The sequence below is a fragment of the Pinus tabuliformis genome, chromosome 1_2 (genome assembly GCF_031772625.1).
Source record: "Pinus tabuliformis cultivar Carrire ecotype Pingquan chromosome 1_2, CPIR1, whole genome shotgun sequence".
Classification (NCBI taxonomy): Eukaryota; Viridiplantae; Streptophyta; class Pinopsida; order Pinales; family Pinaceae; genus Pinus; species Pinus tabuliformis.
Genome location: NC_142298.1, coordinates 816,237,722 through 816,309,810, shown reverse-complemented (window position 1 = coordinate 816,309,810; position 72,089 = coordinate 816,237,722). Strand labels below are relative to the sequence as shown.

The 72,089-nt window shown below is 35.3% G+C and overlaps 1 pseudogene; it reads left to right on the top strand.

Moving 5' to 3' along the window:
* Positions 1-43,914: 43,914 nt before the first annotated feature.
* LOC149208407 (uncharacterized) lies at positions 43,915-44,490 on the top strand (annotated as a pseudogene).
* The last annotated feature ends 27,599 nt before the right edge of the window (positions 44,491-72,089 follow it).

Here is a 72,089-nt window from a genome sequence, read left to right as displayed (position 1 = left end):
GCTGAAGATTCCACATGAGAGGACAAGAATTTTATACAGAAGCATCAAGAACTACTCAAGCGTTGAGGACAACAATTTTTGAAGGAGAGGGACATGTTAGGCACCTATACTACTAGTGTAACCCCTTATTGTTATTAGTACAATTGCCTTATTATATTGTTGTCCCCATGTAGTGCCCATATTGTTACTATTGTGCCCCATAGAAGCCCACTATTATTATTATTGTGACCTTACATTATTATTGTTATGTCGGCTTTGATTATATTATGACCCCTTAGGCTCCTATATATAGAAAGGAGGTCTTGTCATTTGTATCATCCAAGAATTGTTCATTTGTGTAATGTAAAGGAGGTTGCCCCCTCGAAGAGGCTTATTTATAAGGCGTTCATCTATCTTTTCTATCTTTTTGTTGCGTTGGTTTCATAACAGATTCAAATTTTCCTCTATTTCCTTCACTTTAGTGGCACATTTGTTTTTTATGATTATTGATGCAAATTTTCCTCTATTTCCCTCACTCTAGTGACACATTTGTCTTTTATGATTATTGATGCAAATTTTCCTCTATTTACCTCACTTTCTTGAGTGTTTTAAACATAAAGGTTGTGGCCATAAGGTGTCTTTATGCATTATTACTATTATTTGTAAAAAAAATGTCGCTTTGTTTTAGGGATTCTTTGCATTTAATTCACATAGAGCACATATTTGAGTAACACATTTGTCGCACATATTTGAGTGACACATTTGTCTTTTATAATTATTGATGTAAATTTTCCTCTATTTCCCTCACTTTAGTGACACATTTGTCTTTTATGATTATTGATGCAAATTTTCCTCTATGTCCCTCACTTTAGTGACACATTTGTCTTTTATGGTTATTGATGCAAATTTTCCTCTATTTCCCTGAGCATGTCTTAAGTGCTGAAAAATAGCATGTAATTTAACACTATTGTGAGCTAAAATAATAAAACTTATTAAAAAAAGAAAAACCATAATAATAAAAATTTACATGTTTCATTTTAAAAAAAAAAGCATTAAATTTTTGAAGACACATTTGTCTTTTATGATTATTGATGCAAATTTTCCTGTATTTCCCTCACTTTAGTGACACATTTGTCTTTTATGATTATTGATGCAAATTTTCCTCTATTTCCCTCACTTTAGTGACACATTTGTCTTTTATGATTATTGATACAAATTTTCCTCTATTTCCCTCAGGATGTCTTACGTGCTAAAAAATAGCATGCAAATTATAGTATGACCATAAGAAATTTAACACTACTGTGAGCTAAAATAATAAAACTTATTAAAAAAAGAAAAACCATAATTTATTAAAATTTACATATTTCAATTTTTTTAACAAAGCATTAAAATTTTTGAACTACTTAGCACATCCAAAGATGCAGTAGATGCAATAAGTGTCATTGACAGTTTCAAAAAAGAACTCTCCATTGTTGAAAATATAGAAGTGTTCATATTCCATTTACTAGCAATTTTAATTAATAAATATCTTTTTGATTGGAATTTAACAATATAATTTTTGTGAAATTGTAATTTTTGATTATTTAAAATGTGTTTTCAAATCTATAAAGAGAATTCTCCATTGTTGAAAATATAGAAGTGTTCATATTCCATTTACTAGCAATTTTAATTAATAAATATATTTTTGATTGGAATTTAACAATATAATTTTTGTGAAATTGTAATTTTTGATTATTTAAAATGTGTTTTCAGATCTATAAATAAATTTAACAGCTTAAAATTTCTTTAAAACACTTAAATTTTGAAATTTTAATTTACAATTTTAAAAAACACTTAAATTTTGAGATTTCCACAACTTAAATTTACAATTTTAAAAAATATCTAAACAAACTTTAACCAAATCCAACCAAATTTATTTTCTTTAAAACACTTAAATTTTGAAATTTCCACAACTTAAATTTACAATTTAAAAAAATATCTGAACAAACTTTAACCAAATCCAACAAAACCAAACACTACTTGGAACCAAACACTACTTAGAATACCACATTTGACCCATATTTTCATTGTAAATCTCGTGATCCAATAATGTTTTAAACATAAAAGTTGTGGCCATAAGGTGTCTTTATGCATTATTACTATTATTTGTCAAAAAATTATTACTATTATTTGTGAAAAATTTGTCGCTTTGTTTTAGTGAGTCTTTGCATTTAATTCACATAGAGCACATATTTGAGTAACACATTTGTCGCACATATTTGAGTGACACATTTGTATTTTATGATTATTGATGCAAATTTTCCTCTATTTCCCTCACTTTAGTGACACATTTGTCTTTTATGATTATTGTTGCAAATTTTCCCCTATTTCCCTCACTTTTTTGAGTGTTTTAAACATAAAAGCTATGGCCATAAGGTGTTTTTACGCATTATTACTATTATTTGTGAAAAAATTGTCGCTTTGTTTTAGTGAGTCTTTGCATTTACTTCAAATAGAGCACATATTTGAGTAACACATTTGTCGCACATATTTGAGTGACACATTTGTCTTTTATGATTATTGATGCAAATTTTCCTCTATTTCCCTTACTTTAGTGACACATTTGTCTTTTATGATTATTGATGTAAATTTTCCTCTATTTCCCTCACTTTAGTGACACATTTGTCTTTTATGATTATTGATGTAAATTTTCCTCTATTTCCCTCTCTTTCTTGAGCGGGGTCGTGCATTTGGGTGATAGGAAGTACATGTTTTAATGAAAAAATTGTCCGGTGATATGAAGTACATATTTTAATGAAAAAATTGTCCATATTCTTCAAGATTACCTATCACTTTCTTTCATGAATGGTGATATGAAGCACATATTTTAATGAAAAATTTGTCCATATTCTTCAAGATTACTTATGCTTCATGATCACTTTCTTTCATGAATGGGGCCTCACATTTTGAGTGATATAACATTTGGTTGACATAGAGAACATACTTTAATGAAATTTTGTTTTTTTTTTTTTTTTTTGCTTTTAAGTTTGAGGAGTATCTTTTAATAATTTCAAATTTGTATTTTTAAAATAAAAATAAAAATAAAAATTAAAAGTATATGTATGCTAAGATATCTTTCCTATTTGTAAGCGTACATTTGGATTGTGTGAGATATTTATAGGTAGAAAAATTTTAGGGGCTAATACTAGTAAATAGACTCATTTCCCATTTTTTTTCCAAAAAAAAAATGTAAATTCTTTTTTCTTGAAAAAGGAAACACTCAAATTTCTTAAGATAATGGAAATTTGAAATTTTATGTATAATCAAGGTAAATTTAATGTGTAGTTAAAGTAAAATAAATTTTGTGAAACCAATTTTCATATTTTGTGAAAATAATTGTGACAAATATTGTCTCAATATGCAAATCAACCATGATCAACCATGGTGTCATGATCAACCATGGTGAATAATGAATGTCGAGAAAGATTGTCTCAATATGTAAATTACTATTCCAAAACTTCAAACCTTTTATTTTTGCAACCAAATTTAATTGTTTTTGTAAATAAATTCTTTATTAACTTACAAAGGCCTAATTAAAAAATTAATGTGTGTTTCAAGTATCTTCTACAAGAACAAAGTGTCATTGGCTAAGATTGGATCTAAAATTTATTTTAATTTGATTTTATACGTGCAGTCAAACTAAAAGAAATTTGAAATTTTATGTATAATAAGGTAAATTTAATGCGTAGTTAAAGTAAAATAAATTTTGTGAAACTAATTTTCATATTTTGTGACAAATATTGTTTCAATATGCAAATCAATCATGATCAACCATGGTGAATAATGGAAATTTGAAATTTTATGCATAATCAAGGTAAATTTAATGTGTAGTTAAAGTAAAATAAATTTTGTGAAACTAGTTTTCATATTTTGTGAAAATAATTGTGACAAATATTGTCTCAATATGCAAATCAATCATGATTAACCATGGTGTCATGATCAACCATGGTGAATAATGAATGTCGAGAAAGATTGTCTCAATATGTAAATCAACCATGGTCAACCATCTCTATTTTAGTGTTTATAATATTTATCATAGGGTTTGTATAACATTATCTCAATATGTAAATCAACCATGGTCAACCATCTCTATTTTAGTGTTTATAATATTTATCATAGGGTTTATATAACTTACAATATTTATTTCAGGATTTATCATAGGATTTTCTCAATATGGAAATAAATCATGGTAATGTAAATCAACCATGGTCAACCATCTCTATTTTAGTGTTTATAATATTTATCATGGGGTTTATATAACTTGGTTTACAATATTTATTTCAGGATTTATAATAGGATTTTCTCAATATGGAAATAAATCATGGTTGTTGTGAGAAATATTGTCTCAATATGTAAATCAACCATGGTCAACCATCTTTATTTTAGTGTTTATAATATTTATCATAGGGTTTATATAACTTGGTTTACAATATTTATTTTATGATTTATCATAGGATTTTCTCAATATGGAAATAAATCATGGTCAACCATGGTCCAACATCGCATTGTGACAAATATTGTCTCAATATGAAAAACAACCATGGTCAAACATGGTTTATATAACTTGGTTTACAATATTTATTTTAGGATTTATCATAGGATTTTCTCAATATGGAAATAAATCATGGCCAACCATGGTCCAAAATCGCATTGTGACAACTATTATCTCAATATGAAAAAAACCATGGTCAACAATGATCAAACATGGTCCAGCGTCACATTTTCACAAAGATTGTCTTGATATGAAAATCAATCATTGTCAACAATGGTCCAAACAAAGATTGTCTCAATAAGAAAATCAACCATGGTCAACCTTGTTCATTTTAGCATTTATAATATTCATCATAAGGTTTATATACCTTCGGTTTATAATATTAATCCATTGGGTTTAATATTGATCCCTTGGATTTATAATCCCTTGGGTTTATTAATCTAAGGGTTCATTTTCCTAGGGTATAATATTGTTCAACGGGTTTATCATATTAATCTTTAATATAAATCCCTTGGGTTTATAATCATGGTCAACCATGGTCCAACGTCACATTATGACAAAGATTGTCTCAATATGAAAATCAACCATGGTCAGAGATTCCCAACCATTGTCAAACATGGTCAATCATGGTCAACTATGGTCCCATGTGACAATGCGACAAATATTGTCTCAATATGAAATCAACCATAGTCAAATATGGTCCAAGTCCATCCTCAAACATGGTCAATCATGGTCAACTATGGTCCAATGTGACAATGTGACAAAGATTGTCTCAATATGAAATCAACCACGGTCAACCATGGTCCAACGTTGCATTATTACAAATATTGTCTCAATATGAAAAACAACCATGGTAAACCATGCTCAACCATGTTTATTTTAGGGTTTATAATATTTATCTTAGGGTTTATATATTGGGTTTATAATATTAATGCTTTCATTTAATATTAAACAATGTTTATTTTAGGGTTTATAATATCTATCTTAGGGTTTATACGTTGGGTTTATAATATTAATCACTTTGGTTTAATATTATTCCCTTGGGTTTATAATCCCTTGGGTTTTTAGTATTAATCCCTTGGGTTTAAAATATCAATCCCTTGGGCTTATTAATCCAAGGGTTCATATTCCTAGGGTATAATATTATTCATAGGGTTTATAATATAAATCCTTAGCTTTATAATTATGGTCAACCATGGTCAACCATGGTACAACGTCACATTCTAACAAATATTTTATCAATATGAAAATCAACCATGGTCCAATGTTACATTGTGACAAAGATTGTCTCGATATGAAAATCAATCATGTTCAATCATGGTCAACCATGGTCCAATGTCACATTGTGAGAAGAATTGTCTCAATATGGAAATCAACCATGGTCAACCATGTTTATTTTAGGGTTTATAATATTTATCTTATCGTTTATATACCTTGGGTTATTAATATAAGGGTTCATATTCTTAGGCTCTAGTATTATTCCCTTAGGTTTATAGTCCCTTGGTTTTTTAGTATTAATCCCTATGGTTTATTATTCCATTGGGTTTATAATATCAAGCATGGTCAAGCATGGTCAAGCATGGTCAACCATTATTGACCATGGTCCAACATTGCATTATGACAAAGATTGTCTCAATTTGAAAATCAATCATTGTCTAAACTATGGTCCAATGCCACATTATGACAAAGATTGTCTCAATATGATAATACTGGTCAACCATGGTCAATCATGGTAAACTTTGGTCAACTATGGTCCAGTTTTGCATTGTTACAAAGATTGCCTCAATATGATAATACTGGTCAACCATGGTCCAGTGTCGCATTGTGACAAAGATTGTCTCAATATGAAAGTCAATCATTGTATCAACTATGGTCCAATGTCGCATTATGACAAATATTGTCTCGATATGATAATCATGGTCAACCTTGGACAACCATGGTCCAACATCACATGTGACAAATATTGTCTCAATATGAAAATCAATCATTGTCTCAACCATGGTCTAACGTTGTATTATGGAAATATTGTCTCACTATGATAATCCTGGTCAACCTTGGTCAACCATGGCCATCCATGGTCAAGCATGGTTGAGCATGATCGAACATCACATTGTGACAAAGATTGTCTTGATATGAAAATCAACCATGGTTAAGCATGGTCAAACATGGCCCAACCTCATTTTGTAACAAGGATTGTCTCAATATGAAAATCAACCATAGTCAACCATGTTTATATTAGTGTTTATAATATTTATCTTAGGGTTTATATACCTTGGGTTTATAATATTAGTCTCTTGGGTTTTATATTATTCAACCTTGGTCAACCACGGTCAACCATGTTTTATAAAATAAATCATGATAAACCATGGTCTAACGTTGCATTGTGACAAAGATTGTCCTAATATGAAAATCAACCATTCTCTCAACTATGGTCCAATGTCACATTGTGACAAATATTGTCTCAATATCATAATCATGGTCAACCATGATCAACCATGTTCAATCATGGTCAACCTTGGACAAAGATTATCTCAATATGAAAATCAATCATTGTCTCAACCATGGTCCAACATTGTATTATGACAAATATTGTCTCAATAACACAATCATGTTCAATCATGTCAATCATGGCCACCTATGGTTAACCATGGCCACCTATGGTCAACCATGGTCAACTATGGTTGAGTATGGTCAACCATGGTTAATTAGGGTCAACCATGGTCCAACGTCATATTGTAACAAGTATTGTCTCAATATTATAATATTGGGTTTGATATTATGGTTTATAATATTAAGTTTAAAATATAACATATATTAACTTAACGCCTACGGTGTATATTAACCACATTTATTAATGTGGTTTTGCTAGTTAAGCTTATTGGAGCTGGGAATGATGTATTAGTTTTTTTTCCGAAGGTGGTAAAACCTATCAACTCAGGTGTCAAACCAACAGTGAGGACAGCCATCTCTGGCTGCTATCCGCGAATGCTGGGATGACTCATCACTGTTAAATAGGAAAACCACGCCACCTGACATAACCCTGCTGGTGGTCCGTAATCGGGAGCAGGCTCTCACTCCTGCCAGATGCCTCTGGGTCTTGGGCCGTTAACCTGTTTCCTTACGTCCGAGGAAGACGAGCTCCTAGCCAAGCAGAAGCAGTTTTACGGCATACTCTAGGCCGAGGAATGATGTATTAGTTACATACACATTAATTTATATAAAAATATATATATTATAAAAACATAAAAACAAATTGTAGAATTTTTTTAAAATCACAAGTTTGGGTTGAGAGTTCTTCATATTCTCATTGCCCCCAGGGATTTTTGGGGTGTTGAATCCATATATCCAGTCAAAAATTAATTTTAAACAAAAAGAATTCCAAAATTAATATGTTTAGACAACGTTGTTTCCATAGAATTATAAGAGTCCTGAATTTATTTAAAAATAAAAATAAAAAATCAAAATCTTATTAGACCTGCTGAAGAGTATATTGTAATGAGTTTGTCAAATTTATCTTTGACTTTCAATTATTTTTTCTAAATAAATACAAAATTTTTACAATAGTTGTGAAATATTTAAATATTAAACTAAATATTTTTTAATTACAAAAATAATTTTCAATTTTTATAGAAAATATATTCTTATTTTATGATTGGTTAAGGACATTGATATGACTAATTACGCCGAAGGCATTCTCTCTATGGCATTTGATGTGCAAACAATGTTCATTTCAGCGAACCAGTGAGCTTACATTTCTTCCTCCTTCGTCCTATTACAATATGAAATGTGGACCAATGTCTTTCCCTCATGTGACTGACATCGTTGGGCTTGTACACACTGTTAATCCGACATGGACAACAACCTCTTTGCTGGCCGATTCACCAACAATGATCTTTCTCCTTACGCCTTGTCAGAATACGCCTTTCTTTATGTGAGTGGACACGCTCCGTCTAGCCGAGAGAATAGAATAGAACAATGTAAATGATAACAACCACTTGGTTTTCCCTATGCGGTTACAAAATGTGTGAATCAAATTACTAACTCGAAGGCTCTGATCTTTCTCCCTGCATTTCGAACTTGCGACATGATTCGATCCACTGCTTGACGCAAGAACCGCTTTCAAAAGGATATTTTAGTTCGACATGATTCAGTTTGCTACTCTTCGCTAAACACCCCCGCTATTTTAAAGAATCCAGATGCCTGCCCCACCGTAATGATTAGGAGCCATGCTAGAATTTTTCTCTCATATTTTATGCAATGGGGGACTGCACCATGGAAGGATGGTTGTACACGATACATCCCAAGTGCTTGAGATTGCATTCTTCGAGCAAGAAGTACTTTATGCTGCATGAGAATACTCTCATCTGCTTCAAGTCCCCACCCATAGACAATAGAAAGGAACTTGTAGAAACAATGCAGACAACGATGAAAATATAATTTAATTTTAGTTGAAACAAAAAAATTTAGTTGAAATAAATATATAAATGGTTAAAAAAACATCGAAATCGATTGTCACGGAGAAAAGAAGAGAAGTGAACACAAGGAAGCAACTGGACTCCATCCATCCTCAGCATTCGATAAGCCACCGCATAGGGAAAACCGAATTTTTCTATCAGTTCGGCCAAATGGAAGTAATGGGCGAATATTTTGGACCCATTCACCAGAATTTGGAAACTGTCGTTCTGCAACGTCAAAGGTCTAGATTTATTTTATTCAAAATAATTTTTAAAAGCAGTGTTTAGGAGTGGAAGAGGACGATGACAAACAGTTTAATGATCCGAAATATTACAGGTTATTATTTGCTTGGTATCCAAGATTGTGCGATTTTTACATATTAATCTTTACTTAGTATCCAAGATTCCAATGCTGGATATATAATCAACGCCTCTATTGCTTCCCCCCTCTTATCTCATCTGCAAAGCTTTAAACTATTGCGAGCTTGTAGAAAGTATTCTATGCATTTATTTCTCTTCAATTGTGATCGAATCCAGGATTGTTTGTAATCATTGGAAAAGATGACTCAGAAGAAACATGATCACCACCACCACCATGAGAAACATTCGCAAACCCATCAGAGAGAAGCGGAAAGCAAGAACGTCACCTTCAGAATTGTTTACCTTGTGACAAATACTACGTACAAGTTTAATCAATTAGAGTATGACAAGGCAAAGAAAGAGGAGAAGCATCATAAGCATATGGATCATTTGGGAGAAATGGGAGCAGTCGCTATTGGGGCCTTTGCAATGGTACTTTATATATGTTTTATTTATTAAATCTAAATTAGAGCCATATATCAATTAAATTATATTTTCATCCGCCGCGATGCTAATCTTATAATTGTAACAACCCTAGTGAAAATTCCATGTAACAATGTAAAGAAAGGAAAAAATACGACCACGGGTAAGGGACACGTATTCCAAGCTGAAAGTTGGGCAAAGATATTCTAGTGGGAATCACTGGATGTGTGTTTTGGCTAAGTAAAATTGGAAAAGGCTAAGGCAAAGGCATTAAAAGGAAAAAAGACATTTTTGGCACGTTTATTTATGAAAATAAAGGAAATTAGGAGAAAAGTAAGGTGAAAAGTTGCAGGTTGCATGTGAGGAGGAAATTGAAGGAAAATAATAGAAAATGAAGAAATTAGAGGCATCATTAATAAAAAGGCTTATGAGGATCAGTTGGCAGGCTTTTGGCTCAAGCTTAGTCAGTGTCAACCTTTTGTCAGTTCAAGTTTGGAGCTCTCTCATTATTCTCTCTCTCTCTCTCTCACACTCTTGGTCACTTAGAGTTTTAACAATGTAAACTTTGAAACGGGAACTGCTACTGTTACCCGTTTTGTAGAGATAACAAAAAAGTGACCCGATTTTGAAAAGGGGTGATGCAGAACACACATGTTTTTTTTAAAGCATAGTTTTTGGCACTTCAATTTTTTTTTATGTACATTGCGTTTTAGAATGGTAGTGATTTTCATGCTGATTTAAAAAATTGGTTATTCTGCATCAAACCCTTTTTTTAAAAGGCCTATTTTTTGACTTTAAATTTTTCTAACATATGAAATGTAAATAATTATTTCGTAAATTTAATAATTTTGGAAGTGGTCTTCTTTTTCATATTTTCTAGTTTTTTATTTTTTATTTTTTTTTGTAGTGGGGTTTTTATTGATTTGCATATTTAAAGAAAGTCGATATTTTGCATTTTCGATATACTACATATTTATACATCGTTAATTAAATTTTCAATCCAAATGAAATAATTGTCTCTAAAAAAAATATAAAAATATATGTAAAAAAGACAAAAATAAAAAATAAAAAATGTTAAAAAAAATTATCTCACAAACCATAAAAGAATTTGGAAAAAAAAAACAAAATTAAAAAATTATATATATATAAAATTAAGTAGGTAAATATTGAGAAATAAAAAAAAACATTAGCAAAAACTAGGGAAAAGAAAAAAAATTAAAAACAAACTAGTTTAAAAAAAAGAAATAGAAAAATAACGAAAAAAATAAAAAAGATAGTAAAATTAAAATTAAAAAAAAAAATAAAAAATGTAAAAATAAAAAAAAAATATCTCACAAACCATCAAAAACCTTGGAAAAAAAAAACAAAATTAAAAAAATATATTTTTATAAAATTAAGTAAGTAAAAATAGAGAAATTAAAAAAAACATTAGAAAAAAGTGGGAAAAAAATTAAAAACAAACTAGTTAAAAAAAAAAAGAAAGAAAATTAACGGAAAAAAAAAATTAAAAAACTGGTAAAATTAATATAAAAAAAAAAACACAAAAACAAATTTAAATTATAAAAAAAAACCCCAAAAAAGCGCTTATTTTTTATTAAAAAAAGAAAAAATGCAATTATTTTTATTAAACATATATATTTTATTTAAAAATAAATAAATAATTTTAATTTTTTTAAACCATCCTTGTTTTTATCAAAAAAAATAAAAAAAAATTAAACAATTTTTATTTGAAAAAAAAAACAATTTAAAATGAAATTTTTTTCTATGTGAAAAAAAATATATATTAAAAATTAATTATTAAAAAAAATTAACAAATAATTTTAATAATTATTATTATTTTTTTTTTTTTAAATTAACAAATAATTTTAATAATTATTATTATTATTAATTTTTTTTTTTTTTTTTTAATTTTGTTTTTATAAAGAAAAAAAAATCATTAAAATTTTTTAATAAAAATTATTAAATTTTAATTTAATAAACCATTTTAATAAAACTTAGATTTTAAATAATTATAATAAAAATTAAATTATTAAAAAAAGTTATCAAATAATTTTAATAATAAAAAAAATTTAATGTTTGTTATTTTTTTAAACAATTTTTTTTTATTTTTAATTAAAAAAACATATATTAATTTTTTTTTTAAATTAAACTATTAAAAAAATTTAACAAAAACATTTATTAAGAATTTTATTTATTTATTTATTTATTTTTTTTTTTTAAGTTTCATGTTATAAAAAAAATAAAAAATCGCGCTCACCCCCGGCCGCGCCACCCCCGGGCAGCTGGTGGGCGCTAGGGCGATTCCGGGAATCGCCCCAGTGCCCGCCAGTAGCCCAGGGGTGGCGCGGCCGGGGGCGAACGCGATTTTTTTTATTTTTATTTTTATTTTATAACATGAAACTTATAAAAAAAAAAATTAATTCTTAATAAATGTTTTTGTTAAATTTTTTTAATAGTTTAATTTAAAAAAAATTTAATATATGTTTTTTTTAATTAAAAATAAAAAACCGTTTAAAAAAAAACATTAAATTTATTTATTTTTATTAAAATTAGTTGATAGGTTTTTTTAATAATTTAATTTTTATTACAATGATTTAAAATTTAAGTTTTATTTAAATGGTTTATTAAATTAAAATTTAATAATTTGTATTACAAAATTTTAATGATTTTTTTGGGTTTGTTTTCAAATAAGTAATGAAAATTTAATTAAAAAAAAATATTTTTTTTTTCAAAATCAAAAACACATTTTTTTTTAAGTTTAAAATGCTTTTAAATTTATTTATTTAATTAGAAAAGACTTATGTTTGAAAAATTTTGATATTTTTTTTGTTTTTTGTTTTTTAATAATTTGAGCTTATTTTTGTCTTTTTTGTTTTTTCTAAATGCTTTTAATAGTAATTTTACTAGTTTTTAATTTTTATTTTTTTTGTTAATTTTCTAATTTTGTTTAATCTAGTTTGTTTTTAATTTTTTTTTTTTTTTTTTTTTTGCTAGTTTTTGCTAATGATTTTTTTAATCTTTCTATTTTTATCTACTTAATTCTTTTATGGTTTATGAAACAATTTTTTTTAAACATTTTTTTATTTATTTTTTTGTCATATATATATATATATATATATGTTTATTTTTTTAAGTAATTATCGTTTTAATTTTAATTTCACTAGCTTTTAATTTTTTTTTGTTAATTTTCCATTTTTTTTAAAATCTAGTTTGTTTTTAATTTTCAGTTTTTTTTTTTAGTTTTCTGTTAATGGTTTTTTTTTTTTAATTTTTCTATTTTTACCTACTTAATTTTAGAGTTTTTTTTAATGTGTATTTTTTTCTTTTCCCAAATTTTTTTAGTTTACATATTTGTTTTGTTTTGTTTTTTTTGAATATGTTTTTTTTACTATTTATTTGTTTATAATTTGTAATTTTTTTCTAGTTTTTTAATTTTGTTTTTTATTGGTTAATTTTGTTTTTTATTTCCATTTTTATGATTGATTTTTATTTTTGATGTTTGTTTGTTTTTTTTTTTATTTATTTGATGTTTTGTTTTTAGTATATATTTGTATTTATTTTTTGTTATTTTTATTTTTATTTTTTTTGTTTTGTGTTTTTTCATTGTTTTAACTTTTTTATTTTTTATTTTTATTTTTATTTTTATATATTTATTTTTTCTATATGAAATTTTAATGTTCATCGGGGTTATGATAAAATATTTTATGCTATTATTTCGAAATGTTAAAATTTTACCCTTGAAAAACAATTTGTTATCCCAGCATCAACACTTTTCGTTTTGAGGGTGTTTTCTGCACAAAATTTACCATTGAAAAAAAAAAAATGTTATTCGAACATCAACACTTCGTTTTGAAGGAAATTTTTGGATAATTTTTGCACAAAAAATTGGTTTTCACCGCCATTTTTAAAACATGTTGAAAATTTACCCTGGAAAAAAAAAGGTGTTATTCCGGCGTCAACACTTTTCGTTTTTAGCATTGTTTTCGATGTTTTTTCGGGGTTTTTTGGCCAGAGTTCCCATTTTGAGTTTATAGTTCCCGTTTCAAAGTTTACATTATTTTTTCTTGGAGCACTCTAGCTTTGGAGCACAGAAGAAAAACAAGGAAAGGAAAGGAAAGGAAAGGAAAGCAAAGCAAGGATTAAGGAAGGAAAAGAAGGATTAGGCAACCTCAACATGAATACTTGCAGGTAACATTTTGCATGTGTGATTTCCTAGTTTGTTTGGACATGCATGGATTTTCATGTTGGTGTATGGTTCTCTTATTGTTGGTGGCATGGTTTTCTTGTGTTATGACTGTGATTTTCAGCCTAGCCTTGCCTTTTTCTGGATGCCATGTTGTTGGGATGTTTATTTCAATTTTTGAGCTTTGGTTTGCCAGATGGATTTCAAAATATAAGGTAGAGGTGGTCTCGAGTTTCATTCTCAAAGGTCTAGAAATCCATTGAGTAATTTTGGAGGGATACTCGGTAAAGCCCGAGGGAGGAGTCTCAGTTTAGGGCCTAGTTATCTGGGCTTGGAATGCGGTAAAGCCTGAGAGACTGGTCTCGATTAGAGTGTAGTGATCTGGGATTGGATTGCAGTAAAGCCTGAGAGACAACGAGATGAAAAATTCCTCAAGGATAGTGATGGATTCTGGATGGAATTCTAGGTTCGGTTCGGTTGTGATCAAAGCATCGGTTTTCGTGTGATCACGGTTTGATGAGGGTGGAGGTGGTTTAACCTCTGGATTCCCTTGGTTCTTATTGGATTGGTTGTTCTATGAGATCCCACATTCATGCTTAGAATATGGCACGGGGGTGACTAGTTGAAAGAAAGATTTGGTTCAGCCATGTCTATGGTCAGGTGGTACGTGGAAGTCCCGAACCTGGTTAGATTTTCCTATGATTAATAAAAGCTAAGTTTTATTACTTTTGCACTTGTTTATATATGGATTTAATGGTTGTAATATCTCTGATATTTACATGGTTTTATGCTAATTATAAGCATGGTTAAATGATTGGTTCATTTCATGGTTATTTCATGTATTTACTTGTAATTTTTAAATGGATGGATGTAAGACCTAATTGATGATATAATATTTCAATGGAGAAGGATGTGATCCTTTTGGTTATGTTTCATAAGTTCTTTCACTCATTTATTCTTTGTGTTGCATCCTAGACATGTAGGTTGCATTGATGCCAGGTGTTTGACAAAATGTCAGTCTCAGTTGGGGATGCTCATGCCTATTCCTAAGGTTGATTTTTGATTTGTTTATATTGTCATCATGTCTTTGATGGATTCTAAAGGTTATAAAAAGTTCTCAACAGAGGTCAGGATTCTGGGATACAAAAGTGGATCAAATCCTAGGGACGATGGTGAAGGTCTACTAAAAAAAGTCCAGGCACGCTGGCACATAGGCATGTGAGAGTGACTTTCGCTTCTGGTCGATGTCTTTCTTATAACATGCGAGCAGCCAGGGGTTAAAAGGCTTAAATCATTAGTGGGACTCAGGGACAGGATGTTTGAGTGGCTGACATGTATCTTGAGGGTGTTGTTACTGATGTGGATGGGTTTGTTTGATATGTTTTGTCAATTCCATTTCCTTAAGGTCACCAAGGAAGTTGAATCCCTTATAGTAGCCTCTCTCGTCACATGTTTACCCCGACTGTCCGGTTGCTTGGATGGACCTGGGAGGAGGGGGTGTTAAAGATTGGTATCAGAGCGTGGTTGCACTCTCCTTGGGTGAATGTGTTGGTCATGCATGCATGTCAGTTTCCTGTGTGTCTCTTACACTTCCATTCCATGTGCTTGTTGGATTGCATAATGATTGATCATGGTTGTAATAAGGTTGTCATGATGAACTTGATGTTGATTTTGTGGAATGCATCATTAGAAGTATATGACTGGTTACATGATTATATGCAACTTGATTACACCCATGTAAGTTAGGTTGCATTCTTGATTCTTTGATTACATGTATTAGTCTTGTAGGCCAGTTACAAGAATTGATCGCTTATGCTTGACTACATTTGTTCATGTGTATGTGTAGTCGATTAGGCATTGCTTATGCATGTTGATGGTTTCATGTGGAAATGTGTACAATGGAGTAATGGTTGTTGTCATGCATGAGGCCATGGTTTGTGAAGTTGATATGGTCATGCATTGATGACTAGACTCTAGCCAGAATGATGTGAATATGGTTTGGTACTCATGTGTTATATGTCTATATGTAGTTGTCATGCATGAATGGTCTTGGTTATAGTTATGCATGAATAGTAGGTCAAACATGACTTGTGAAGTCATGGTATGCAATTTAGGTCATCAGGGTGATATTGGTATGTTATGATGCTAATGTGTTGGCTGAGATAGAATAGGAGATGCAGATCATCATAATGAGGTTGCAACATTGGACTTTGGGATAAGTTCAGATTGTCATACATGTATTGTATGTTGACATGCAGGAATGTAAGTTAAGGATTATTATATGCATTAGGTTTATGTACATGTCTTTTTATGGTATGATTATATTCACGATAAATGTTAGTTGATTAGTGTAGTTATATGAACATGTGTCGGATAGTCAAGAATGATAGTAACCTGCAGTTGTATGCATTTCTATTGTTGTTTTACATTAGATAACATGATGATTAGGTTATATGTTGTTGATGATCATGATATATAGCTTATTGTTGTTATATACTATTAGCTTGATGATTAGGGTTATCTCATTGAGATCTTGATGTTGTAATTTGGATTAGCCATATGTGCGATGGTTATGTGAATCATTGCATTGAAGATCTTGATGTTATACATCTTTTGTTAACCTGGCTTGGCCTATGCAGATGGTTATGGTTGCGATATTTTCGTATGAGCCGAAATATTTTTGATTTGGTGTCGTACTAATCTAGACCAATCGTACATATGTAATTGCTATGCATAAATGATAATTTCTTATGAGTTAGGATGTGAATATGTTAGTTAGTGATTTTTATGGATAACATGATATTATTTATATCTAAGTTTATGTGTTGAGAAGTTATATCGTGCAGACAAGATAGCCTCCCTTGAGATACAATAAGGTACGAGTTTTCTTATGTCGTATATTTGGTACTTGACTATTTGATTATCGTCTAGTTAATTTATTTAACATGGTATGCTGCAAGTTGGTTGAATGTTTAATGAATTGCATAATATGTGTATGTGTTCAAATGATTTTGTTTTAAGATGATTGTACTAACACATATATGTTGAGATAGTTGATATGTACTTGAGTATAGTAGGTGATAGTTGTAGCATTGTGTGTAAGGACTATGAGTTGACAATGGATTATGACATGATTGTTAGTCTTGGTAAAGGTTGATTTCAAATTGATAGATATATTGTCTTGATCTTTGAAATGTGAGACTGGAATGTGTGAGCAAGTGCAAGAAACATGCTTGGTAGTAGCGTGACAAGGTAATAGTTGATGTGTTTATATAACTAATAGTTGGGTGATGTGACAACGTATAGTAAGCCTTGATTGCAAGAAGGTAAAATGGTAAAAGGAAGGAATTGGACAAGAATTCATTTGGCTATGTTTGGAAACCCTAATTCAAAATGAATGAGTGATTTTCATACATGAAGTCTTCTTAACCTTGATTTGTCTGAAATTATATGGATATGTGCTATATTCTTGGACATGTAATTGATAGGTATATTATCTAGTCTCTAGTTATAGGTGGATTTGTCAAGGGAATTGGAGTCCCTTGAGAGATGGCATGGACATGTTTAGCTACAAAGAAACGTGTTTGGCACAACAAGATAACGTATCTAGTGTATTGTTATATTTATTTATGCACTGAAAATTATGTGTTTATGACAATATGATGCATGGGTTGCATGGAAAAGAGACTGCCATGAAATCTTGAAGAAGGCTCAGGTTGAGCTTCCCTTGGGAACCACGGGGATTGAGTCATGGTGTCTGATGTTGATCTTGTGCTTTGGTATTTTGCAATTGTTTCACTTGATTTTTTATTTTGCGGGTCTCTCGTGCACAGCGATGCCACTTTGTTGCGGTGTCATATCGTTATTGGTTTTCATGGTTTTCTTCTTGTTTGTTTCTTGGCTTGCCTTTTATGTTTTGAGTCTTGGGAATTGGTTTGGGGAAGATGAAGAGTTGATGGATCTTGGGAAAAGTTGTGTGGTACCCGACAGGTGATGTAAGACTTAGATGAAGCTTTGTTCATGAGTAAGCACAACGGAAGGTAAGACTATGATAGTCGGTTGGACTGGTTGGGTCCATTATGGTAAATGGATGGTGGTAGCACAGACATGAGAAAGGCAACCAAAAAATGTAAAGTAAATGGATCTGAGGTGTTGGATGCCTTGGCTATGTTGGGAATCGTTTTTCTCAATGTCATGCATGTTGTGCATGAATAAAGGAAGTTCTCTTAACCTTGACCTTGATATCTGGTAATTATGTTATGATCATGATTATGCTGATGTTTATATATATATACATGTAGGTGTTTATCTATGTCATGTTTGACAAGGTCATCATGGATCATGATTATTAACACTAACATTTATATGTATATATATGTGTGTATGTATGTCCTTGTCTAACAAGACCATGATTGTTTTATACTAATATATATATATATATATATGTGTGTGTGTGTGTGTGTGTGTGTGTGTGTGTGTCCATGTATCTATGTCACTATCTGACAGGGTCATTAGGAATCGTTCTTGTAGAGGAATGATTTCTTACGTAGACGAATGACATGAAGAGGTTCATGGGCTTACGAGGAATCAATGGGGAGGAGTAACCCTGGAAAATATAGGAGGTCGATATCATGTGTTTATGAGTTGATATTACGTCTATGTTATGGACATGTTATACCAAGGGATACAACAATGAAATTAAAGCAATGTGGTTTGCGACATGCTGGGACAAGCATGCATAAGACACTGGAACTAAGGTTGCTTGGTAAAGACAATATGGTTTTGGATGTGTGGTACTATTGTTGTGCGAATGTTGCATATGTAATGGTATGTGCATCTAGTGTTGAATGTATATTGCATATGCAGTGCTAGGTATAGATGGAGACTTGTAGATGTTGGATATGTAGTATTTTTTTACAGACGATGCTATGTACAGGTGGTGTTGCATGCATGTTGTACATGTGGTGCTATGTACATATGGTGTTGTGTGCATGGTTGTATAAGTGGTGTTATGTGCATGTGGTGTTGGAAAAGCATGCATAAGACACTGGAACTAAGGTTACTTGGTAAAGACAATATGGTTTTGGATGTGTGGTACTATTGTTGTGCGAATGTTGCATATGTGATGGTATGTGCATCTAGTGTTGTTTGGATATTTCATATGCAGTGCTACGGGTAGATGGAGCCTTGTAGATGTTGGATATGCAGTGTTTTTTACAAATGATGCTATGTACAGGTGGTGTTGCATGCATTTTGTACATGTGGCGCTATGTACATATGGTTTTGTGTGCATGGTTGTACAAGTGGTGTTATGTGCATGTGGTGTTGTTTACATGTTGTACAAGTGGCGAGGTGTGCAGGTGGTTCTGTGTACATGTCATGCATGTGGCATTGTGTACATATGGTGTCGTGCACATGTTGCCCGTGTGGTACTGTGTACATGTAGTATTGTGTACATGTTGTACAGTGGTGTAGTGTACATGTGGCATTGTGTACAGTGATGTTGTGCACAAGTTGTGCAGGTGGCTACAATATACAGGTGGTACTATGTACATGTGGTACATATGGTACTGGTGTATATGCATGTATTGCATGGTGTTTTATGACGTGTGTAATTGTATGTGTGTGATGCACACTATGTGTATGTGCACATGGTTTAGGAGAAGGCACAGGGTGTTTTTCTCGTGTGGCAACCAATCCAGAGTGCGTACAAAATAAAGACAAAGGTAGAAGCTAAGGATTAATGAAAGGATAAGTATCAATATTTTATTTCAGTTTTATTATGCATATGATTTATGACTATGGTATATGATGATTATATGTGATCTATGATTCTGGTTTATGATGGTTACATCTGATTTATGATCTTGATCTATGATGGTTGTGTTTTTTTCTAACCAGATGTGATATGTTTATACATGATGTTTTCATCAAACAATTATTTTGACTTTTTGTGACAGGAAGCGAACACGTTTGCAAGTGTACCTTATTGACGAACTACCAATGAGGTATGATTTGAGGTTATTTCGATTTATTTGAATCTAATGGAAATTATGTGCTTGGAACATGAATGAATGAACATGATCGGTTAGGTGGTTGAAATCGACTGCAAGAATTGGTAGAAGTAGTAAAAGAAATTGGAACATGCAACAATATGCTAGTAAAGTACTTCAGGAGCAGAGCCATTGTGGGACACTGGTACCCAGTAGTGTCCATTGATTTCCATGAGAATGCTATGACCGGTAAGATGGTTTTGAGGAATGTATATGCCTTGTTTGTTGATCTTTCGATGTGAGGAAGCCTTGCCAAGGGATGGATTTCCTGGGACAGGGGATTCCGGGGAACTTGGAAGGTGAGTGACTGCATGGAAGGGGGTGACCGGATTTTTCGAGGGACTGTGTAGTAGAGAAGGGAAGGTCGCATATGTATTTTTTTTGGTCATTAGCATTGCAAGAGGGAATCAGATGCACATTGGGAGTGCACCCTGGAACAATGAGCTGGTAACTGTTCGCTGAGGCGACAAGTGGCATAGGATTATAACACTCGACATTGGATGCAGCTTTGACTGTGGTAGAGCATTCAGGACTTCCTGACAAGGCAGTGAATCCTGGTATTACTTTTGAGGGTGGAGTTGTGATCCTCTGGATTCCCTTGTTGATTGATATGGGAATCGTATCGCTTTACTTGCTGGTTCAGTAAATGTGCATATGTGGTTATTGTAAATATTGTAATGAGGTGTGCTATAAAGCTCCAGTATGTGGTATGGTTATTATATTGTCATGTTGTCATGATGTTTTTATTTTGAGCAGGTCTTTCATTTTAAATACTGCAACGAGCTAAGTTATAAGGCTCCATGGGCAGTGTGTTTGCGTTTCAGCGGTTTTGCTGAGGTCATGGTGTGGTTTAACACAAAGGACGGTGTTCCCCAAGGGGGGGGGGGGGGGGGTTCTATAACAACCCTGGTGAAAATTCCATGTAATAATGTAAATAAAGGAAAAAATAAGACCACGGGTAAGTGTTACACAACATTTTGTCACTGTCCCTGTACTCCCTGTTCCTTGATCCCAGAGGAACTCTACAGTGAACCCCACATACTTTGCCTTCATGAAGAAACTCCCATTATGTCCCTCTTCATGAGAAAATCATTTCCCTTTTGCACCATTTCCCTTGAAACTTCTGTTTTGCCTAGTTTACAAGACCAACACTAATGGCCTTTGTCTCCCCCGCGCCAATGTGCAGGGATTAACACTATTCCCTGCGCCGACTGGTGTGATTGAGCTATGTTCCAGTCACGCTGGTCCTGTTCTGGAAAGTTTTTTAAATTAGAGCCGAAGCTTCCAGCTCTAGAAGCTCCATAACGAAAGTATGGTAAATGGTTTGGCTGGATGGGGTTGAGGATGATAGTTTGGGCTCCTTTCCCGTATAATGATGGAACTAACTCAAGGGATAAGTCCTTCTCCCATGAGAAGAGGATCCATCTCCCATCCATATTTCCTATATAAACCTCCCTTCTTCCCAAGCACAAGCTAGTTAGAGTTTTGGCTGGGTGTGAGTATACTATTTTGGATTAGACAAGCAAGCTATTACTAGTTGTAGACATCTAGTTGTGTGAGGGAGAAGTGTGTTTGGTTTGGAGTGAATCCTAAAGGGAAGAGCCTTTAAACTATTGTTGTTTGAAGCCATCATGGAGTGCTAGCAGAAGTGTGTGGGAACCCGGTCTTGTCAGAGGAAGACTACAGCGTCAAGACGAATGGTTGTAATCTCTTTTTGATATTAATATATGAAACTATTGATTGATTTCCTACATGTTTTGTAATATTAAATATCCATGTCTTAATTCTTCTTAACTCATTAAGTAGGTTGAATTTTGATTTGTCTATTATTATGTTTGTGTTTTGTTGTTGTTTACTTGTTTCAGGAGCTTGAAGAAGGAAGCGAGAGATTTTTCGAGAGAGCAAGTGAGGACATCATTAAGTAGGATAAGTGACCAAGAGGTAGGCCCTCTTGATTGATTCTAACCTAAGGAAATATTCCATAGAATGTATCTGTTGTGGCTGGACCCATTATTGGGCTAGAGGAATTCATTCATGTCCGCACTTATAATTTTACTTCACCACAAATTGGTGACTCCGCTGGGGAGATCCCGTCTTTTATTTGTTTTGGATTTCATGATTTCGTGAGAAATTTATAGTTTCATGTTTTCCCTTTGGTTTTGTTTCTTTTCTCCTGCTTACTGGCCTAAGTCTAAAATTCATAGTAGCAGATCTAGTCCCTGCTTTGATTTTTTTTAAATTTTTCCTTAGTTACCTCAGCCAGCGCGTTTAATCTGCTAACAATCGCGCCGACCAACGTGAATTGTGGAGGAACAGTCACGCTGACAAGCCTCTGGTGCTTGTTATCAGTTAGTTAGTCGCGTCAATTCCTGTAAGTGAAGATTAGGGCTTGACCCAAATCTTGGCCAGTGTGTTCTGCTCTTATGTTTTTGACCCCATGAGCCTTTTTTAATGTTTTCTCCCTGATTAGAAAGCTACTTTTCATTTGGTTTTTGCTTTCTTGTTGGCTTGTCATCTTGATATTTGATCGATTGAGTCATTGAGTGCCCAGCGACACTAGGGCATCTAGTTAGTCACCCATTGAGTAGCTTGTGGACTCATTAAGTTAGGTTGTGGGTGTGTTTTCTCCTTGCATTTGTTTTTGGGTCCTTTTACGACTTTGACCTCTTTTTGCACAAGTTTGAAAAAGTTTTGTTTACATTGTTGGTCTTGTGTTTGGTAGAGTCGGTGTTTCATTGATCTGAATGAACTTCTCTTTTCATGTTTTCATTTGCTTGAAGAGCTCATAGTCTCGAAAACTTTTTCATTGAAAGATTGTATGCGAAAAGTTTGTTTTGTTGTTTCATGAGAAAGTATGAAATTCTAGCTTGTTGCATCATTATGATTTGCATCTCTTAAAAACTAGAATTGCATCAACATTTGAAAAAGGAAGAGAAATTTTTTCATTTTGGAAGGACTGATAGATAAGTGCTTGTCAGAAAATTAGGAATTGGAATGCATTTTTCATTAGTTTATTTTTTGAAAAAGTGAAGTAGTGAAATATCATTTCATTTTAAGTTGCTTGATTGTTTGCATTTTATTGAGTAGTTTCTACCCTCTCTAGTGTAGGCATTTCATCGAATTGAAAGGATCTTGTCCCATTTAGTTGCATTTTAGGTTTTTTGAGTAGCATCGCTAAGACCTGGAAATTGAAACTTAACTAAATATCAACTCTAAAATGAGTTCAATTAACCTAAGGTTCATTTGACATTAACGATCATATCTAGAAGGTCTAGGCTAGAGACGTGTTCCTGCATCTTTAAACCTAGCAGCTATCATTATCTTCAGCATTGGACAGCGCTAACACGGATTTGTGCTCCTCGTACCATTGAGTATATAACGGGATACCCCACTAGGCTGCAATCCTTTTATCCTTAGGAAGCTGAGTCGGCCACCTTGCGAACGTGATACACCAAACACAACATTCGGGGAGATTGCTTGCTTGTACTTCTTGGTTCTCCAGGAGGTATTCTGTAGTTCACGGTTGCCTGGTAATCCTATTTACCTAGATCATCTAGAGTAGTCATTTGATATTTTTGACTCATTAAACTTAAAATACCATTCAAGCACTTGTCCTTTCGATCTTGTTTCCAATCGAAAGTGATAGAGTCATAATTGTTTCTTTCTCAACTCTTAAAAAATGAAATAACATCAGTATTTTATTCATCTTAATAATTGATTGCCCACAATCCAAAACATCTTGTTAATATTTTTGACCAAATTGTGAGTTCCCTCAAAAGGACATTTTTAGATTTTTGAAGTTATTTGTTCTGTCGACTAAGACAAGGTCATTGTGGCTGAACCATTTGGTTCACCTAATTCCTCTTCCTCTCCTCCATCTAAAAGATTATCTGAGGAGTTGTTTCCTGAGTTATCAGGGTCACTTGAGGACCAAAATGTTGAACTCACAATTGTTTTGAGTGTTCAACCATTGTCATCTCGTCCTCTGCCTACTTTCGATTCAAGGTCATCTGCTGATCTTGGCCCGGAATCTCCGGATAATCCCATTCGAACTCTAGATAACTCACCTGACCATTGACGGTCAACTTGGACTGGTTATATATCCTCTGAACCCTTTGTTTGACGTTGTTGAGATATCACCGCAACATCCTTATAGTCCGTACGACCAGCCGGGTGTTCCTTTGGAACTATCCCCCAGTACACCTTCGGCCATTCGTCGTCATCTGTTTTCAAACATGGAACCTGAAGGCGATGCTCCAGTCACTTCTCCGGATGAGTTCGAAGTCTCTACTCCACACACTATTGAGGGGGGAGAATCGAAATTGCAGTTTCCTCCCGAGGGTTTCCCTTATTTGGAAGGTATTCCCGTCAGCTTGCCACCCGATTATGTGTCTTTGGGGCACTTAGTTTCAGGCACACCTAGTGCCTCATCACTCTACCATAATCTTGTTTGGGCGTCAGGCATCAGGCCTACGTTAGGTCCATTCGTCATGAACACGACATCCAAAATAGTTGTTACTTCAGTCCCAGTGCAACCCACCGTCCCGAATACTCTTGTATCATCGATCCCAGTTACACGTCAGTCACAACTAGTAGTTTCAAAGATTGTCTCTGCCAGTTCTTCTGCCCCATTAGTCAGTGGCCAGATTGCACCGACTGGGGGTCAGAATCTGAATGTCTCTATGGTGTCAGGTGCCACTAATGTGAGCGGCTCACAAGCTCACATGCTTGGTATAAACCAACCCTCTTCTGGTATTATTTATAACTATGCTGACCCTACTGGATCAAGCAATGTCCAGTACCAACAGGTTAAAAATCCTGTTGGTCCATCTAGATTGAGAAATGTTTAGTATCAGTAGCCCTATGGGGCTGAGGTCCAATACCAAAATCCTTACGTTCCATATGGTTCTCAAGGATTGGTTAGTCAACCTTGCACCCTCCAATCTGGGCAGTACATCCAACCTGGCTACAGCCAGATTCAGTTCGGTAATTTCCCAGGCATGTTCAAGTACCCTTGCAACAACAAGGACAACCTTTAGAACAACCAGGGTAGCCTTTGTTACCACAAAGGAAACCTTTGTTGCAGTAAGGGATTTCTACACAATAGCAAGGGCAGATTATCCCGCAGCAAGGTCACCTGAAACAACCGCAAGGTCAATCCTTCCAATAGTTGCAGTAGGTTGTGCAACAACAGATGCAATATGCTCCGCATACCTCTCAACCCATACCCTTGCAAGGGAAACCTCTGCAAACCCAGGGACAAATTTTGCAATCGCAAGGTCAACCCTTGCAACAACAAATCTAACCAGGGCATCAACAACCCTTGTATACATATCAACAAGGTCAACCCTTGCAGGGACAGGGTCAAGGTCAAGTCCTGCAGCAGCAGGCACAGAATCCTCTTGTCCTAGGTCAACAGGTTCAAAATCCTGTCGGCCAAGGGCACCAGGTACAAAACCCCTATGTCTAAGGGAAACAAGTGTATCAACCTTATGCCCAAGGAATGCAGGTCCAGAACCCTCTTGTTCAGGGACAATAGGCTCAACAACCTTATATTCTAGGACAACAGGTCCCATATCCATATGTCCAAGATCAACAGGCTCAATAGCTTTTTGACCCATACGTTGCTTATCAGCGACCTGTGCCTGGACAATTTCAAGGTATTCAAGGTCATAATTCTCCCTATGGTCAAGGTAATCTGCAATGGGGGCAGGGTCAGATGCCATATGGCCAAAATCCCCCACTATGGGGCCAAAATCCTTACCAGCAGGGTTGGGATCCCTTATTGACCTCCCATGCCTTTTAACACTCAATTACCTTTCTTGGCTACACTTGAGTTTCTAGATGTATCGCACCTTACGAATGATCCAATCCTTCATTCGCTGTACTGGCCTTCGGTGCCATCCAAGATACCAAGTGATTGCCCAAAGTTTGATGGAAAAGATAAAGAAGATCCTCAAGCCCATGTAATGACATATCACCTCTGGTGCTCATCAAACTCGTACATGGACGATTCCATTTGTCTTCGTCTTTTCCAACGAACCCTCATGGGTGTCGTAGTGAAATGGTACATCGAGCTACCTTGAAGTACTTTCCATGACTTCAATTCATTAGCCGTGGCTTTCGTCACACATTTTCAGCTGTCGGTTCATTATGAAGTTGGCTATTTGCTTACATTGCTTAAGAAAGACACCGTGACACACATCTCTGATCATATCCAAGAATGGAGATGTAGACGTCGTCTGATCAAATTTGAGATGGCTGATCAGTTGCTCACTGAATGGTTTACCAAATCATTCATATCCCCAATTGCTCGCGATATAGCTATGGGTGGATGCGTCACTGAAGCACAAGCCATCGCTCGTGCCCAGTACTTGGACCTGGTTTACACTTAGTCTGGCACTTTATACGAGTTGTTACCCAATGCTCCAGGACCATCATTCGATCCCGCAACATCAAAGTCACCAGTTGTTCCTCCCGTTGATGGAGTTATTGGTTTAGTATCTCAGACCCCTGCTAAAACTTCTTCCAAACATAAGTCGATCTCGAATGCTGCTCCTAATAGTTCATCTCAAAATCCGCCAGGCCTTGGTAAAACCTCAGAGGTCCATGCTATCCAGTCTACCGCAGCAGACAAATCCTTGAAAGGGAAAAAGAAAGGCAAAGGCAAAGCTAAACCCGATGCCCTGAAACAGGGTCCTCCCAAATCGTCTGCTAGCGAATCTTCACAACGGAAACCTAAGTATCCCTACCTCATTTGCGAGGAAGATCACTACACTAAGGATTGTCCTCGACGATCTGAAGTTAGTCGCCTGCTCAAAGGGACCCCTGCTGTCCTTAAAGGGACATTTCCATCTTAGCAAACTCAAATGGTAGACCAACCTCGATCTTCTTCCTCTGGATCTCAAGTGTTCATGATGAGCATGGCCATTAATGTAGCTACCTGATCGAAAGATTATCAAACTCCAGCTCTGACAGCTGGGAAATAAAAAGAATCTGCAACTTCTTCTTCTACCTCGAGTTTTGGCCCTCTACAAATCGAGCACCCTAACCCTGATTCTGCTACGCAACCACCCTCTCGAGGTGTGCTACAGAAATCCTAGTATAATCCCAATGCCCAAGCCGCTTAGCACTACAATATTGTTGAAGATTTGGCTCAGGCACCGTTAGCCATGTTGGCTCTCGAGGTACTCCAAAGCTGCCCATCACAGTGGAAATATTTGCTTTCAGCTATTGGGGGCATCCATCCCACCAATTCTAATTTGATATGTTTTGATCTGGAGAACCATGTTCCATGAATCCCTCATCAGATTTCCTTTCTTATTTAGGTAATAATTAACGAGAAGACCATCCACCGTACTGTCGTTGATGAAGGTGCTTCCACTTGCATCATGTCAATTGCATGTTGGAAGGCTAATGGTTCCCCTGCACTGAACTAGTCTCCGAACACTTAGGAAGATTTCAATGGGCGCGATTCGTGACCCTTTGGTGTCTTACCTAACCTTGCCATCACCCTGGAAGGCAAGACTATGCAAGTCAAAGTAGAGATTGTTGATGCCAATCTCAATTATAATCTTCTACTCGGTCGAAGTTGGACTCATGCCATGCATGCCATGGCCTCCTCTTTTTTTCGCCTGATCTGTTTTCCCCATCAAGGGAAGATTGTCACCTTTGATCATTTGTCTTTTTTTCCTCTTCCTCCTCGGATGGCAATGTTCAGTAAATCAAGCACTCTGGTGCTCCCTATGTGAGTGTGGGGGAAGGTCTCTTCAAATATTCTGCCTTAATGGGAATTTTTCCACTCCCACCTCCTCATGTTGCCTCTGTCAACATGGACTCAGTCAAATCTATTCCCTGGGTCATACCTGCACCAGATCTTGTTGATGCTTGGGGTGAGGTCATGCCACTTAGTCTCGCCGAAGTCAATTACATGGTAATTGTTTCATCTTCAAACTCTACATCCTCTGATTCTCATATGTCAAAGACCTTTCTCGATATGTACTCTCAATCCCTCTGGCTTGGCACTTTGGAATCATCTTATCCCTTAGCCGAGACCTTCCTCACTGATGACGGTCTCATGGAAATCATGTCTCTCGAGGAACCACCATGGATCGATACTCATCATTGCTCCTCATTCCTGCATCGCTCGGTGGTCATGTCTACTACTTTCAAAGAGTCCTAAGGAAATTTCCACCCCCGACTGTTACTCATGAAGTATGGTTGGAAGGAAATTTGGGTAATATTACCCAAACGATGCCGATTGACATTTCTATCAAACTTGGTGTCATTGAACATGTTCATATTGGGGTATCTTGTTCTTCGGATGAGATCAAGACATGTACTCATCTATTTCAGGAATCTTGTGATGTGTTTGCATTGCCTTATGAAGAAATGCCTGGCATCGATCCTAGCATTGCGGTGCATGAAATACCAACGTATCCACATGCGAAGCCCGTTCACCAATGGCTTCGCCTGGTGCACCCTAGGAAGGCCATTGCTATTAAGGGTGAAGTCGAAAAGCTTCTCAAAGCTGGGTTCATTTATCCCATCCCCCTTACAGACTGGGTGTCCAATATTGTTTCGGTCACTAAAAAACAAGGCACAATCCGTGTTTGTGTGGATTATCGAGATCTTAATCATGCCTGTCCTAAAGACAACTATCCTACTCCCTTCATTGATCAAATCATTGATGAATGTGTCAGGAGCGAGATCTTTTACTTTATGGATGGTTTTTCTAGTTATAACCAGATTAATATCGCACTGGCCGACCAAGAAAAGAAAACCTTTATCTACCCATGGGGTACATTCACGTACAAGAAGCTCCCTTTCAGCCTCAAAAATGCTGGAGCCACGTTTCAATGGGAAATGTCCTATGTGTTTCATTATATTCACAACATTGTCCAACCTTACTTGGATGACATTCCTGCCCATTCTCGTAAGCGCTAAGATCACCCAGACCATCTTCGACAGATTTTTCTATGTTGCAGACACTATAAGTGTTGAAAAGTGTGCAACAAGAAATGCTAAATTTAGAAGGTGCTATAAATAGAAGTCCTAAAAATAGCATGTCTAAAAATAATAGTTTGGCCAGTGAAGTCATTGACCACCTTGGGTGTGAGGTGAAGCTGCTAAAAATAGAAAGTTCTAAAAATAGCATTTATGTGTCCCTTCCTATTTTTAGCAATCCCTGGTCTAACTATAGGAAGTAAAAACGAATTTGGTCTTAACAGCAGTTTAAATATTAATTAATTAATCTCCATGAGTTAATTAGTTATGTAAACTTAAACTAGGAGTCTTTGTGAGATCATGCAATTATTTTCTCTCTTGATTTAGGAATTTATCCCTTGATTAAAGGAGATAAGGTTCAGTTCTATAATGAGAAGATCAGTTGACTTAGTTTTACTTAGTCAAGTCCAGTTAGATTAATTTAACAAGTTGTTAAATTAATTAAATATAGTTTGTTAATGCTTGCATGCATGTGACAACTATTATTTGAGATAACTGTGTATTCACTCATGGATAACTGATGCATGTCAGTTCTGTCAGAGACCCAGTTGAGATCAGATGAGGGACAATGTAATATCAGATGCTTGGATATTTCTAGTAAGTATTCCTTGCATGGAGAAGGATCTATTTCCAAGAGAAATTTGAATTATAGGAGATTGGAGGACTTGTGGCCTATATATTAAGGCCTAGTGAGTCTATGATCTTCATCTTTTGATTGCAGGAAGTAAAAGATAGCTCTTGAGTTGAATCTTTTTATAGATAGAAGAGGATTTCCACTTGATTGATAATACAGTGTTGGGGTTTTATGTTGATGCTTTCCCCAGTGATATATCTTGTGTTATGTGTGATTATTTCTCTTGATCAGTTATATGTGTTTATGCTTGATGTTGCTGATGAAATCGATTTTGCTTCCGCTTAATGTTTTGTAGAACTAGATCAAGTATTATGCTTTAGGACATTGCATATATCAGTGTGATGTACAGGTGAGAATTGCTACATGGTATTAGAGCTATCTGATTTGTAGAAAAATTCTACATGGTATCAGAGCACTAGTAATCAAGCAAGGAATAATATACAAGCAAGAGAAATAAAGTCGAAGTTTATTATTCGGGATGTAGATATCTAGTTCTCATCACAGTTCAGATTTCATCCAGATGGCCTTCACTAGTTTGAGGCTTGGGTATGCCCTTGATGGCAGCTCAAACTATATAGCTTGGAAGGATCACATGGAAGCAGTATTGGAAGATAATGGCATTAAGGACTGCATTGATCAAGATGTCCCTAAGCCTACCGATTTTACTCAGGTTGCAGACTGGAAGAAGAATGTGGCTAGAGCTAGGAGAATCATCCTGGAGGGAGTTTGAGATCACATAGTCTCAAGCCTCCATGGGAAGGATACTTCATTTGCAATGTGGAAAACATTAAAAGATTTATATCAGAATATAAGTGATCAAAGGAAGTTGGCACTGAAGGAAAAGCTTTGAAAGATCAAGTGTGAGAAGGGCGATACGATCGCTACATTCCTGAACAAGCTCACCAACTGTAGAGATGAGCTTGCAAGCATAGGGATCACAACCACTGATGATATGGTGAGTCTAGCACTTCTTGGCCTTCCTAAGAGCTGGCATAGGTACAAGGAATCGGTTAATGGAAGGGACAAACTGCCAGATTGGGAATGACTATGGTCGTATTTGATGTAGGAGGAGATCAGACGGAACACCAGAGATGGAGCTTCTTCATCAAAGCATGATGAGGAAGAGAACTTGGCTTTAGCATCTAAAGCTAAGAAGGGGAAAGGGAAGTCATCCCAATCCAAGTATTCTCAAGGAGGGAAGAAGTTTGACAAGTTGAAGGTGACATGCTTTCATTGTCATGAGTTGGGTCACTATGCTACTAGTTGCCCAAAGAAGAAGTCCAAGAAGGGTTCCTCCAAGGAATCTGATGGTGATGCATTAGCTTCACAATTTGCGATGGATTTCTCACTGATTGCATGCATGCTTTCATCCAGCATGGGATGTGTTTGGTACTTGGACAATGGATCTTCTTTCCACATGTCAGGTGACAAGACTATTTTCAGCACTTTGGAGGAGAAGGATCTCCAGATACGGATTGAGATGGGCGATGACAGAAAGTACCATGTCTCAGGTTCAAGTACGGTTGTGTTTCAGAGGGAGCATGGTTCTCCCCTCTCTCTTTCTAATGTTATGTATGTACTAGGGCTGAAAAAGAATCTTGTGTCTATTGCTATGCTTGAGGATAAAGGTTGTGATGTAGTCTTAGTTTGGGAAAGGTTTTCCTAAGGCATATTGGCACTGGATAGACCAAACAGATAGGGATTCGAGTTAAGAATCTCTATAAGTTATAGGTAGAAGACTGTGCTACTTTGAGTACCAAAGCAGAGGTGATGCATGGCCAAGATATTGGCGAGTTATGGCATAGGAGACTGGGCCACTTGCATAATGGGGCCTTGAAGATCATGCAGTAGATTTCTACCAGATTACCCAAGTGCAAGCTGGATCAAACGAGCACATGAAAAGGTTGTACTTTGGGTAAGTATGCAAAATTTTCATTTCATGATCGGGATGGTAGAGCAAGAGAAGTTCTAGAGCGAGTTCATTCAGATGTATGTGGGCCCTTCTCTACAGCATCCCTCACGAAGCAAAGGTATTATGTTATTTTTGTTGATGATTTTTCTCGTAGATGTTGGATCTACTTTATGCGAAAGAAGGATAAAACCTTCTTGAAGTTTTGTGAGTTCAAAGCTTTGGTAGAGAAAGAATCAGGGATGAAAGTAAAGGCCTTGCAAAGTGATAACGGTGGAGAGTATATTTCCCAGTAGTTGAAGGACTTCTGTACTTTAGAAGGAATTAGACGGGAACTCACGACACCTCATAACCCACAACAGAATGGGGTGGCCGAAAGGAAGAACAAATCTATTGTGGGCATATCTCGATCGATGTTGCATGACCAATGCCTACCACTTCATCTATGGGCTGAGGCATGCAATACAACAGTATATCTTTAGAATAGAAGTCCTCATTGTATTTTGGAGATGAAGACACCTATGGAGGCCTTTTCTAGGAAGAGACCAGATGTGAGTCACTTCCACATATTTGGATCACCAGTCTTCTGTCATGTGACCAAAGATGCTTAGAGAAAGCTAGAACCAACAGCTAAGTTGGGAATACTTATGGGGTACACGGATACACCTCAAAACTATCATGTGTTTCTGCCTGCCAGTCAATGGACCGTAGTGCGCAGGGATCTAAAGTTCAATGAGCAGCAAGCCATGCGAGTGTCACTTGAGAGGGAGCTCAAGTTGCATGGTGATGATGAGGAACTATTAATTCCTAAGGAGGAGGATCCTCCTGATGATGTGGATCAATCGCATGCAATGATTCCAGTAGTGGAGATCACCACTGCTGGAGAGTCTTCCAGAGACGGGTGGAAATGCTCGCGGGAAGTTGACAGATTGATGCAGGATGTGGGAGAGAATATGGGGTAGCCATCCTCTGAGCACAGACAGAGGAGATCTCCCGAGAGATACACTGGCTACATGGCCTTGGTTGGGGAGTGTGTAGCGACCGAGTCTTATTCTTTTGAGGAGGCAGTGTAGTAGCCAGTTTGGGTGGATGCGATGGTAGAAGAGTATGATTCTATCATGCGGAACAGTGTGTGGGATGTTGTCCCTAGACCGGGGGACAAGTTAGTGGTTACTTCCCAATGGCTTTACAAGGTAAAGTAGGAAACTGATGGTAGTATTGAGAAACACAAGGCAAGGTTTGTTTCCCGTGGTTTCTCACAGGTTGAGGGGATTGACTATCATGAGACCTTTGCTCCTATTGCAAGGTACTCATCGATTAGATTGATTCTAGCACTATCAGCGCAAATGGGTTGGCAGATCCATTAGATGGATGTGAAGACAACAATCCTCAAAGGGGAGATTGAGGAAGAGGTATCCATAGAGCAGCGAGAGGGATTTGAGACCTTCGATCATGAGTCACATGTGTGTCGGCTCAAGCGAGAATTGTATGGGCTGAAGCAAGCACCCCGTGCTTGGTATACCAGGATCGACAACTATTTCACCGGGTTGGGCTTCACCAAGAGTGAAGTGGATGCGAACCTCTACCACATCATTGTAGAAGTAAGCTATTGATTATTGTACTTTATGTCGATGATCTGATTTTGATAGGTGATGATTAGTTGATCAAGTCTTGCAAGCAAGACCTTGCAAGAGAGTTTGAGATGAAGGACATGGGCCTCATGCACTACTTTCTAGGCATGGAGGTGTGGCAGAGAGATGGGGAAGTATTTGTGTCTCAAGGCAAGTATGCCAATGAGATACTCAGGCGCTTCCACATGGAGATGTGCAAGCCCATGGAGACTTCTCTAGCAGGTAACTGGAGGAAGGAGAATGCTACTTCAGGTGAGGTAGTAGCTGCTACAGTTTATAGGCAGCTTGTGGGTTCACTCATGTATTTGGTGAACACACGACCAGATTTGTGCTTTGCGGTGAACCAACTGAGTCAAGCTATGGTTTAGCCAACCAAGTTATTTTGGAAGGTGGCAAAGCATGTGCTGAGATATCTCAAAGGCACTACACCATATGGATTATGGTACAGGAAGACAAAGGGAGTGAAGCTCCAAGGCTTCACAGATGCAGATTGGGTAGGTAGTCCATCAGACAAGAAGAGCACTTTTGGAGGAATCTTCAACCTTGGGTCAGCTGCGGTTTCTTGGTATAGCCAGAAACAGAGATTAGCTGCACTTAGCATAGTGGAGGCAGAGTACATGGCAGCTAGTGAGGCTACATGTGAGGCCATTTGGATGCAGAAGATTCTAGTGGGATTGATTGGTTAGATGATGGATCCTACAGTGATATATTGTGATAATCAGAGTTGCATTAAACTCTTTGAGAATCCAGTGTTTCATGACAAGTCCAAGCATTAGATATCCGCTATCATCATCTACGGGATTGTATGGTCAAGAGGATCATGATGTTGTAGTACATTTCGACCAAGGAACAAGATGAAAATATTTTGACAAAGGCATTATCAATGGGCAAGTTTGAGTTCCACAGAGACAGGATCGGGGTTACTAATAATCCCTTTCTTGTTGAGAGGGAGTGTTGAAAAGTGTGCAACAAGAAATGCTAAATTTAGAAGGTGCTATAAATAGAAGTCCTAAAAATAGCATGTCTAAAAATAGCAGTTTGGCCAGTGAAGTCATTGACCACCTTGGGTGTGAGGTGAAACTGCTAAAAATAGAAAGTTCTAAAAATAGAATTTTTGGGTCCCTTCCTATTTTTAGTAGTCCCTGGTCTAACTATAGGAAGTAAAAACGAATTTGGTCTTAGCAGCAATTTAAAATATTAATTAATTAATCTCCATGAGTTAATTAGTTATGGAAAATTAAACTAGGAGTCTTTGTGAGATCATGCAATTATTTTCTCTCTTGATTTAGGAATTTATCCCTTGATTAAAGGAGATAAGGTTCAGTTCTATAATGAGAGGATCAGTTGACTTAGTTTTACTTAGTCAAGTCCAGTTAGATTAATTTAACAAGTTGTTAAATTAATGAAATATAGTTTGTTAATGCTTGCATGCATGTGACAACTATTATTTGATATAAGTGTGTATTCACTCATGGATAACTGATGCATGTCAGTTCTATCAGAGACCCAGTTGAGATCACATGAGCGACAGTGTACTATCAGATGCTTGGATATTTCTAGTAAGTATTCCTTGCATGGAGAAGGAGCTATTTCCAAGAGAAATTTGAATTATAGGAGATTAGAGGAATTGTGGCCTATATATTGAGGCCTAGTGAGTGTATGATCTTCATCTTTTGATTGCAGGAAGTACAGGATAGGTGCCGAGAGCACAGACAACATCTTGGAGCACTCTAGCTTTGGATCAAGGAAGGAAAAGCAGGAGAATACTTGAAGGTAACCTTTTGCATGTGTGATTTCCTATCTGGTTTGGACATGCATGGATTTGCATGTTGGTGTATGGTTCTCTTGCTGTCAGTGGCATGGTTTTTCCAGGTTATGACAGTGGTTTTCATCCTAGCCTCGCCTTTTTCCAGATTCCATGGTGTTAGGATGTTTATTTCGGTTTTTGAACTTTGGTTTGCTGGATGGATTTAAAAATACGAGGCAGAGGTGGTCTCAAGTTTCATTCCCAAAGGCCTAGGAATTGCTTGACCGATTTTGGCGGGATACACGGTAAAGTCTGAGGGAGGAGTCTCAGTTTAGGGCCTAGTGATCCAGGTTTGGATTGCGGTAAAGCCTGAGAGTCTGGTCTCAGTTTAGGCCCTAGTGATCTAGTATTGCATTGCGGTAAAGCCTGAGAAACAAGGAGACGGAAAATTCCTCAAGGATAGTGATGGATTCCGGATGGCATTCCAAGTTTAGTTTGGTTGTGATCGGAGCACTAGTTTTGGTGTGATCATGGTTTGATGAGGGTGGAGGTGGTTTAACCTCTAGATTCCCTTGGTTTTTCTTGGATTAGTTATTCTATGAGATCCCACATTCATGCTTGGAATATGGCACAGGGGTGACTGGTTGAAAGAAATATTTGGTTCAACCATGTCTATGGTCCAGTGGTACGTGGAAGTCCCGAACCTGGTCGAAGTTTCCTATGATTAAGAAAAGCTAAGTTCTCTTACTTTTGCACTTGTTTATATATGGATTTACTGGTTGTCATATCTCTCATATTTACATGGTTTTATGCTAGTTATAAGCTTGGTTAAATGACTGGTTCATGTTATGGTTATTTCATGTATTTAATTGTAATTGTTAAATGGATGAATGTAAGACCTAATTGATGATATAATAGTTCAATGGAGAAAGTAGTGATCCTTCTGGTTATGTTTCATAATTTCTTTTAGTCATTTATGTTATGTCATGCTTCTTGGACCTGTAGGTTGCATTGATGCCAAGTGTTTGATAGAATGTCAGTCTCGGTTGGGGATGCTTAGGCCTAGTCCTGAGGTTGATTTTTGATTTGTTTATATTGTCATCATGTCTTTGATGGATTCTTAACGTTATAACAAGTTCTGGGCAGAGGCCGGGATTCTAGGGTAGAAAAGTGTCTCAAATCACTGGGACGCTGACATAGGTCCTCATGCCCAATATCTGTTGTGGTGGACCCAAATCATTCATTGCAAACTTGCTGCCCAAATCCTTCTTCAACCTATTGATCATATTCTTATCATGCTCAACAATCAACATGTCATCCACATATAACAATAATGTGATATACTTTACTTGATCATACCTCTTGGTATAGACACAATGGCCAACTTCCAACTTGTGAAAACCATGTTCCAACATCAGTGAATCAAAGTTATTGTACCATTGTCGAGGTGCCAGTTTCAACCCATAAAGACTCTTCTTCAACCTACAAACAAGGTCTTCTTTTATTTTTTCTATGAAGCCTTCTCGTTGCTCCATATAAATTTCTTCCTCTAATTCACCATGAAGGAAAGAAGTTTTTACATCTAGCTGTTCACATTCTAAGTCTAAAGTAGCGAAAAGACCAAGAATGACTCTAATGGATGACATCTTAACAATAGGTGAGAAAATTTCAGTGAAGTAAATACCTTCTTTTTGGGCAAATCCTTTCACCACCAGCCTTTCTTTATACCTCTCCTTCTTTTCGTCACCTTCATGATTAATCCTATAAACCCATTTTTTTTGTAGATATTTTCTACCCTTTGGGAGCTTTATCAACTCCCAAGTTTTATTTTCTAGAAAAGAGTTCATTTATTCTTCCATTTCTTTCTTCCATTCTTTACTGTGCTCAACTTTACAAGCTTCTTGAAAATAATCAGGCTCACCTTCATCAGTCAATAGTATATAGTTTGAAGGAGGATAACTTTGTGAATGTGTATGAGGCCTAGAATATCTGTGAACCAACTGTGGTGGTGGATTATCAGGTTGAATCTCCTATAAAGGTTCCGGCAAGATTCCTTCATCTTTGTGTCCATCATTTTCCACTTGTTTTTCTTCCTACTCTTGAATTTATTGTTCATTTTCTTGCATTGGTGGGATGTCTTCCTACTGATCTTCAAACCTGTTAATAACTTTCTTGACCTCCGGCTCACCTACAATCCTCGTAAACATTTCTGACTCATTAAATATAACATCCCCGCTTCTAATAATTTTATGTTTGACTGGATCCCATAGACGATAACCAAATTATTCATTTGCATATCTGAGGAAAATGCATTTCACAGATTTATCATCTAGCTTAGTTGTATTTTATTTGGGAATATGTAGACATTATTTACATCCAAAGATTTTCAAGTGATAATAATTCAACTTCTTACCAATCCAAACTTCTTCAGGGATGCAACTATCCAAGACTCTACTTGGAGATTGATTTACAAGATATCAAGTTGTCCTTACAACTTCTGCCCAAAATTGCTCATCCAAACCAAAATTGGACAACATACTTCTCACATTTTCCATAATAGTGCGATTCATCCTTTCTGCGACAACATTTTGTTGAGGAGTACCATGCACAGTCTTCTCATGCTTTATGCCAAACTTGTTACAATATTCCTTGAATTAATTTGAGCAATATTCTCCACCATTATCTGTTCTCAAACACTTGAAAATTTGTTAATTTCTCTTTCAACAACAACATGGAATTTTTGAAATATTTCAAATACTTCACTTTTACTTTTCATAGGGTAGGCCCAAACCTTCCTGGATGCATCATCTATAAATGTTACAAAATATGATGCTTCTCTTTATGACTTGATGTTAACAGGCCCAGACACATCTGAGTGTATCAATTCTAACACATTTTTCTTTCTGGCATGGCCACCTCTAAGGAATGAAATCCTTCTTTGTCTACCATATATACAATTCTCGCAAAGATCCAGATTATAGGATTTCAAACTTGGTAATAATTTTTTACCAACAAGGAATTTTAAGCCTTTCTCGCTCATGTGACCCAAGCACTTATGCCACAAATATGCTAAATTTCCTTCTTTTGTGACAGAAGCCAAATCTTATTTCCCTATCATTGCATTCAATGTATATAATGTTCCTGTCTTGGGTCCTCTGGCCACGACCAATGCTCCTTTGCTAATTTTCCAGCATCCTTTTCCAAAGCTTTTGGAATATCCTTCATCATCCAGTTGTCCCATAGAGATCAAACTCATGCGCATTTCTAGTACATGCCTGACCTATTTCAACAATATGTCTTGGCCATCCTTCATCTTGATCTGGACATCTCCCACTCCAACAATACTGCAAAAGTGATTATTCCCCAAATGCACTCTACCATAATCACCAAGATTATATGCAACAAAACTATCTTTGCATGGGGTTACATGATGAGATGGCCCAGAGTCAAGGATCTAATCAAAGCTACTGCTAGATGTATATAAACATGCATCTTCTACTGAAACAGTAAATAACACATCACCATCTGTGACTACAACAATAGTCTCACATTCATCTGTGACTACTTGTGATTTGTATTGGCCGGTCACTGATCCTTTTGTCCTTTCTTCCAGATTTGACATTCTTTCTTCATGTGCCCGGGTTTGCCACAATGAAAAAAAATGAGCCTTCCCCTCCTTGATTTTGATCTGCCTCTCAATCTTGATCGCCCTTGTCATCCCCGATCAATTCTCCTATCATGATCAACTAGAGCTAGAGTTTCCCCTCCCTAGTTTTCCACAATTGACTTGCGTCGCAGCTCCTCATTCATCAAATTGTTAATGACATCATCAAACTTCACGCCTCTGCAGGTGTTGAAGTACTCTTAGCTATAATTAAATTTTCCCAGTTGTCTGGCATATAACACATTAACAAAATGGCTCTAATTTCATCATCTAGTATGATTTTAATAGAGGCAAGCTGACTAGTAATAATATTGAATTCATTCAAGTGCTCTGCAAATGAAGCACCCTCCTTCATCTTGAGATTGTAAAGCTTCTTCATTAAGAACACTTTGTTTTATTTCGTGTTCTTCTCATATAGGTCATGGAGCTTCTTCCATAATCCTTTTGACATCTTTTCTCTGGACACATTAAAATACACATTCTTTGCTAGATATTGGTGGGTTGTCACAATTGCCTTTCTATCTAGCTTATTCCATTACTCATCTTTCATCGATGAGGGTTTCTTTGTTACACCCTAAATCAGAAAATACTGATCCTTGAAAATCAGTATATCCTCCATCTGTGATTTCCATAGGGAAAAATTAGCCCTACTCAACTTCTCCATGTCAATTATTGTTGTCTCCATTCTCAATAAAATTCACACCCACAAAAATCAAGTTACCCCTTACAAAATAAAAATTTTGATCTCCTTTAAAAATTATTAATTTTCACATAATACATAAACCAATAATATCCTTCCTTTTTTTTTTGTTTTTTTTATATAATAAAAAAAGGAAGGATATTATTGGTTTATGTATTATATGTGAAAAATAATAATTTTTCAAGGAGATCAAAAGTTTTATTTTGTAAGTGGTAACTTGATTTTTGTGGGTGTGAATTTTATTGAGAATGGATAAAACAATAACTGACATGGAGAAGTTGATCGGGGCTAATTTTTCCCTATGGAAACCGCAGATGGAGGATATATTGATTTTGAAGGATCAGTGTTTGTCGATTGAGGGTGTAATAAAGAAACCTTCATCGATGACATATGAGGAATGGAATAAGCTAGACAGAAAGGCGATTACAACAATCCACCAATATCTAGCAAAGAATGTGTATTTTAATGTGTCTGGAGATAGGTGCCGAGGAGCACAGACAACATAAGACAAGAGACAACAGATCACAAAAAAGAATGAAAAACATAAAACACAAGCTTTTCATTACTGGAACGCCTTGGCTTGGCTTGGATTCTAAAGCTTAGGAAAATAAAAATTTATAGATGAGCACAAAGCTTATAGGACTTAGCTACGTGTGAAATTCAAGTGTGTTAGGTTCGACTGCAGACAACGTCGGTCGTGGACGGCGATAACTTTTGGCGTAGGCGGCGGTCGACACCAGATGGTGTTGTCAGCAGTTGGCACCGACATATTCATTGTGGATTCATATTTAACACGATAATTACAACTCTATGATTGTTGGACCTAGGAAATGGATTATATGAGTCAAATAATTAAAGGCCTAGCTATTAATATTTTCATTAGTGTTAAAAAACACTCAAATAATTAAAATTCCCAAATGAATAAGACAAGTACACATAATAATCATAGTATCCTTTCGAAGGTAAAATAAAATGCCTCTACATAGTCTTCCTCTACCCATAGTTGGGCCTCCTCTTCATAATCTATGAAAGACTCCACATAAACTGTTGAGCGAGTAATCCACCATTCTTGAAGAAATGGATTGACTCCACATAAAAAATTAAGTGAGTAATCCACCATTCCCGAATAATTGGATGGAATGCATCACTCAAAATTATAAAAGGTTTGTCCTCTCCATGTTCCTTTCCATGCCCTTAACTGTTTAGACTTCACCTCAATCCAGGATGGAGCACCTCACTATCTCATCTCTTATCTCTTGAATTCAAAACCTTTTCTCTCTTGTACTCTTTCGTTGTGTTTACATCACCATTGTCAATATATGGAAGTGACTGATATTGATATTTTGTTACTGTGCAAGCAATAACATGAACAACTTCATGACCATCAAATATTGAAATATTGGACCCACAATTCTTTTAGTGAATGAAGAGTGCCCATTGCAAAGAGCAATGAAAAATGTCCATTGAAAAGAGCATCCATAATCAAGAACCCGAAAGTAAAGTATGGATGCTAAATAATAATATGACAACCTCATTAACTTGTGAGATGAATACAACATTGAGATTGCTGAAAAATTGATAACAATTCATGGTGACTTCTAATTTTGAAACCATATACACTTTTAATGTGTTTTTGAGAAAAGACTAATTATTGGAAGCTCGTGGAACTGACTTGGAATAAGAGCTCCATTTTTAAACTTGAAAAAATCTGTAGAGTATAAAAAATTGAATAATACATACAGGGAATATATATAATCTTAAGAGGTCGAAAAAATTGTATAATAGGTAGCAACTTCATAACATAAATCTTCATACTTCTCAATGTAAGCTAAAGCCCAAAATGATATAGTTGAAAAGTGCCACTGGCATCACTTGTACTCAATCCAATTTTCATAAAATTTAAAATATCATATATAAAATGGAAATTCAATACAATATAGATTAATTAGTCAAACTCTAGCATGGTCCATGAAATCAATTCATTTGTTCTTAATTCATGGCTGAATCTTTATACACTATTACACTAAGGGCACTTTTAAGACATTTTTTAGGACAAAAGAAATCTTTTGTCTTAAAAAGTTACTTTTTATTTTAGTTATTTTACATTAAAATTTAATATCAATTGAATTGTCTTAAATATAAAATTTAAGACAAAAACTGTTTGAGATACAAATATTTTAAGAAAACACATTATATTTAAGACAAAACTTTATATTTGAGACAAAAACATTTTAAGACAAAACTTTATATTTGAGACAAAAACATTTTAAGACAACTTTATATTTGAGACAAAAATATATTAAGACAAAAATTTATATTTAAGACAAAAATAGTTTGAGACAAAAATATTTTAAGACAAAACTTTATATTTAAGATTTGAGACAAAGATATTTTAAGACAAAACTTTATATTTAAGACAATGGCCACTTAAGACAATGGAAATTAAGATGAAACTCATTTAAGATAGTTAACAATTAATGCAAAACCATATCAATTTAAGACAATATTATCTAACACCTACAAAATTGACTCTAACAGTGCGCCTTAAGTGCACCAGCTTGTCGGCTACTATTGTCTCGCGCCTATATAGAGGCTGTTATTTCACTTACCATTCATGTTATCTTATATAGAGACAACAATTTGTTGGGCTCTTGATTTTGTGGGAGTAGCCAACTCTGAAGAACGTGATAACTTTTCCTGGAAATATTTCTCGGACATCAATTCCTCTTTTGTCCCTTTGATCTTTGTTGATATGATTAGAGAAAACTTGTCTGTCATTACATTCGAGAAGTTTTCATATAGATTTTGTTAGCATTAAGTTTATACTTTCAAAAAAGGGACAAAATGTTTTGAAAATCAATTAAGATTTTTATTACAAGCAAAATGGGCTTATGTGTAAGACTAGGTAAAATTTTGGTGTGAAAAGGTGGCATAAGAGTTTAAAAAGCATGTTAAGAAAGTTGTTTATGTCATGCCAATTTTTTTTACCCAAGGCTTGTACTGATCGGATGCTAAAAACAGGTGGTGCTATGAAATATTTTCGTAGTGCACTACGAAATATTTTCGTAGCATCTACAAAATTTTGAAAAAAAAAAGTTTCATAACTATCACTTGGGTCAATTTAAACGCTTTAAAAGTTTTTGATTAAATTTAAACTATGATATGACTTGATGTGATGATTTGAGGTGATTTCAAAATGTTAAAAAGGGTTTGGAGAGAAGGACATTTAAAACAATAATTGTGTGCAAATCAACCATTTCCATCAAACCTAGGTGACTGGCTGGCAACAGACAATGAAATTGTTAGCAGTTTTTGACAGCGTGTGGTAGAGTGCTTAGTTTTTCTCAGTTAAGAAATTGGAAAGTCAGGTCATTTGAGACGATTTGAACTAGAGGGAGTATGGTTCGAGGTATGTGATGAAGTTGCACCTTTATTTAGAAATGTAGGATGGGAGCCGATTTTCCAACGATTTGATGGTTACAATTTGAGTTGGTGTTATGATTTTATTCACTCTTTTGATGGAAACATAGCTCAGATAAGAGGAATGGAGTCCACAGTCACTAAAGATTCAATAAAAAATCCACGGGGTTTCCTACTGAGGGTGAGAAGTGGTTCGATAAATGAATGATGCAAAATGTGGATCTCAACTTCTTCCTAAAAGGAGAATATCATAACCCTAATTGGAGCATGGGAATCCCTCAAAATATGTTGAAGTTTGAATGGTCTAACGTTATAAATATTGTGCAACTCTTTTTTACATGTGAAGGCAGGTATTCCAAAATCTACCTTTACTACATGATGTTCTTATGTCATTTAGCTAGTTTTGGAAATATGAGTTTACCTTATTTCTTACATCAAAGTCTGTTTAAAATGTCCACAAGTCCAGAACCAAATAAGAACTATCACCTCATGATATATGTCACCATGGCTTGATTAAGATACTGTATATACATGAGTTAGATAAGAAAATACAAACCCTGAGGAAGAGGACATGGAGAAACCCTGCACCTAGAATACCAAGAAAGGGTAAGTCTAAAAATCTTGTTGAAACCTTAGCCCTCGAAACAGAGGTTGAATCTATTCATGTGCCTGTTGAGAAAAACCTTGTAAAGGAACAAAAGATTAAGGTCCATGAAAAGAGAACAAGAAGACAAAAGACACAAATGTTAGAAAAAGGGGAAGTAAAGCATCAAGCAAAAAAAAGTGAGAAAGGAAAGCATAGTATGGAAATAGGGGATGAACACACAAAAACAGAGCCTAGGCTTTTCCATAGGAAACCCCATACTCGTCCTACAAATACATTAAGATTGATTTTTAAGGCAAAGTTTAATCCTAAGCTAAAGGAACCATTTATAATTGACGAACAAGAGAATGTGAAGTCTTCAAAGGGAAAGAAAAAGGATAGAGAACAAGGGAAAACAAAGTATGCAAGTAGGAAAGGGAAAGGGGCTCTAAAAGCTAGCAAAACTATACAAAAGGGTAATAAAAGGATGATAAGAAGTCAAGACAAGTTAAACCTCCTTACTGAGGCTATGGAATTTATGGAAGAATGATCAAGTTAAGTCTTTTGTGCGTAACTAAACCTTTATGCATTGTGTGGCTTGGATTTTTGTGTGACTTTTGCATCTGGAGGAGGAAATATGTGGAAATTGAGCCCTAAATCTCCTCTCGATGTATCCAGGTTAAGTAGTGTGATGGAAATATTGGGTATCCACCCTCGATGTATCCATGTTGAGAAACATGATGGAGAGATTGGGGATTTGACCTCCATATTTCAACATTGATGCTCTCATGGTCGATATCTATGATAAAGTCATCAAAAATGAGTGCAATTTGTCAAAGATCGCCAAGGAGACCACAAATCTCAAACAAAGGATCGTTTCCATTATTTTAAGTGGCAAATGGGATGAATTGAAGCCCAATTCCTGCAATGTGGTTAAGGTTTGGGGACATCACACCTATGTTTCCACTACGGAGAAGATGAAATTTGGTTACCATGTATGGCAATGACACAACCATATTATTCTTTACAATTAGGAAAAGGGTTTTCACCTTGAATACATATATGGCAATGATTTCTAGTGCCTTGGGGCAGACGAAAATGTGAGGCTAAGAAGGATGCCCAAAATTCGGTTTTGAGGGAGTAGATGGAGAAAGTCGATGAGGTCAATGCTGAGATTTTGTGCAAAAACATTCATCTAGCCTCCAATCGTTGAATTGAAATGTTTATTTTGGCCATGGATGTCTAGTAAGGGTTTATATATATCATCGGTTTGTCTACTAAGGTTTATTTCAAGTTTTTCTGCTAGGGTTTTCAATTGGAAGATGCTTTAGATGGAAATGCTCCATGGAAATTGTTAAATAAGAGAAACCCTGCTACTTAAACCCTTGAGGTTTAAACATTTTCCTATGCTTGTAAGCTTCATTATCTTCATTGATCCTAAGGAGGAGGATATGGAGAGAGAGAGAGTGTATTAGAGGTGATTCACAAAGATGTTGTGTCGACTCAGATAGTCTTTCTTTATATGAAAATATGATGGATGTCGAGGCTAAGGCCAAGGTGGATGATTTGGAGAATATACCACTAAATAATCAATGTGCTAGTTCTGGAGTGGAAACCCCCTAATTTCAAATCTCAGGATGCCACATCTCCTCTGAATGCAGGTATATATGATTGTGTATCAATGTTTAGATTGTTGGGTTTTAAAATTAATGACATGTCAGATAAATCGGTTCCACGTCTAGTTCGGCTCAAGCGGAGTGTTGTTCAACAAAACTTTGTTGTGGAGAAAATTATCTGGTTAAAACTATTGACATTCATGATTTATAATCCATTTTCAACAAAAAGTCCTACCCTCTCTACAACCCTAGAAAATCAGCCTGCACTTTTTATCCTTAAACTCCCAGTTTTAATGGCCCACCTTAGCTAGAATGCTTGTGTTTTTTTGGACCTAGTGAGACTCAAGATTGGTTAATTCTAATTTGAAGTAGCATGCATTTTTCTATTCTAAAAATTGCCTATTTTTAAATCAAAATTTTAGCAGTTCCACACTATTTAAAAGGCTTGCACCCTTGCTTGCACCTGCTCCTACAGTAGCATGAAATTACGCTCCTACAACACTCCCCTATTGAAAACTTGACCCATCTGACCCTACCTCTCTATGGGTTGAGTAATTTTAGATTGGAATATTATTATCGGATTAATACGAGCTTGAATGGATAAAATACTATACTCATGAGATGGGAACAATCAAGTTATATTTTCATTCAAAATCAGGCCTTCTTACAAATATATGAATGAAGAGGAGAAGGATGTATGTAAATTCTTCCTTTTATTTATTGTAAACACTAAAGTACTTAATATACTATGTATTTATGTAAAGTAAATGTTAGTTACTAATAAATGACCATTATTAATAATCACTATAGCATCCTCCCTTAATGGTGTTTCTAGAAAATACACCAAACTTGTCTCAAAATTTGACAAATTTATCTGGACCAAGTGGCTTGGTGAAATTGTCTGCAGTCTATTGTTCTGTGGTGCAATATTGAAGTTGAACCTCTTCATTTTCTACAAGATGTATGATGAAATGAAAATGTACATCAATGTGTTTGGTGCACTCACAAAACAATGGATTCTTTACTAATTTTAGAACACTTAAATTGTGACATAAAAGAATTATTGGCTTGGTTTGTTCATGCATCAAGTCTGCAACTATTCTTTTAAGCCAAATTATTGCACATGTTCCTTTTATTGTTTCCCTATGTTCTGCCTCCATAGAAGAAAGTGAAACCACATGTTTCTCACTAACCCATAAAATTGTGTCCCTTCCAATACTAAACTCATATCAAGTTATTGATTTTCGATTATTTATTGATCCCACACAATTAGAATTTGTATAACTAGTTAAATGAAATGCATCACTTTCACCATATAGTAATCCAAAACCTATTGTACTTTTATCATATTTCAAATCACTTTTTATTGCTATCCAATGTTCTACTTCAGGGTCTATGAGAAACCTGGATATGTAGTTGATTGGAAAAATCAGACATGTCCCAATGATTGTAAGATAAATCAAACTTCCCACAAGTTGCCTATAAATTGTCTCATTTGTTGATTTTGAGTCTACTTTAGTTGAAAGTTTAAACTTCTCCATTTATGTATGTATTTTTACAATCAATAATATTGTATTTGTCTAGTAGACCTTTTTCATGCTTAGTTTGTAAAGTAAAAACACATTTGTTACTATGCCAAACTTCAACATCTAAGCAATGTTAGAGGAGGCCTAAATATGTAATTTCAAAAGTCGAATGTGATTCATTTTTATCTTGGTAATTGGTCCGGCCTCACTACCTATGATGACAATGTCATCTACATATATCACTAATATATCTATGTATTATCCTCACTTCTAATGTAGAGATTTTAATCAAAAAATCTTATTCTCAATCTGTTATCCTACAAATGTTTGTCAATTTTGATGTACCAAGCTCTTGGTGCTTATTTGGGACCATAAAGAGCCTTACCCAATATACATACCATATGTTCCTTTATAGGAACCTAGAAACCTTGAGGTCGACACATATAAACCTATGCCTTCAAAATATCATTGAGGAAGGTGTTAGAATATAATTCTTACATGTGTAATAAGTCACATTAGTGACTTAGGCTAAAAGATAGGCCTTTTGGTTATTATTAGCTTTTAGAGTTTTGGGAAAATATCACCTCCCAAATTCTATATAATAGAAGTGAATCTTGTTGTAACTGTTTGGTCAATTTAGTGTGATCATAATTGCTATTTAGAATGTCAATCCGGGATTCGTAAACTGACAAAGCGAAGTGTACTATATGTACTAGATAACCATTTCCTTAATCTTTTGTCGTTTTTGAGTTTTTTTCTTAGTTTGTTTTTAGATTTATCTTTCCCTAATGTGTGATGGCGAAAATGAAAGTAAAGTATGGAGTATGAGTGATGATGGTGGTTTCTACAGTAATTTCTCAAACTTGAAAGTGCTCAAGAAGAAAGCTTTAAAACAACTAAACTGAAATCAATTCTTAAAAGAAAGTAAATGCATCAAACAGTGAACTAATGACAATGGCCCAATATCCTTGCTGCTGAAATGAAAAGAAAGTAAAAAGTGAACTTAAAACAACTCAAAGCAAAGCAACTAATTCACACTACTTAAACTCTTCAGATCCTTTACCCTTCAGCTCAATCTACCTTGTGGGAAGAAATCATGAACAAGTCAAGCAATATGATATCTAAATGGCAAGAAATTAAATTGCATAAAAGAAACTAGTCACACTACTTTAACTCTTCTGGTCCTTTACCCTTCAGCTCAATCTACCTTGTGGGAAGAAACCATGAATAAGTTTAAGCAATATGATAACTAAATTGCAGAAAGGAAACTAATCACACTACTTCAGCTCTTCTGATCATTTACCCTTCAGCTCAATCTACCTTGTGGGAAGCAATCATGAATAAGTTTAAGCAACATGATAACTAAATCACACTACAGTTAGTCATATTCTGATTTCTTGCTAATAGAGTCACCTGACTATAGAAAGAAACCATAAACTGATGAGCAGTATGATATCCAAATAACAGAAAAATAAATAAGCAAATCATAATTTTAAAAGACAGTGCTGGAATTAAACTTCAGAAAATGAAAGTTAGCAGGAAGGACAAGATGATCTCATATGTCAATAGTTATCAAAAAGATGAAGTAAGTGGAAAAAGAAGGCTGAGAGGGTGTATAGGAAGGTGCAGGTTTGAGGTGCCAAAATGTTTGGTCAATTTAGTGTGATCTAAATTTCTATTTAGAATGTCAATCCGGGATTCGTAAACTGACGAAGCGAAGTGTACTATATGTACTAGATAACCATTTCCTTAATCTTTTGTCGTTTTTGAGTTTTTTTTAGTTTGTTTTTAGATTTATCTTTCCCTAATGTGTGATGGCGAAAATGAAAGTGAAGTATGGAGTATGAGTGATGATGGTGGTTTCTACAGTGATTTCTCAAACTTGAAAGTGCTCAAGAAGAAAGCTTTAAAACAACTAAACTGAAATCAATTCTTAAGAGAAAGTAAATGCACCAAACAATGAACTAATGACAATGGCCCAGTATCCTTGCTGCTGAAATGAAAAGAAAGTAAAAACTGAACTTAAAACAACTCAAAGCAAAGCAACTAATTCACACTACTTAAACTCTTCAGATCCTTTACCCTTCAGCTCAATCTACCTTGTGGGTAGCAATCCTGAACAAGTCAAGCAATATGATATCTAAATGGCAAGAAATTAAATTGCATAAAAGAAACTAGTCACACTACTTTAACTCTTCTAGTCCTTTACCCTTCAGCTCAATCTACCTTGTGGGAAGCAACCATGAATAAGTTTAAGAAATATGATAACTAAATTGCAAGAAATTAAATTGCAGAAAGGAAACTAATCACACTACTTCAACTCTTCTGATCCTTTACCCTTCATCTCAATCTACCTTGTGGGAAGCAATCATGAATAAGTTTAAGCAACATGATAACTAAATCACACTACAGTTAGTCATATTCTGATTTCTTGCTAATAGAGTCACTTGACTATAGAAAGAAACCATAAACTGATGAGCAGTATGATATCCAAATAACAGAAAAATAAATAAGCAAATCACAACTTAAAAAGATAGTGCTGGAATTAAACTTCAGAAAATGAAAGTTAGCAGGAAGGACAAGATGATCTCATATGTCAATAGTTATCAAAAAGATGAAAATTTGCCCGGGCTGCCTAAGAAAACCTGCAGAAAAGCACTGATCAGTTGACAGCTATAAGAAAACAGAGGTGAAAATATAAACAGCAGTGAGTTAAGAAACATCAAACAGCGTGTTATGTACAAGCTAAAGATTATGAAAGCAAAAACATAATAAAACCAAATGAAAACTTTACAAGGCTTCAGCGCGCAGGGGCCCTCTGCCACTTCAGCCAGTCAACGAGTAATCACACGAATGAACTCAGAAAAGTCTTCTCATGTATTAAAGCAGCAACATATATAAAACAGTGGGGTGATAACAACAACAGTTCGGAAATTACATATCAAAAAGCTTCTGTACAACGTCCATCGACGCGTTATTTATAATGACAAAATGCTGAAACTAACTAACTAACTCCTACGCTATTGACTGTGTTGCCAAAGACACGTAGATCCCTTCAGCCGAGATCTAGCGTAACTGTCATCATGTTTATTAAATCTCCGGAGTGGTAGCTGTTGGATTCAGGTTACGGGAATGATCTCCAGGTGTGCCGGTGTCTTCGTGAGCTGAGGACTGTGCCACGTAACGTTCACGTGCTCAAAACAGAGACGTGCCACCGCTGGACTCCTTGGTTGGCTTTACCTTTGACCCTCGTTGACCGTGACCTTCCATGGATGATTTGGCTGATTTGAAGGGACACGTTCCATGTATCCGTCACCTGGAGCTTGCCCATGTGGCTCGTTTCTTCATGGGACACCTGTAGCACAGCTTTTAACAAAATAGCTGCGGAATCCTGTGCTAGCTGCGGAAACCTGTGCTGGCTGCGGAAACTGACAAGTTTCCGCAGCTGCATGAACAAAAAAACTAAACCAAACAACAGTCATAAGCATAGTGATAAAACCATGTAAAAATCTCTTTTTAGACTATAATGCAATGATTTAACAGCTGGGTAGATGAAGTAAGTGGAAAAAGAAGGCTGAGAGGGTGTATAGGAAGGTGCAGGTTTGAGGCTCAACATACCCCCACTGTGAAGGTGTTGCATGTCCTCATGCAACCAAAATTTAGTTATTTCCCTCTAATCCATATGTTCTGATGCTTCTGCAAGGACATCTAGCCCTCTTTTCTTCTTCTTTGATGCTAACATCATCCTTGGCTTCCTGACTAGACATTTGAACTTGAGGTTAATCAATGCTCTGCTTAACTTTTTGCACTTCTTCTTCAATTTTCTGTTTTTCTTTTGCCACAGTCCTAAATGGAGCATAGTGTTATCATGGACAATCTTGTCTACTTTACTCTGCTCTTTGAGTGCTTCATTTTCCTGTATGATATGCCTATTTAGGACTTCTAACTCAAACACTTCCTGTTTCAAAGACTGAACTTGTGCATCAAGTGGCAGAGAGGTACTCGGTCCTGCAGCTGATTGTTCTAAGGTTTCCAGGTAGTTGTATACCTCTTGCTGGTTAGAATCTACCTCAGGTGTCTTTCTCGGCCTAAACTCAAAATCTGGTGGAGGAGGAATGTTCTCTCTTTCCGGCCGAAAAGGGCTTTCCTCACGTGGAGGACTTGATTCAATGCTTGGCTGAGCTGGGGATTTCTCAAGCGTATCTTCACCTAAATCAATAAAGTGAGATTGTTTTTCTTTGGTTTTATTCCCCTTCCCTTTTAGCCTAGTGCTCCTTCTTAAGTATGAACTAGTACTCTTCTCTTGTGCACTTTGTTTTCCTTTTTGCTTTTTATTGGTTATGGCAGCAGCTTGAAGATCTATTAATCTTTCTGACAGAGGCTGATAATCCTCTTCTATGGATTGCTCAGGGGATGGATAGACTTCTTGGATGGTTCTTTTGCCTTTTTCCTTCTTCTGTTTCTTACTTTTAGCTCTATCTTCTTCTTCCTTTTGGACAGTTTCTTGAGTTTCTATTGTAGGGGAGTCTTGGACTGTAATGTTCTTTTGTTTCCTCCTACTTTTCTTTGGAATCTTTGATGGACTGCTTCCAGAGGCCTCAGACGGCTCTTGGAAGTAGTTTCTTGTCAAAAATTGCTCCCAAGTATCTTTATTTTTCTTTAACTGGTCCTCAATAAGAATTTTTATGAGCCCATGATGGTAGAGATGAGGTTCAATATTGCCTACATGTTTTTGAACTGTAGAACTCATCTTTTTCAAACTTGATAGCAGAAAATGAGGCAAATTAAGAGTGTGATCGTCTATGAAATTCATCATCAGTCTGACATGATACATATACATAGAGCCAAAACGACCTTCACACGTGATAAATTTCTGGATGACTAACAGTAGACTAGACCATTCCTCTTTTAGTACATGAACAGGGATGCCTCTTGTAAATATGGTGGTATCCATACCTTGATTTGTAGCATGGTTCTCTAGATTTGATCGTCCACACTTCTATTTTAAACCACCTTTCACCTTCTTGAGGTAGGCCCGTGGCAGCTGCTACTGTGGCCCCAGTCACTGTGAATTTCAAGTCTCCAACCTCCACTGTTTGTCCGTTAAAATACCTCGCAAACGCTTTGGTCACCTCCTTGTTATGGCCTTTAAACTTCTGGATGAATCTTAGCCATCTGGCTTTCTTCAGCAATTCCTTAACTTGAGGATAACCCTCCAAGTATTTCGGTCCTTCCGGCTCAGCTCTCAGCAATTTTCCCATCCTCTGTTTTAAATTCCACTGAAAGTTCTTCTGCGTGTGAGGGTTAAGGAAAAATAACCCTGCCACAGGGTTTAGGATAGACTGTAATGACTGCAGTCAGGGTTTAGGCTGACTGTAGTGACTGCAATCAGGGTTTAGAGCAAACTGTAGTGACTGCAGTCGGAAATGGAGAACAGTGAATGGAAATACCCGAATTACAGGAGGAACAGTGGGTGAGCAGCGGTAAACGAGTTCATGAAATGAAATGTGGATGCATGCGAGGAGTATGGTATAAGTGGAGTGTGAGTGGAGTAACGGCAGGATTCTTTCAAGTCGGATGACTGCGTATGAGATTTTACACGTCTCAATAAACGGCTGCGGAAATTACGGCTGGGAAGAGCCATAACACAATAGGTCACGTCTCAAGAGTAAGGGTAATAAATGGAAGTGCAGTCATACTTGAGTTTAAACTCGGAGTAATCATGAGACCGTTAGGGAAATGAATGCGAGGTGTATGGAGTGATATCGTGGAATAAGAGTGATAGTGGGGTTAACGTATCAAATCATTGCACATAGGAGAACCCGTTATGGTTTAATAACTATACGTAATTATGACTTGAATTGTTATTTGATAAAGATTTTTGATCATACCTTTGGAAACTTTGTCAATTCTTGCTCAAGGTTTCTAACCAGTTGCTCTTATTTGATATCTTGGAAATGCCCCATGTCTTTAGCTCAATTACACCTGCATTTCATGAATATGGCACTAACAGTTGACTGTATTTTTGAAAACAGAGTGATGTTGGTTGCGGAAATCATTTTTGGCTGCGGAAACGGTTTCTGGCTGCGGAAACGGTTTCCCAGCTGCGGAAACTGAGACAGCATCCACTTGTCTGCACAAAGATAGTTAGAAAAGAACTAACTGAATGAAAATAGTCCTGAAAGGGACTTTTATTGATGAAATGAAATGGAATGAGTGGAATGAAGTGGAAGTGAAGTGGAATGGAGTGAAATGGAGATGAAAATGAGATGGAGGCGAAGTGAAATGACAAGTGAGATGAAGTGAAGATCGAAAGAGAAGGAGAGGAGATTTTTGTTTTTGGAAAATATAGAGTGTCAGGTGTCCCTAATTTTCACTCTACATTTTCTGCATAAGACCGCCAATCTGCGATTGGTTTTCAGGCTTATACACATTTTTTTTTTTCAAAAACTGAAGGAAACAAAGATTAGGCTGATGGGGGAGAAGGATTCTTCTCCACCAGCCTCATTGTAGAATTCTCTTGGAACATTTTGACAAACTCCTCTTTTGAAAGTGGCTTATGATAAATTCTCAATCGGTGGCCATTCACAATAAGAGGAGTCTGAAATTCATCAATGGTCTTGATTCTTACTGCTCCATTGTTAAAGACTTTGTCAATCTCATATGGCCCAAGCCAATGAGTCTGAAATTTTCCTTTGAAGTCTTTAAACTTGGAATCAAACAGTAAAGCCCAATCCCCCTCTTGAAACTTTCTCTCTTTGATATATCTGTCATGCCACTTAGCTCTTTGATGTTGAACTAGATCAGTCCTTAAAATTGCATCTTGTCTCATTTCATCTAGCTCATTCAGCTGCTCCATTATGTGCTTTTGGGCTTCTGATAGATTCATCCCCAACTGAACTACCATCTTGAAAGTTTTGACTTGAAACTCAATGGGGAGCAGGACTTCTTTCCCATAAACAAGTTCATAGGGAGAATGTCCTGTTGTGTTCCTCCATGTAGTTCTGTAGGCCCATAAGGCTTCAGGAAGCCTTTCTGCCCAATCTCTTCTATGGAGATGAACAGTTTTGGTGATGATGCTCTCAAGAAATTTGTTTGTAGATTCCACTTGGCCATTTGCTTGCGGATGGTAAGGAGTAGATTTTCTGTGCTTGATTTTGTATTCTTCCATCAGCTTCTCCATCAAGTTAGATGTAAATTGACTTCCCTGATCTGTCACAATTTCTCTTGGGACACCAAAACGAGTAAAAATATCCTCAAAAAGAAATTGAATAACTGAATTTTCAGTGGCAGAAGGCAAAGCTTTGGCTTCTACCCATTTAGTGACATAATCAGTGCAAACCAATATATACTTCTTTTGTCTAGATGGTGGATTAATGGGTCCAATGAAATCTAAAGCCCATTTTTCAAAGTGTTCAATGAGTACCTGTGGTTGTAATGGCATTTCATTTGAAAGAGTCGGTCTCCCAACTCTCTAGCAGCTGTCACACCTTCTGACATATTGTTTTGCATATTTGAAGAGAGAAGGCCAATAATATCCTAAAGAAAGGATTTTATAGGTCGTCCTCTTGTCAGCAAAGTGGCCACCACATGGTTCATCATGACATGCCTTGAGGATGTCAAGCATTTCATCTTCCCGAACACATCTTCCGATCACACAATCTAGCCCTGTCTTAAACAATTCATTAGAAATGAATGAATAATTTGAACTCTCCTGAATAATTTTCCTTTTCTCATTAGGAAATAAGTGTGGAGGTAGCTTCCCTGTAACCAAATAGTTAGAAATATCTGCATACCAAGGAGTCTTAGTAGTTACTGCAAACAAATATTCATCTGGAAACTTATCCTCTACAGGAGAATCTTCGTTAGTATTTTGGATTCTAGACAAGAAATCAGCTACTGTATTTTGTTTCCCTGGTCTATCTAACACAGTAATATTGAATTCTTGTAAAAGTAAAAGCCATCTTGTAACTCTGCCATTAGTAACAGGTTTGTTCATGAGATATCTAATTGCAGAATGATCAGTATGGACAAAAGTTTCATAGCCGGATATATAATGTCTAAACTTGTTGATATCATGAACAACAGCTAAGAACTCTTTCTCAGTCACAGTGTATTTTAACTCAGTGGGAGTCAAATTTTTACTGGTGTAGTAAATGGCATAAGGAACTAAATCCTTTTGACCCAACACAGCTCCTATAGCTGTATCTGAAGCATCTGTAGAAATATGGAAAGGAAGTTTCCAATTTGGCCCTCTCAAAATGGGTGCTTTAGATATTCTTGTTTTCAAAGTTTCAAATGCAGATTGACAATCAGGATCCCATTTGAATTCACAGTCTTTTGTAAGTAATTTGAAGAGTGGAGATGCTATTTTGGTGAAGTTTTCAATAAATCTTCTATAATATCCAGTAAATCCAAAAAAACTTCTAACATCTTTTTGACAATTTGGAATAGGCAACTTGGAGATGACTTCAACTTTTGATCTATCAACTTTAATCCCATCCCCTGATTTATGATGTCCTAAAACAATCCCTTCAATAAACATCATAAAGCATTTCTCATGACTTAAGGAAAGGTTTGTTTCTTTACATCTTATAAGGACTTTTTCCAAATTGTCTAATGCCTCTTCAAATGAATTACCATAAACTATAAAATAATCCATATAAACCTCTACACAATCATGAATTAGATCAGAAAAGACTCCTAGTACTGCCCTTTGAAATGTTGTGGGTGCATTACATAATCCAAAAGGAAGTACTCGGCAAGCAAAAGTTCCCCATGAACAGGTAAATGTGGCCTTGTCCTGATCTTCAGGTGCTACCTGAATCTGATTGTAACCACTAAAACCATCCAAAAATGAGAAATACTTTTTACCTGCTAAAGTATCTAATACCTGATTGATAAAGGGTAAAGGAAAGTGATCCTTCAAAGTTGCTTTGTTCAATTCTTTGTAATCAATGCAAACCCTCCATTTACCATTCTTTTTAGGTACTATAACCAAAGGAGAAACCCACCGGCTATCTGAAATTGGATAAATGAAGTTTACATTAAGTAACTTTTGGAGCTCTTCTTTCACTATCTCCCTAAGGTTTGGATTCATCCTTCTTTGAGGTTGTCTGATTGGTCTACTGTTTTCTTCAATGTAGATGTGATGAATGCAAGTCTTAGGGTCAATACCTTTCATATCGGTATACTCCCATGCAAATGCGGTAGAATGTTTTTGCAAGATTTTGGTTAGCTCTTCCTGTTGTGATTTTTCCAAGTTTTTGTTGATATTCAATGTTTTTCCTGGAAAGATCTCAATGGCGGAACTACCAAACTCTTCCATAGAGAAAAGAGACATTTGTCTAGATGATAGATACTCGATGTCAGAATCCAACTGAAATTGTGTGTGGTCATATTCTGAAGATGTTTCAAAGTTTTCTAATGTGTTCAGAATTTGACTATCTTCACTGATATAAAAAATGGTAAAGACAGGTTGTATAGTATCTTCATCATCAACCCACTCATGATCTCCTATTTCTGTAATTGCTTTTGCTGGAGGATACAGATTGAATTTATTTGTCGAATTACCATCAGAAATATACATATCCCCAGACCTACAACTGATAAAAGCATCAGCTGTGGCTAGCCAAGGTCTTCCTAAAATGAGAGGATGTCCTCCTAAATTACTCTTGGGAGTTAAAATCATGAAATCTACTGGATATTCCCAAGAGTCTAGGGAGACTGAAATGTCTTCTAATACACCATCTAGTTTAATAATTGATCAATCTACAAGTTGCAATAAAGTAGGTGTAAAAAGAAGATTAGGAAGTTTTAGCTGCTCCATAGTCTGTCTACTCATGATATTGATAGCAGCCCCCAAATCAATCAAAGTATTTGGAATTTCTACCCCATTGATATGTGTTTCGACAATTGGACTACTGGGATCTACATACTTCTGCATAGTAATTTTTCCCATCATGATATCTGCAATTTTTCCTACCAGGTGGATTCTTCTTGTATCTCTTGGTTTCCTTCCTGGTCTTTTAAGACTCAACTCCTTTATTGTTTTCGCTAGAATAGGAATCTCTTTAATGGCTTGTAACAAGGGAATCTTGATACAGACATTCTTCAATTCATCTAGAAAATCATAGTCAGGCAACAAGATTTGTTTTTCCACTCCTTTGTCAATTTGTAATCTTTCAGGAAAAGGAGGTGTGGATGAAGATGCAGGTTTCTCAACTATAGGAGTTGTGGGGGTTAACTCTTCTTCTTTTTCTTTTTGAGTGCTTGGGTTTTGAAGAGATGCTTCAGAACCCTTATTGGCTTCAAAAGAATCTTCCTCAGAAATGCTTTGCTTTTGAGCATCTATAGAAGGCTTATCTAGGACTCTACCTGATCTGAGTTGTACATCATTGAGAGGAACAATCATATAGGTAGGAAATTGTTGACCTTCCATCATGTAAGCATTTTGAGGGTTTTTATTATTGGGGTTTGGCAATGGCTGAGAAGGAAGTTGATTTGACTTCTGTTGGAATGGAAGCAAGAGTTGAGAATTTGGATTCTGTTGAGAAGGTTGTTGTTGTTGTGGAAATGGCAATGATAATTGTGGATTTTGATTTGGAAGTTGTGGTGCTTGTTGGTTTTGAAAAGATGGAGGATATTGATAAAATTGAGCAAATCTCCCATAAGGATTTTGCATACCTTGTACCCATGATTGAAAAGGATTTTGAGGTTGGGACCAAGGTTGTTGCCAAGGATTCCAATTTGGTGGGGGTTGAAAGTTCATAGAGTTGTTAAACCCTTGATTTTGCTGCCCCTACCAAGGTCTCCTTGCAACAAAACAGAGAGACTCGATTGTATTTGGATCTTCTTGAAAGACAGATTTGAGCCCAGGAATTGAAGGACAATCCTTGGTCTCATGGTTCTCTGAACAAATTACACATGTTTCTACAACTTTTGCATCCAAGGGGCATTCCCTTAGAGCATGTTTCTTTCTACATTTTGGGCAAAAAATGGCTAAAGCTTCAGCTTCTGCTTTCTATTTATTGTGAATCTTAAGAGTGTCTAGTTACTCACTAAGACTCCCTAAGGTATCAGTTTTGAATTCATCAAGCATGTTGCCAATCTCAGCCCTACTTACTGATCCAGTTGCAGATTTGTTTGCTCTGATGAGAGAAGGATCTCTAGGCCCTTTTTGAGTTTTAGATTTCCCCCTTGAGAGATGGACACATAGCTCTGCTATATCATGAAGTGGAAGTTGAGATATGTCTCCTTTTCCCATCATGTTCAAAATATCTATCCATTCATCTCTAATGGCTTTTAATAGAAGGGCTTTCAAGGTCTCCTCATCTAAGTTACTCATTTTTGCTCTTTTCAGGTTGTATTGAAATCTTTCAAGTAAATCCTCCAAGTTTTCATCTTCTCTTTGCACCATTTTGAATACCTCATCCTTGTGATTGGTGGGCATACAATAGTCCAAGTACCTATCCAAAAATGTTTGTTTCATATCATTCCACGTCCTAATGGATTGAGTGAGTAATCCAATGAAGCATTTCAAAGCTGCTCCTTTCAATGTCGAAGGAAACAGTTTGAGTTTTTGAGAGTCTTCCAGATAATCATAAGTTCGACACACAACCTCAAACTCAAATAGAAATGTTTTAGGGTCCTCATTTCTTAACCCATGAAAGTTTGGGAGGACATATGGTGAGATGTTCTTCATTGTGGCTCGAGAGTCCTCATCGACTATAGGAAATCCGAATGAGTTATCTCCATCCCTATTTCCCCCAATGTTACCTCTACCTCCTCCATTATTTCCTCCTCCTCCTCCTCTACCTCTACCTCTACCGAATCCGGTTGCTCCTTCCTCTCTCATGGTAGTTTCCCCGGAGACTTTAGAGTCCTTTGGTTCCTCTATTAAGGCCGAACGAGAAGGAATTTCTCCCTCTTCTTCTTCAGGTGATTCTACTTCTTCAATTACAATTTGTCTCTCTGTATAAGGAAGGAAAGGATCTCTTCCTAATTCAGATTCAATGGATGGTGTGGGAGAGTCAACTATTGCCTCTTGAATTCCAGGAATCCTAGGGCTAGGAGTGTAAGTTGGAGATGATGGAGGTGTCTCTTGTCTATTCCTTGAAGTAGATGGAGTTGTAAAAATCGAACTCTTGGCTCTAGCTAAAAACCTTCCCCTAGAATCTCTTGCTCTATGCATGTCATTTTTATTTTTCTTCAAGTCAGGCTAATAATTCTCTTTCTAATCTTCCAAGTCACTCTAGGTGCAAGAAGAGAGCATACTCAAGAAATTATTAAACCAATAACTTTCTCTTTTCTGATCCTCCAGATCACACTAAGTGCAAGAGGAGAGCATACTTTGAGAGGTTATCAATTTTCCTTCCTTGAAATTTTGTTGTTGTTTTTTTTTTTTTAAGAAATTGGCTACCTAATTTCACTTCCCTGGCAACGATGCCAAAATGTTTGGTCAATTTAGTGTGATCTAAATTTCTATTTAGAATGTCAATCCGGGATTCATAAACTGACAAAGCGAAGTGTACTATATGTACTAGATAACCATTTCCTTAATCTTTTGTCGTTTTTGAGTTTTTTTTTTAGTTTGTTTTTAGATTTATCTTTCCCTAATGTGTGATGGCGAAAATGAAAGTAAAGTATGGAGTATGAGTGATGATGGTGGTTTCTATAGTGATTTCTCAAACTTGAAAGTGCTCAAGAAGAAAGCTTTAAAACAACTAAACTAAAATCAATTCTTAAGAGAAAGTAAATGCATCAAACAGTGAACTAATGACAATGGCCCAGTATCCTTGCTGCTGAAATGAAAAGAAAGTAAAAACTGAACTTAAAACAACTCAAAGTAGAGCAACTAATTCACACTACTTAAACTCTTCAGGTCCTTTACCCTTCAGCTCAATCTACCTTGTGGGAAGCAATCATGAACAAGTCAAGCAATATGATATCTAAATGGCAAGAAATTAAATTGCATAAAAGAAACTAGTCACACTACTTTAACTCTTCTGGCCCTTTACCCTTCAGCTCAATCTACCTTGTCGGAAGCAACCATGAATAAGTTTAAGCAATATGATAACTAAATTGCAAGAAATTAAATTGCAGAAAGGAAACTAATCACACTACTTCAACTCTTCTGATCCTTTACCCTTCAGCTCAATCTACCTTGTGGGAAGCAATCATGAATAAGTTTAAGCAACATGATAACTAAATCACACTACAGTTAGTCATATTCTGATTTCTTGCTAATAGAGTCACCTGACTATAGAAAGAAACCATAAACTGATGAGCAGTATGATATCCAAAGAACAGAAAAATAAATAAGCAAATCACAACTTAAAAAGATAGTGCTAGAATTAAACTTCAGAAAATGAAAGTTAGCAGGAAGGACAAGATGATCTCATGTGTCAATAGTTATCAAAAAGATGAAAATTTGCCCGGGCTGCCTAAGAAAACCTGCAGAAAAGCACTGATCAGTTGACAGCTATAAGAAAACAGAGGTGAAAATATAAACAACAGTGAGTTAAGAAACATCAAACAACGTGTTATGTACAAGCTAAAGATTATGAAAGTAAAAACATAGTAAAACCAAATGAAAACTTTACAAGGCTTCAGTGCACAGGGTCCCTCTACCACTTCAGCCAGTCAACGAGTAATCACACGAATGAACTCAGAAAAGTCTTCTCATGTATTAAAGCAACAACATATATAAAACAGTGGGGTGATAACAACAACAGTTCGGAAATTACATATCAAAAAGCTTCTGTACAACGTCCATCGACGCGTTATTTATAATGAAAAAATGCTGAAACTAACTAACTAACTCCTACGCTATTGACTATGTTGCCAAAGACACATAGATCCCTTCAGCCGAGATCTAGCGTAACTGTCATCAAGTTTATTAAATCTCCGGAGTGGTAGCTGTTGGATTCAGGTTACGGGAATGATATCCAGGTGTGCCGGTGTCTTCGTGAGCTGAGGACTGTGCCACGTAACGTTCACGTGCTCAAAATAGAGACGTGCCACCGCTGGACTCCTTAGTTGGCTTTACCTTTGACCCTCGTTGACCGTGACCTTCCATGGATGATTTGGCTGATTTGAAGGGACACGTTCCATGTATCCGTCACCTGGAGCTTGCCCATGTGGTTTGTTTCTTCATGGGACACCTGGAGCTTGCCCATGTGGCTCGTTTCTTCATGGGACACCTGTAGCACAACTTTTAACAAAATAGCTGCGGAATCCTGTGCTAGCTGCGGAAACCTGTGCTGGCTGCGGAAACTGACAAGTTTCCGCAGCTGCATGAACAAAAAAACTAAACCAAACAACAGTCATAAGCATAGTGAGAAAACCATGTAAAAAGCTCTTTTTAGACTATAATGCAATGATTTAACAGCTGGGTAGATGAAGTAAGTGGAAAAAGAAGGCTAAGAGGGTGTATAGGAAGGTGTAGGTTTGAGGCTCAACAGTAACTATCTGAATTATTTTGATAATAAAATTTTGTGTTTGTCATGTGCATGTACCCTATCTAGAGTTTCATCAGTAAGTGTAGTCCAATTCATTTTATAATATGGTATCAGAGTAGATGAGTATCCTTCCCTAGCTGCCATTTGAAGGTAGATGTTGTTTGATTAGAGAGATTCTTAAGAGTTGCAGTGTTGACATTTACAAGAGCCAGTGTTCTTACAGATATGAGCCACTATCATTTCATACTGGAGAAGAGACAACAAGGAAGATGTGTCAAGGTTCTATGTGGTATTTATAAATTTGATTAGAGGTGATTCCATTTCATATTATGAAGGATTATGTTGTCACCCTATGAAGGTTCCTTGGGAAATTTATGATTTGAGAGTGGAGTGGTCGAGCTAATGTGTCTGCTGACTCGAAGAAGATGGCGATAGGATAAGTGAGTGTTGGAAAAGTATCCTAAGTGGAATCTGCACCAGTCTAACTAGTTTTCAGATTCATTTCATTTTCTAGCTCAAATCAATGTATTCTTATCATTCCTCACTTTGTCATCCTCCCAACTACCTTAGTCATATTTCTATCATTGTAGTGAATGAGAGTATAATGTTATTGATCTAATGCAGTTTCTATATAGTTGGAGAGCTTGATTATTGTTGTATCAAGAATATGACACTAGGAGGGATTTTCACCATTCTTATGCACCATGTGTAGAGTCTTGATTGTCTTGATCTAATGGTTTTTTTGAATCCCCCACTGGTGCTATCATTGTGGTATTTTGACAGTTACAAGGTCTCCATGAATTTGTGGCTCAATGAGATCGAAGAGTTATTTTTTAATATATTCCTAGAAGGAATTCAATAGATTAGACTCCTTTTCCCTATATTGAATAACACTAGATGAGATGCAGATCCCTAAGGGATTATTGAGTAGAGAAACAAATATTCCTTGTGTTGTGTGGGCCAATGGAGGAGGGTGTTATGATTGTTTGATGGATAGATAAGGTTCCTAGAGAGTTTTATAATGAATATATTTTCTAACACAAGAGAAAATGGGTTGAGTTGAGTGAGCTAGAATCCAATAACTTGAATACATTGCCTTGATAACCTCATACACTATCATGGATGTGGTAATTATCTTAGATTCCTATGGTTGGGTGAAAAATTAGGATTGTATCATTTTGAAAAAGAATTTTCTATATTTTTTTTACAAATTCATTATTTAATCATATTTCATGTTATGATATGCATGTGATTATGCTTAAATATAGTGATGGGTATTTGGTTTTCAATATTTTTTTATTTTATTTCATGCTTGTTTAATTTCACTATATTTTAATTATCACATCTACACATATGTTTATTTAATTATCTCTCCACAAGGAACCTTCGTTGTGGGGATTGTGGTGAATGGTCTTGAATAATATGCTTTGTTACTACTTGTCCAACAAATAAGGGTTATGGTCATGGATGTCATAGTGTGATGTGGGAGATAAAATTTAAAAATAAACCCATTTTTGTGTTGTTACATGAGAATTTGAAGACATGCTTCACATCTATGTGGGACAAAACACTTTTCTTAGTGATGAAATGGTGCAGTTTGATTGAGTCAATATTGCAGTTTGCAGCCTGATCCTACCATTTCTTCCTATTTTAGTTTGTAGGAGGTCTTGATCCCACCATTTCTTCCTGTTGAAGTCTTTTCATCCAAGTTGAAGGAGCTAAGGGGGTTGAGTTACAGGTGAAGCCAAGGAGGATGCATGGACTACAACTTGCTCAAGGTTCTTCATCATGCATGTTCTTCCTATTGAAATTGAAGCCCTTTTATCCCAATTGAAGGAGATGGGGGGGAGCTGAGCAGGTTGAGTCAAAAGCATAGTCAAGGAGAATGCATGGATTGCAACTTACTCAAGGTTCTTCATCCTGCCAATTCTTCCTATTGAAATTGAATCCTTTTCATCTTGGTTGAAGGAGTGGAGAGGGGTTGAGTTGTATGCACATTCAAGGATGATGAAGGGACTGAGCTTAAGGGGACATGATAATGACTGGGTTAACTGGTTTTTCCTTTTATTTTAGTTTAGAAGAGGTTTAGGGTTATAATACTTTGTTTTGTGACATATTTGCATGCCATCAATGGGTGTGTGGTTAGGGCATTTCCCATTCCACAGTTTCCTTACCACTACATAGCATACCTTATCACTCCCTCCTTGGCATGCCTAACACTCATTGACACTCCCTGACATACCCTCATATTCATTCACTTCCATGATTTTTGACCCAATGCTCCCTTGTGTTAGCCTAGTACTCCCTAGCACTCCTTGGTATGCATTGGCACTCTCTGGCACACCTTAACACTCTTCGACATGCCCTACCACTTCATATCATGTGTAACATTCCATGACACACATTGGCACTTGGCACGTGTTGGAACTTGGTAAGTCTTAACATGCCTTGCATGTGTTGATATGCCTTGGTATGCTTTGGCATGTGTTGGCATGGCTTAAGATTAAACTTATTTGAGATCAATTATTAGAGAGTAGGAGAGAAGTAACAAAGGAAGATTGATCCAAGTGGATATTGGTGGCCACCCACCTACTCCACTTGGATCCCAACATTGTTTGTTTCAATTTCCTTAATTGTAGCACAATTTACTATTTTTGGAAGTTTTTCAGGTCCTAAACTTCCGACGCTATTTTGAGGTCCTAAAAGACATTTTTTTCAGAAGACAGGCAGACCCATACCTTGCGACAAAGGTTTGTAATTGAAAGTTGTTTCTCCCAGATAGATCTTTATAAAGAGGTATTGTACACGTCAAATAAAGATCCTATGCCAAAATTATGACCCAGAAAGGAAGAGCCAAAGTATTTCGAAGAGCTCATATAGGTTCTCGCCATAGTGAGGGCATCTAAAATACAAGTAGATGAAATAGAACAATTCGAGGATGAATGGATCAGGATAGAGCTGGTAACGCTTCCAAAATTTACTAGTAAAAATTTTAATTTATGGGAACTGTCAAAATGAAAACTTTTCTTTGATGTAAAGAGTTGATTGAGTATCGGTCTAATAACCCATATGATGAAGTATGTGATTCCTTAGTATTGGATCTTATAAAACATGCATTGGATGATAAGTCCTTGTGCAAGGCAGCAAAAGCTACATCTTCCTAGGAAGCATGGAAGACCTTGGAAGTAGAATTTGGTATAAAGGAATTTGACATAAAGCAACAAATTCTATTACAATTCCCTTAACTAGAATGGGCCTTTTCCATTCGTTGGGTTGTCATATGAATCCATGTGAAGCAAGATGGAATCAAAGTTCATTGAAAAACTAATGTTATGAATATAATTGGGTGTTTCAAACATGAAAAAATCTGTGTCCGGTCCTTGTCATCCTTTTACAGACACCTCTATTGGAATCTAGTGAAATGTGCATGAAAAATATGAAAAAGAGTCATGTCAAATTTCACTTTCAATAATGGCGAGGTCAATAAATGAGTACATTTCTAGAATACTAGGTGAAAAGGTGCAAGGATCAATAAGTGATAATCCTAGCATCAATAATTTGTAGATAATATTAGTCAAATATGGTATCAATAAAGTTTGGAACTTCTCAATGCTAATGAGTCCAACTAGCTTGGGAAAAAGGACTTCTATAAAGTAGAATATGGAACAAAAGGACTTCTACAAAGTAGAAGGTTGTCCCATTTCCCTTGCAACATTCCAATGAAAAGATCTATACTTATAAGGATGCAAGACATCATACCCTTCCTAAGAGAATGATAAGCAATCTAATTTGTATATGTTTCAAAACATGTTGAATGTAACACCCCCCTCCCCCCTCCCACATCTACCCAAGCAATCGACCAGCCGGGGTAAACATGCAATGAGAGAGGCCACTATAAGGGATTCAACCTCCTTGGTGACCTTAAGGAAATGGAATCGACGAAACACATCAACCAAACCCATCCACATCAACAACAACACCCTCAGAAGACATGTCAGCCACTCAGATATCCTGTCCCTGGGTCCCACTGATGTTTTAAGACTTTTAACCCCTAGTCACTCTCATGCTATAAGCATGCTAGTGTCCAGAAACCTCCAGTTTCTCTCATAGGCCTGTGTGCCAACATCCAGGGACTCTTCCCAACAGACCTGTGCCAGCGTTGGTGGAATTCAAGGCAATTTTTTAGTACAAAATTCAGGCCACTATCCAGAACTTGTTACAACCTCCATAATCCATCAAAGGCATGATGACAAGACTAAAAAATCAAAAATCAACCTCAGGACTAGGCCTGCGCATCCCCAACCGAGACTGAAATTCTGTCAAACACTTGGCATCAATGTAATCTACAGGTCTAGGATACAAGACAAAGCATGAATGACTGAAAGCACTTATGAAAACATAATAAGAAGGATCACCACCTTCTCCATTGAATTGTTATAACATCAATTAGGTCTTGCATCCATCATTTTAATAATTACAAGTAAATACATGAAATAACCATGACATGAACTAGTCATATAACCATGCTTATAACCAACATTAAACCATGTAAATATCATAGATATGAAAACCATCAAATCCACATATAAACAAGTGCAAAAGTAAGAGAACACACCTTCCATTAATCATAGGCAAATCCGACTAGGTTCGTGACTTCCATGTACCACCCGACCATAGACATGACTGAAACAAGTCTTTCTTTCATCCAGTCACCCCGTGCCATATTCTAAGAATGAATGTGGGATCTCATAGAACAACCAATCCAATAATAACCAAGGGAATCCATAGGTTAAACCGACTCCACCCTCATCAAACCACGATCACACCAAAATCGGTGCTTCGATCAGAACCGAACCGAACTTGGAATGCCATCTAGAATCCATCACTATCCTTGAGGAATTTTCTGTCTCCTTGTCTCTCAATATTTACCGCAATTCAATCCCATATCACTAGGCCATAAACCGTGACAAGTCTCTCAATATTTACCGCAATCCAAACCTGGATCACTGGGCCCTAAACCGAGACTCCTGCCTCAAGCTTTACAATGTATCCCACCAAAACCAGTTAAGGGATTCCGATGCCTTTGGGAACGAAACTTGATACCACCTCCACCCTGAATTTTTAAATCCATCCAACAAAGTGAAGCTCAAAAAACACTTCCATAACCCAGAAAAACCATGTCACCGACAACAAGAGAACCATACACCAACATGCAAAGCCATGCATGTCCAAACTAGCTAGGAAATCACACATGAAAAAGGTTACCTGCAAGTGTTCCTGCTGAAGCTACCTGATCCTGCTCTTCTTCCTTGATCCTTTCCTTCCTTCCTTTACCTTTACTTGTTTTTCCTTCCTTGATCCAAATCTAGAGTGCTCCAAGAAACTCGAAGTGACCAAGAGTGAGAGAGAGAGAGAGAATAAGGAGAGAGCTCCAAACTTGAACTGAAAAAAGGTTACCAACTGATCCTCAAAATCCTTTTTATGAATGAGGCCTCTAATTTCTTCATTTTCCATTATTTTCCTTCAATTTCCTCCTCACATGAAACCTATGACCTTTCACCTTACTTTTCTCCTAATTTCCTTTGTTTTTATAAATAAATGTGCCAAAAATGTCTTTTTTCTTTTTAATGCCTTTGCCTAAGACTTTTCCAATTTCCTTATCCAAAAACACACATCCAGTGATGCCCACTAGGATATATTTGCCCAACATTCATCTTGGAATAAGTGTCCCTTAACCGTGGTCTTATTTTCCTTTATTAAGTTTTTTTACATGAACTTTTCACTAGGGTTGTTACATTGAAACATTTAATAGGATGTTGCATGCAAATCTATAACATGCAAGACACACATAACTTTCTTCTCTCTCCTAATGTGAGATAGACAAGTGTCCAACAAGTACCAAGTCAACCCTCCAAAAGATGTCCACAAATTGTCTTTCAACTATCCATAATGTACTCAATAAAAGTCTTGACTTAGATTTGTACTAGGCCCAAATTTAGGCATTCTTTAGTGTCCCAAAAAGCTCGGTCTTCACTAGATAATAGACCCTGATTTCAACTCTGAATGGATCTATGTAAACTTTGAAACGAGAACTGATACTGTTACCCATTTCGTAGAGATAGCAAAAAATTGACCCGATTTTGAAAAGGGGCGATGCAGAACACACATATTTTTTTTAGAACATAGTTTTTGGCACTTTAAATAACCGATACGATTACCCGTTTCATAGAGGTAGTAAAAACATGACCCGATTTTGAAAAGTGGTGATGCAGAATACAATACTTATTTTTTGGAGCATATTTTTGACAATTTAAATATTCTTATGTATCAAATATAAATATTTGTTTTTAAATGTTAGTGATTTTTATGCTGATTTTGAAACGTGTTGATGCAATGTGTTATACAGCATACCTTTTTTTTTTAGAGGACTTATTTTTCACACTTTAAAATTTATTATGTCCATTTTATTTTTTTAATTATGATTACTTAACGAATTTTTAAGTTGTTTTATTTTTATTTTTTTAAATGTTGCTTACTACAAGAAACTCATACAAAAATATATATAAAAAAAGACAAAAAAAAATAAAAAAAATGTTAATAAAAAAATAATCTCATAAACTATAAAAGAATTTGGGGAAAAAAACATAATTTAAAAAAACATATATAAAAAATTAAGTAAGTCAAAATAGAAAAATTTAAAAAAACATTAACAAAAACAAGAAAAAATAAATAAATAAATGAAAACAAACTAGATTAAAAAAAAATAGAAAATTAACAAAAATAAAAATAAAAAGCTAGTAAAATTAACATTAAAAACATTTAAAAAAAAAAACCACCAAAAAAATATATAAAATTTTAAAAATATGTCTTTAAAAGAAACACATGTATTTAAAATTAAAAATTAATTTTTTCAAGAATCATGTATTTTTCTATTTAAAAAATAAAAAACAAAATTGATTAAACACATTTTTTTTTATTTTTTTAATTTTTAATTTTTAATTTTAATTAATTTATTTAAATTTAAAAAATTTTAAAATTTTTTAAACTTACCTTTTTTTATTTAATACACAATTTTTTTTTTTTTTGGGTGGAAAAGTATATATTAAAAAATGTTAAATTAATTGTTAAACAATTTTGTTTTTTTTTTTATTATTATTTAAAAAAATTATTAAAAAATGTTATAAATTTTTTAAAAAGTGTTTTTTTTTTTTTATTTTTTTTTTTAAACAAGTTTTTTTTTTTCAAACAAATTTTTTTAAAGTTTTTTGATTTAAAAAAAAAAAAAAAAAAAAAAAAAAAAAAAAAAAAAAAAAAAAAAAAAAAAAAATGTGCCCTCTTAGGCCCCCGCGGTGGCACGGCCCCGGGCGAAGGCCTGCACGCAAGACCTCCGCCTAGGGCTGCGCCACCGCGGGTGGTCGGGAGGGCGCAAATTTTTCTTTTTTAATAATTTATTTATTTATTTATTTTTATAAATAAAAGAACTTTAAAAAATTATGTTTTAAATTAAAAAAAAACCTTGTTTAAAAAAAAAAAAAACATTTTTTAGTAATTTTTTTTTTTTAAATAATAAAAAGAAAACAAAATTGTTTAACAATTAATTTAAGTAATTAACATTTTAATCTTAATTTTACTAGTTTTTAATTTTATTTTTTTTTGTTAATTTTCTATTTTTTTATTAAATTTAGTTTGTTTTTAATTTTCAATTTTTTTTTTTAGTTTTTTGATAATGTTTTTTAAATTTTTCTATTTTTACTTAAATTTTATAGTTTGTTTTATTTTTTTTTTCTTTTCCATATATACATATTTTTTTTCTTTTCTTTTGACAATTTTTTTTATTGTTTACAAGATTTTTTTATTTTTATTTTTATTTTTTAATTTTAATTTTAATTTATTTATTTATTTATTATTATTATTTTTTTAAATATGTTTTTTACTATTTATTTGTTTATAATTTTTAAGTGTTTTTTAGTTTTTTAATTTAGTTTTTTTTTTTTACATTTTTATGATTGATTTTTTTTTTATTTTTTATTTTTATTTTTTATTTTTTATGTTCTATTTTAGTATATGCTTTAATTTATGTTTTGTTAATTTTTAAATTTTTTTTGTTTTGTGTTTTTTCATTTTTAATTTTATTTTATGTCTTCATTATTTCTTTGAATTTTTATTTTTATTTTTGTTTTATTTATTTATTTATTTTTTTTTTTTTCAGGGTCATGATAAAATATTTTACGCTATTGTTTCGAAATGTTGAAACATTACCCTTGAAAAAAAAGGGAAAAAAAAAGTGTTATCCCAACGTTAACACTTTTTGTTTTGAGGGTGTTTTTTGGACAATTTTTTCACAAAAAATTGGTTTTCACTGCCATTTTTAAAACATGTTCAAAATTTACCCTAGGAAAAAAAAGGTGTTATTCCAGCATCAAAACATTTTGTTTTTAGCACTGTTTTCGATGTTTTTAAGGGGTTTTTTGGCTAGAGTTCCCGTTTTGAGTTTACAGTTCCCGTTTCAAAGTTTACATTGATATGGGCTCAGATATTATCGCAAACAAGGCTTTAAATTCACCCTCGGAGTGGACTCATAATTTATTACAAAACGGGCTTGGAATTTATCTTAGATAAGCTCAGATTTCACAAATTCCATAGAGATGATGTTCCACTGGAGGCTTGTTCAAGTCTTGACCTAGTCAGCATAGGGTTTCAAGGAAAGCTATAAAATGAGAAGAGATATCATTTGTTGGGGGTGGATAGAGCTAATAGATTACCTCCAATTCATAAGAAATCTATTCTTCTTGGTCAATCTCCTTAACCTCTACGATGGCACCATCTATAGGGATACCCATGATCTAGTCTACATCCTCTAGTGTAGGTGTCATCTTTCCCAGCGGGAACACAAATGTGTGTCTACTAAGATTCCAATATGACATTACTTATATTAACTACATATGATATGTATAGATAATTTGTACTTGCCTGTGGTAAATACACATTATCAAAATTTCAACTTTACTTTAGGCTTCACTGATTTTGTGCTATTACTTGTAATTTGGGCCCAAAATTGATTGTTTTGACCCTATCTCAGGGAGGGTTCATCTCGACATTGAGTGAACCCGGAGAGTAATGTGGAATGGTTTCTCCTTTCTGCAATCAAATATTTCTGAGCTTGTCCCTCAATGCCAATCCTATTGGTGTGTAAGGATTCAAAGTAACTTTTCCTTCCTCTAATATTATTTTTTAACTTGAGGAGGTGGACGGTTTTGACGATGGCATATTATGTTCTTCTAAGCAATGTGAGTAGGCCTTTTACTTAGATGTTCTAGGTAAAGCAATTTTCTCATATGTTGCTAGATACGATCCAAGAGGAAGGTCTGTAAAGTATAAATAATTGTGATTTGATCAATATATTATTTTGCAGCCATATTTTAAAGCGGCATATTTGGAGGAATCAACTTTATGTGTCATTTTTACTACTTCTCCCACCTTGAATATTTCTAGATAAAAGCTTTAGGATCCACCTTGAGGCCTTAAATGATCACATTTTTTAGTCTCAACCTTATTATGGACCTCGATTCCATAATTCACATACCTGTTGATAGCGAAACATTTCCCAAAAATAGTTTGTGACTCTCTATGGTATGAGGTCCCAACTAGACCTCACAAAATTTGGTATAAGAGGACCATTCAAATTTTGGCTTAGCTTCCATGCTTATTTGTGTGTAAGTACTATGAGATGTGTGTGATATTTACAATGATGGGTGCACCTATGGGGCTAGTAGCTATATTGAATGCAATAATGCAAGAATTCTAACCTATTTAAAGGGGGAAATTGATGAGAAAATTTGAGTTGATGAGTAGAAAATTACATATATCCACATTTAAGGATTGCTTATTATAAACTTGGAAGGCATTGCACACTTAGCTTATCAAAACAAGATATAGAATAGTCATTGACCAAACCAATAAATACCCAATGTAGAAGGAAACCAAACTGAAACCAAGTACAAGGGATGATACTTCCCAAGGATCAAATGTGCAATTCTTCTTCTCCAACAAGTCCTTATTAAGTACATTTTGAATCTAAAATCCGTTGCAGGTGGTTGTCAAATTTGTCAGCTAGTAATTGAGGAGAACGTTAAGAGTATCTAGCCTATCCATTGGTTCTCGTAGTTTATTCTTTACCTCTTTAAACGTGAAAATTTCCTACTCAAGTATAAAGGATAGCTCATATGTTTTTTGTTTCTTATTATACTATTATGACTACTCTACCTATTCTCTCATTTGGACATTTTCAGCAACAAGTTGATGAACTAGTTGTTGCATTGAGTCTAATCGGTCCTCACTTTTGCTTAGGCAAGCTAGTTGTAGTTTATCCATAACTAAACTTATGCAATTAGTTTAGACAACTTCCTTTTCTTTATTTTTTCATAGCATGATAATCTCCTTCCTCATTCTCTTCCACCTCATAGAAGTTTCTTTAGAGACAACATGAAATAGTTGAAATTCCTAAATATAAAATACATCTTTTGGATCATATGCTAATTGAATCGGTTTAAGCTATTTTGTTGAGGTAAAATGCCCCTTCATTTTCATTGATTTATAATTGTGTATTTTCTTATGTCTTCTTATGTTATCTTTTTAAAGTATACATATTTCAAATTTTGTTCAATTTATAAGTTTAAAAACATAACAAGTACATAGTGTTGTACAATAAAAAAGCATGAGAAGTATTATTTTTACTCAATTTGCATAAGATACAATGTATTGCCTTTGGGTAACAATTATCATATTGGGAAAAATATATTTTGGATGTAGAACTTTAAACGGGTAAGAAACACTTTCCTTTGAAGGGTATTGGTCATTGCATTAATTCAAATACATATTTTTTCAATATACTTAAAACAAAATATGATATCTCAAAAATGTTTCTTATATCTATAAGACATAGATTAAGTTCAAATAGAAAATGAAGTCATAAATGAAGGAAAATGGGTAGTAATTAGAAATGGAAAGTTATTATTAGGGATAGAGACCATAATGATACTAATGATTTGGAATTTAGGACATTATCAACCCATTTTTAGAACTGTCATGGATTTACGTGGCATAAAATTTGTTTGTTAAGTTTTCTCTTTATGGAGCAAACATTTTATGTTTTGTGAAAACATGAAGTACATATTATGACCTAGTGATATAGGCTTATATGTCGATGTG